The following is a 72089-nucleotide window of genomic DNA, read 5'->3' as shown; positions in this document are numbered from 1 at the left end:
GACATATCCATTAACAATGCTTTCTCATCCTTTGATAGCCTCCCCGCATATGAATGTCCCTCAAGGTGCTCCGCAGGTGGATGATTATGCAATCCGCATACTACGGTCAATGTCCATTCATCATGTGTGGTAAACCTGTGAGCCCTCATATCAAAAGGACAACCACACTTCTTCGTACCGGTTATTCTTAATGTATTGTTGCCATCATGTTTTAACTTCTTTGTTGCTCTATATTGGCCACTCCTCTCACAAGCAAGATACATCCTGGGTCTTTTTTTCCCTCCACCATAGTCTGATGTTTTGATTACAATGACCAAACCATTTCTCTTTCCAACATCACGTACCCAGTTGAGCAATTCATCCTTACTTTTGAATACCTATAAAGTTAAATAAATATTATCAAACATTTACATTTGGTGAGTAATTCGAAACATAATCGTTATAATTTCGTAGAGTAAACCTGTTCAGTTGTGAATTGAGTGGTGTAATCTAACACAAAATCCGCGCAAACCTGACTTCCTTGAGTTGACACATATTCCTGTATGTTTTGTATAACATTATAAATTTTTAATGGCATTATAAAGATTAATTTTCAATTTGGCACTATAAATTTGGTATGAAATTTGCAAATTTGGAATATAAAACGGGAAAAAAAAGATTTACTTCATTCGGAACTAGTTGTCCGAATTTATTTTTAAATTTCGGAAGTTGAATGTTGTAAAAGTTAACTTTTTTCGGACAACAACTTCTGAATTTAAATATCTTGTTCAGACAACAACTTCCGAAATTTATTACTTTGTTCGGACAACAACTTCCGAAAATAAATAATTATTTCGGTAGTAGATTTCTGAACCAAATTACACAATCCGACTCTGGTTATCCGAACGACGCTGGGAAAAAAAAAATTGAAACTCACATTTCCTTCGCTCTGTTTCACAGAAACACTTATTTGCTGATTTTCAGAAGGCAAATCCTCCATAACAATGATGAATGAGGAAGAAACTACGAATGAGGAAGGTTGAGAAGCTACGAGCTTGGACCTTAATGGAAGAAGCTGAACTTTGAGCTTAATGAATGAGCACTTCTAGCTCAATGGAAGAAGCTGAACTTGGAGCTTAATTAATGAGTGCATTCACTTCTACCTCAATGGAAGAAGCTAAACCTGGAGCTTCAACGTGAAGTCTGGATGTGTGCATTGAGACTTTTGAATTGGGTAGATGTCTAAAATAGTAATTTCAGTTAGGGATAAAATTGTAATAAAATTAAATTTCAGAGTGCTGCTATTAGCACCTGCCAAAATTCTTTGGACCCCCCATTTCATAATTTTTTTTTTATTACAATTATACCCTAAAGTAAAGTTACTTTAAAAGACATTATGAAATAGAACACCCACCTATCAATAATAACAAATACTCTATAATATTGGACACCCACCCCCACCCCCACCCCCACCTCCAACTCCAACTATACGTATTCCATGTTTGTAAACCCTAAACCTATTACTTTTCATAACCAACTAACATAAACCCTAAATCTATTATTTTTCATAATCATCTTAAATCCTGAATGTGTCATCTTCATCACCATCATTAACGCTATTAAACTTGAAAGTTTTGCTTCAAGTATAACGTATACTTCATCACTTATTTCACTGTGTAGAGCAATGGAGGACGAGGACAACATTCTCGGTCGTTTATCTGTCTTGTATTAACATTCTCGGTCGTTTTCGATCGTTCTTGTTTCATTCGAGCTGTTCGGTACTGGTTTGCTGACTGTTACGATTATGTTCGGTAATACAGTACTGAACATAATCCTTTCGTTCAATACATAGGTTCCGAACATTAATGCAGATAGTCAGTTATGTAATTTTCTTTGTTAAACTAACTTAGAATGGAAAAGAGTGAATTGGAATGGATTTAAGTTATGTATTTTGAATGGATTTAATTCATGTTATTTTAAGTTGTGAATTAGAATGGATTCAAGTTGCACAGTGATGAACAAATTTTGTTCGGACATACAGTGCTGACAGGATCATTATTGTTCGACAAAATAGTTCTGAACAAAATACATTTTTTCGGCTACACAGTGGTGAACAAATTAGGTGGGTGTGCATTTCATTGTGAAAATATGGAGATTAGTTTTCTATTCTGAAAATATTATTGAAATATTATGGAGATTAGTTTTCCATATATATACATTGTTTTCTATTCCTACAATTCGTATCAATCTTCACTTTCTCATCTGAATTTCCTAATCAATGGCAAATTCTAAAGAGACCCACGTCACTGAAATCTTAATCGATGAAGAACACCAACCCCACAAGTAAATGCATTGTGTTTTCAGGAACCACTTTTTAGATGTGGTTAATGTTGGAGAGAGAAGAGAGAGAAAAAGCTAGGGTTTTGAAGGGGTTTTGAGAGAGAGAGAGAAAGAGAAAAGAGAGAGAAGAGAGAAAAATCTTCACTTTCTCATCTGAACAAACAGGGTTTTGAGAGAGTGAGAGAAAAGAAAGAGAAGAGACATCACTGATGAGGAGAGAGAGAGAGAGAGAGAAGAGAGGGAGGTAGAGAGTGGGTGTGGTTGGGGGTGTGAATTGCGTGCATATGTTGGAATGGATTCAGGTGGGTGTGCATTTCATTGTGAATATGGATAGATTTGGTAATAAGTGGGGTGTCCAAAAAAATATTATTAAAATTTAGAGTTTAGGGTTAGGGTCCAAAGAGATGAGGGGGTCCAAAAAATTTTAATAGGTACTAATAGCAGCACTCAAATTTCATTAAGTGCGTGTATAGAGGGGATTAGGTGTGTGTAGATAGAAGCTCGTTTGTGCAAAATAGACAAAATGAGAAAATCTTAACATTATCAGGTAAAGTAGAGAAGGTAACTATAATTACTGAAACCACATGGAAGGTCATTCTATTTGTCAGAAATCTTAGAAGAAGGTATAATTTACCCAAAATTATTTATTTTTAAAAAAATTAAAACTTAATTACGTGTGTACAAATCCTGATTAATTTTTTTATATAAATAAATACTTAAATTTGTTTACAATATAAACTATTTCGATCATTAAAATAGAGCAGGACAACTCACGTCCCACAGAGCATAATGCATTGCATGCAGCATGCAGTGGGATTGGGGCAGCTGCCAATCTTTCTCCTCTGCTGCCTGCAGCTGTCTATTCGATCTTTTGAACGCGTGTCTCAAACGACTCTCTCTCTTTCTCTCTCTCTCTCTCTCTCTCTCTCTCTCATCACAATGTCATCAGATAGATGATGAACACTCCTGCTGTGAAAGAAACCCTATTCCTATTCCACCATAGCCGCCACCTCCTTCTCTTCTTCTCTTCTCCCTCAGAAGAGCAGCTCTTACAACTTCATCATCACCATCATCAGGTAAAAAACTCTGTTTCTTTCTTCTTCTTCTTTTTAATTATTCGTTAGCCTCTGTCTAATTTTGATTTTCATTCCCCTTCCCCCTTTTTGCTCAACCAAAAAAACTGATCAAAATAAATTTAATTTAATTTTTTTTTTGGATTGGGTTACCGATTATATATGTGGACTTAATTGTCTAATAGCTTCTGTGATAATTAATCACGTTTTCTATCAAACACTATTAAAAATGTCAATTTTTAGCGACAGTTTAAAAATTTTTGTCATAAAAATATCACTAATTATAAGTTTTAGTAACAATTAAACTTGTCACAAAAAAGTTACTAATTTTCAACTTTCAGTTTGAAAAATTCCTTATAGAAAAATATCACTAATTATAAGTTTTAGTAACAATTTAAAAAAATGTAAAAAAAATCACTAATTATTAATTTTTAACGATATATACAAAAAAATCGTCAAAAAAATATTTTTAACAACATTATATTGGGATTTATTTTTAGCAGGAGTTTATGGGAAAAAAAATTCAACTACTAAAACCTATTGGTAGTTTGCCCTTTTTCTTCTAGCCCTTTTAGTTTATTGAAGACTAGTGCATGCCTGAGGGCAAGGCGTAAATAAAATAAGTGAGCAAAAAGGAGAAAAATAAAAATAAAAATAAAAGAATTAGGAAGGAAAATAAAAGGGGGAAAAATAAAAATAAAAATATAAAAAGTCAAGAGGAAGGAAGGTGGGAAGGAGAGAAGAGAAAGAGAGAGAATGCATGAGTGAAAAAAAGGGGGGAAAAGAAGGTGGGTGAGTGAGAATTAAAGAAATCTTGACCCTTGATGAATTTGGGAATTAATCTCAACCCATGAAACAAAATGTATCTCTAAGATATTTTGACACATTTTTTTATTTTATAACATTTCATCTTATATGCTATCATTTTCATTAATTTAATGGGACATCAATGTAATGGTAATATCATATTGTATATAAAATATAATAAAAAATAATGTAATCATTTTAATATTATGGAGAATTCTATTATACACATCCCATGCCATATGCACCATTGGTTACGTCATTTTCTTCTTTAGTTAAGACATTATTTTGAGATATTTAGTTATGATTTTTTTGTATTTGGTTATAATTTTTTTTAGTTATGACTTAGAAAGTATGTAATAATGTCATTTTCTTCTGTAGTTATATTATAAAGTGTATATGGTACACACCCTAATATTATTATTTGACCAACATATTTACACAGAAAATCTAACTCTTCTCGATTTTTCTCTCTACAGAGTTCTTTATGTGTCATCTAACCGTTTATTTTAAATGTCATCAATCTTATTTCATCAACTAAAGATCATTTTAGTTGTCTTCACTATGTGGCTTTGTACATCAAAATCATCTCTTATTTAGCTCTGCCTTAATCTTAAAACTTTTTCAAGATTTAAAAGAGTATCAAGTTCCATTTTGATTATGACGAAGTTAAAAAGTGAAATTAAAATATTTTGTTATGGTTGAATAATTGTTATGTTTCATGAAGAAACTTAGTTTATAATGAAATATATTTTTCTTGATTGAATTATAAAATATGTTTATATTTTGTTAAAAATATAAGGGTTTTATTAGTTTGTGAATTATCGTGCTCCTAATTTTGTCCCCTCGTGTTGCAACCCTGGTTCCGTTTGTGTCATAGGATGGAAGACCCAAGAGAGGAGTACTGGGAAATTCAGGAATACACATCATCAGATGAAGGAGAAAGTAACACTAACACTAGGAGTAGTAGGGTGAGTTGGTTATTGGACAAGGGTCTGAATCTGGGAAAGAAGATTGTGATCACTGCTATTGTGATCTCATCTGCTCCGTTGGTTCTTCCTCCACTCGTCGTTATCTCTGCGCTTGGGTTTGGATTATCGGTTCCTTTTGGCTTTGCCTTTGCAAGCTATGCTTGCACTCAGAAGCTCATGGACAAGTTGCTTCCATACCCAACATCATCATCATCATATCCTCTTATGTTGGAGAATGGAACAGTACTGTCCGAAGAAGAAAAAGAAGAAGAACCAATGAAAGAAGTAGAAGAAAGTGTGAAAGAAGTGGGGTATGGGGAAGATTTTGGTGATTACTTAGATGCATCAAAGGCAGAGGATTATGGAAATCAAAGCACTGAGAAGAACAAGGAAGAACCGATGAATTTGAACGTTATTGTAGATGAAAAAGTGAAGGAAAAGGTGTCTGAGGAAGATGTTGCCATTGGTGAGTACTTAGAGGGAGAGGATCATGATGAGGGGACATTGAATTTGGAAGGGAAGTTTGAAGTGAAAATTGAAGATGAAGAAGAGGAACCAGTGATGGAAAGAAGCAAGGGTCCACCGCTAGAGGAGCTGTTAGTTGAGGATAATGTGGACCAAGTTGTAGTTTCAGTTGATGAAGATGGAAAAAATGCTAGTGTAGAATCAGATCTGGTGGAAGAAAGAGGTGGTGAAATTGCCAAGGAAATCAATGCGAAGAATTTCACCACCATCATTGAGGAAATGGAGACATCATTAGTTGAAGACACAAGTATGAAATCGGAGATGAAAAGAGCAGAAGATGAGAGGAAACTTGAAGGGCCAAAAGAAAATAAGGAGATTATTCAAGAAAGGGGAAATAAAGAAAATGTAGAGATGGGAAGCATGATACAAGGGAACAGAGATGACAAGAAGAATGTTGAGCATGTCGTGGTAATAGAGGACCCAATTGAGGACCTTAATGGATCGATAAATGAGAAGAGACTAGGGGAAGCTGTTGAAATGGAAAACAACAAAGCAGCGATGGAGAGTGGGGGAACCAAGAACCAAATTGGTAGTGTGGTCCAGAAAGGTAAAATTTTTGAAATAAAAATGTTGTTCCATTGCGCATAATTATTTTCCTTTCTGCAATCTATTTAGATCACAGAGGGGTTCTGAATTCCTCTACCCAATCGTCACAGAACCAAAAGGAAGTGCAGAGTTTTTGGAGCTTGATGTGTCAGTAGAGGTACATGAGATTAAGGATGCTGGAATTGATTCCGAGACAGATACTCCTATGCCTGCCAGTAAGGTGAATGTTTAGCCAATGTTTTCCTTGCATCTACTTTCAGCTACTTGATCAATGCCAAATGAGAGTGAAGATCAACATATTATTATTAATCAATCTATGATGTCTAAATAATGAACCACACATATGTACACTGTTTTGTTGTTGTTTTAAATTATTTTGTTAATTGTCATTAACTCACTTTCACCTATGCCTCATCTTTTGCCCCATAACAGTAAGTAGAATGCACACTCGAGTCTTGTTCTCTCCGAGAATCAATTAATCCACCTTTTGGATGATAATGTTATTCCAAAACTCTGGTTGATAATGTCCACACTACATACCATTAATTAATACAAAATTCATTGTCATGTCACCATAGTACTACTTGATACTTTAATTTTCATTTATCTAAAGAGAAAATGAATAAAATTTTAGAAGGCTAGAATATGCTGATTCCTCTTACTGATTATTGACCATTGCACTTGTATGATAAGGGAAAAAAAGGGCAATAGTGTTTTTGACATCTTAGGTGTGCCCATTAATGCGGTGTTGGAGGAAATTTGATTTTGTTGACAAAGATGGACTACTACTTTTGGAAATGGATTTCCCAAGACGTGAGTAAAAATAGAAAATAAAAATAAAATTTTCTGATGGAAAAATACAAGTTTGCAGGATGCTGTAGCCATTTAATGATGCAAATAAATGATGTACATATGCAAAATTATTTATTTGGTTATAAATAATGGGAAATTAGAAACAATGGCTGGGGATCACAATGTGGAGATTCAAGAGCCGATGTTCCCCGTGAGCACTGATTTTTGGTGAGTACATGACATGTCAGTGAACAATCATGGAATACATTCATCTATGGAATCATAATACCACAGATCACCTTGTGGTAGCATGATTTTTTGTCTGCAGAGCTTATGCAGAATGAATAATGTACAAGAATTTTGTAGTTTGTACTTGTGTTTAGTTTCTATTTATAGCTTATAAAGAATGAAGATGACTCCAGAAAAACATAGACTAGAACTGACATTAAGGGGTTTTTTTTTTTTCAACTATAATATCGTATAGCATTTTTGTTAGTACAAGATGAGTTGGAGGATTTGAGAGAATTTTAATGAGGTTTAAGTTGCTTTGAGACACTCATACCTCTCAATCATAGATATCCTGGAATGGCTCTGAAATGTCACTGCAATGTGAACGCAAGTGGCAGAAGTTTGACATAGAACATTCCCAAGTTTGCTTCCTGATGATCTGCATCAGGCACTCATACATGGATAATCTGTTAGGTCACTTTTAAATTTAATCCATATCTTCTTTGATATTAACACTCGAATTTCAGATTGAAACACGAACTGAGACTTCTGCTTCTTGATCAAATTTAAAGGAACAAAATAACAAACTGTATCCAGTGGCGACTCCAGGAATTTTTGTCAGTGGTGTCAATCAAAAACTTAAATACCATATATCTTACAGAAAATTCACATTAATCATTATATCACATATGGAGAAAAAAATCAACAAATTAATTTAAATTCTAAAATTATAAACAAAAATATTTCAATATATTGATACTATTATTTAAGCAAAAAGACATGCTAATACACGAGCTTCTACAATTGACCACGACGAGATTTCATATTTTGAAATTGTTGCATAATAAGCTCATTATCAACACTATCAAATAGTGGGTTCAAAAGAGTAGGATTTAAAACTATGGGTTCAAAGTTGTATTTTAGTGGATTCAATTACTAATTTTTTTCCTAAAATCTAATATTTATATAATAATAATAATAATAATAATAATAATAAAAATTCGGCCAGGGGGTTCAGGTGACACCCCTGGCCAAGCCTTGGAGCCGCCCCTGACTGTATCATTTCATTCGCTACCTGGTTGTGCAATTACCAATCTAAAGGACAAGACTCGACTATATTTACAAGATGACCCTATGTATCCCCCTCCTCCCCCTCTCTCCTTTTGCACGGCCCCTCTTCCTTTCCATCTTGTCTGTGTATACCCAATATATTTTGTCTGAAGTGGTTTTGTCCAGTCACAAGTTGCAGGCAGCAGAATTTGCATTCAACATAGCTGGAATCAGCATGATAGGTGGCAATCCTATGGAGTCCTCTGTGTCTAGTAAGGGCAACATGTAAATGCCCTGCATGCTGGCTCTAAAACAGCCTTGATAACGAGTTTTATTTTATTTTATTTTATTTTTCGTCACTCTAAACCTTAACCAATAATTTTAAAAAATAGAAAATCAGTTAGAAAATGATTTACCATTTCAGTTCCAATAGATGGTGCATGGTTGATAATTAAAGTTGTCCTTGTTATTTCATGTTGTGTGTGCTAGCTGTAAGTTTTCTGAATGAAATTGTATATTCAATTCTATATTTACAAAGTACACAACTGTTTATATAGCCCTACGACCAAGATAAAAAAAAAAAAAAAAGGAAATAGAATCCCTATACAATCAAAGGGGTATCAAACATGCCTAAATGAAATGGAAGTTAGGCATATGGGTAATGGGTTTATTTGACCAAAGCAAAGCATTCATGGGTTCTTAGATGGTTGGAACCTGGAGCACACAGCAATCAAGGTTCAGTTATCACTGATATATTGTAGTTGTATCATCTAACCTCTTCTTCATTTGGAAAAATATGAGGCCAATGATTTGATTTTGTAATGACTTGTTATGGACTATTCTGATTGTGTAGGTCTCGCTTATTATTATCGAATCGTTCCTTTGTTAAAATTTGCATTATTGGAAATGTTTCTGATAGATCCACCTCTGCCATTGTTGCTGTAGGTAAGCGAAGAAAAAATATGGGAACAGATTGATGCATTGAGAACTATAGTGGGATATAAAGCTGCACCCCATGCAACGTGTGCAGAGGAACTAAAAGCTCTCTACATCTTCACTGGAGTAGAGCCACCTGAGCCTGTCTTGTATAAAAACCAACCATCTGATCTTATAGAAGTCAATGACACGCTTCTGTTTCTCATGTCCATAGTTGGAGTGAAGTAGGTAGAACTATTTCTATGTATGTTTCTATTTGTATTTGGTTGGTTTTATTACATACTTGAGTGTGGGTTGTTTTGCTATACAAAGTCTCTGTTTTATGTATTTTGGTTTCTGAATGATATTTGTTAGGGGCATTCACAAAGTAATTTATCATATCAATTAGGGGAGCTGGATTCTCACTGTTACATAAATGAAATGGAGATGTCCATTACAAGGTTAATCGGTATAGGCCGTTGATTTTAATTTTTAATAATGTGTTAGCAATCTTATACATTAGAATGGAAACAATCCACTCTGATCACGTCAAGAAGATGATTAATTATGTTACAGTTGCATGCTTGCAACTGTAAAATACTTTTAGGTCATGTTTGATTCACAAGATTAATAGTGAAGTATTAATAGTCCTAGTAAATTAGTGTGGTATTCACTATCCAATTGGATTAATATCCATTGGATTAATAATCCCACCCCTACCCCATTACTAATAATCCTACAAATTTGTTGGATTAATTATCCATTAGATTAATAATCCTAAACCAAAATGTTAAAACAAACATAGGATAATTGGACCCACGAATTAATAATCTCAATCCCACGCTCTAATCCATCCAATCAAACATGCCCTTAAGTTATAAGGCTAGTGATTAATTATTTTTGTAAGAAAAACTTATTTACTTAAACAAAATCACGTTTAATGTAATTACATGGAAAATTATTTATCTCATAAGTAATGTCTATGAAAATATTTCAGACAAAATAGATGGTAATAATTTATTCATAACAAATAAATTTAATAATTTGAGGGCAATAATTGGTTCATTTTACATTGAATGAAGTGCTGGTGAAAAATTGGTACATTACAGATGTCACCTTCTATTGGGAGGAGTTGCATTGTCTCCAATGGAAATTGAGTTGAGTTCCATAAAACTGATTTGTTATATATACGAAGAAGTAAAGCTCAAAACACACTAACAAATTTGATATTATATTATCAACAAATTCATAATTAAATAAATATAAAGGATAAGGAGTTAAGTTCATACAATTTTTTTTTTAAAATGTCAATAATATAGTAAGTATCCTCTTCTTATTTTTATTTTTTTAATTTTGTAATACCCACACAATTTTCTTACCTGTATATATTTATATTTATTTTACAATCTATATGAAATATTTGCTGAAATATATAATCACTAAAATTTTCTTAAACCAAGTTCTGAAGAAAGCATCGCAAGAACTCAAAATATAAAATATAGTCTTCTTGTTTTGTAGTTTAACAAAATTCAATTTGCGACGAGAAAAAAAACACCAAGCAAGATTTAAAAAGAAATTGATAAAACAGTTTTTCGAGTTATTGTTAGTGTTGGAAAAATGTGTAAAAGTGTTTTGGAATATATAAAGTGTATTGAGATTATAAATATTTTAACATTTGTGGTGTTTATTGATAGACTTTAGAGATGTCATTAGCAAGACCCAAAACTATAATATCAAATAAAAATTGAACCTACTGTGAAAAAAAAAATTTATTTAAGCATTTGTTTATTCGCATTTATAGCTTCAAAGCTTATATGATCTAACTCAATTGACATCGTTAAGATTCAACACAGATTCTTGAAGTCTACAATATTGGGTGAACTTAGAAGAGTTCAAAAAGCTCTAGAGAAATTTAGAAAATTCTGGAATTTCTCATAATAATCTAATATGTGAGAGAATCTTGAAAAAACCTTGAGAAATCCAAAAGTTTTTGAAATGTTCTAGAATATTTTAGAAATGTATGACAAAATCTACTATGTACTAGAGTAGAATAGAGAATTTTAGAATATAGTGGACAAGAAAAAATATCCTAAAAATATTCTAGAAATCAAATGATAATACTTGGGTTAAATTGATCCTAACCATCTCTTGAGGAAATGGATGCCTTTATATGGAAATTGAGACGGGTGGTGAAAACCAGCACCAAAAAAGGTGGGATAGCAAAAATAGTGTTTGAACTCACAGTTGAGTGTACTTGCGAAATAAGTGTATTTTTAAGCTGATATTCTCAACAAATAGTCCTTGTCAGGAAGAGGAATTATGTTGTTTTCATTTCTGAAAAATTTGCAAATCAAGTCTCTTGTAATGAAAAAACAATACCATACAATATTGATGAAGGATGACCCACCATATGAAATTGGGGGCAATATGTTAAATGTGTATACATATATATATTAATGTAAATATTTATTAGAAACATGATATACAAGCTTATTTTCTAAACTCTTTCAATGATATGTAAGTAATATCATTAGTTGATAATTGAGAAGATATGAAAGAGAGTGTTACCTTAGATATATTGTCACATTATTAAACTTGAAAATTGGGTCTAATTTTTGAACTTGTATGACAATACCCTATTTGTTAATATTTAGCTGTAATTAGTCACTACCATATTAGGTTATTTCCTTTTTGCTAGGTTTGTTGTTGCCTACGCTTATGCTCTTTATATATAGGCCTCGCTATTGTATAAGATCTTTATTGTATTGTAAGATGGGGCGATGATACAAAACTCTAAACGTAGAGCTCTAATTTGAGTTCTACTAAGCTGGCAAGAGAAGAAAAAAAAAAACAAACAAACGAAAAGACACAAACATCCCATTACATGTGGAACTTACTATATTAGAGCTCTCATTCAATATTTGTTGTTGTTTACACTTATTCACCCTATATATAGGTAGGGGTGGATATCAGGCCGTTGGCCCGCCCAACCTGCCCGACCCAGTCTTATTTTTCTACGGCTTAAAAATGTTGTTTTAGTCCATAGGGTTGGGCTGGGCTGGGCCAACATTTTTAGCCCGATATATTAATGGGATGCATTTGGGATTTATACTTTCAACTCGGCCCGCTATTAAATTAATTGATTATTTGTTCATTTATAATACATTAAAATATATATTTTTTGTTGGGATCTAAATTTTATCTTTGTTAATTTATTGAAAATCACATTTGTATTGATATATGATTGAATTTATTTAAAAAATCCTTTGATTTATATACAAAATCTTTCAATTTATATATTTGTTTAAGAATATAATGTGTGATTGAATTTAATTATGAAATGATTTTATTTTTTTTTAACATATAACCCGATGGATGGACTTAGGATTTATGATTATTTTTTGGACTAAACTTGGACAGATATAGCGGCCCGATGTTAGGGCCGGATTGGGCTTGGACAGATACAAAATCCCTTATTATGTAGTGCTGATTTGACCCAAACCCGACTCAACCCGACGTTTGTCCACCTCTATATATAAGCCTCTATATTGTATTGTGAGATATCTCATTCAATATACAAAATTCTCTGGTAAGATATCCCAATCAATATACAAAATTCTCTTTTTCATATTCTTAGAGTTCTCAGCCTAAAAGAAAAAAGGTGGAGGAGTTATTTACTATCATAATTGTGATATAGTTGAGAATGAATATGGATCAATTATTGAAAATTTTGTAAAGTGTGGAATTTGGAAGGATTTCATAAAATTCTAAAGATGAAAATTTTAAAGTTTTTAGAAGAAGCGTCGGATTGAAAATTTTGAAAATAATAAATAAATTTTTGCCATAGGATGTCAGATTGAAGATAGACTATTTAGTTATTTCTTTTTTATTTTATTTTATTATTATTATTTTCAAAAAAAATGCTAGATAACTTTGTTGTTGATGGTAAGAGAAAGTAAGTAAATTGAACACGAATAACTCCAGTAACCACAACATTAACCACTGTGACATTCCATTCTAAACAATATAGCAGGATAAACAACAGACTTTAATAATAATCCTTATACAGGCAAAATTAAAAAAAATATATATATTCCTTTTTACAATTTAGTACAAATAAATAAATATCATACGCTACATTAAAAAATTGTGATGACTTTGCATATTGATTTAACGAGCAAGGTTGCAAATTGATCCGAACAAAGACATATAGGCATAAAAAGTGAATAGTCAATGATATTTACAAGTTTACGCTGTGTTTGATAGAGAAATTTGACAAGAAATTTAGAAAAGAAAAGGGAAAAGGTATGTGAAACTTGGTGAAATATAGATATATTTTATTCACATTTCACTTTTTTTTCCTCTCTTTTTTTTCCAAATCTCCTAATCAAACATAACGTTAAAAACTCATTCCAAACATAGCGTTAAGAACTCAATGGCAACTCCAAGATAAATAGTCAATGACCGAGAAAATTAGCCTTAACTCCTCCCAAATAATCTCATATAAAGAAAATATGGTGGGTTTGTGTTGTTTTAGTTTCAGTTGATTTTGTAATCATTTTCCTTTCCATATATTTGACATTATCACATGGTGAAAGGCAAAAATAAGTTTCAATCTATTAAATATATGGGTTGGACTTTTCTCATGCTGAGATTTCAATATAAAAAAGCTTGAGGGATCTGTGAAATCTATCATAGGATCCGTTTCGATGATCTGAATCGTTCACTTTTTAGAACTCATTGAGTAGAATACTCATGCAAAAAATTAAGATGATTGGATATCGGTAACTATGTGTTTGAATCAAATTTATATTACAAAAAATTACTGACTATTCTTGAAATTATATTTGTCATCCATTTTTTTAAAAACAAATATAATTCAAACATATAACTATCAAAGTCCAATTATCTTGATTTTTTGTATAAATATTCTATTCAATGAATCTAAAAAAGTGAATAGTTCAGATCATCATAATTGATTTCAAAATGGACTTACTAAGCCCAAACGTTCTTTCAAATTGAAATCCAAACTTCAGAGAAGTCAAACCCTCAATGTATAACCAAGGGAGTTAGTTCGATTGATCAAAATCCTTATGTCTCACTAGAAGTCAATGGTTCAAATCCCCTCAAAAAGGAGGATTTGAATCCCACCAAAAAATAAGATTTCTTCCTTCCAGTATACGATTTTCGTTAAAATAAGATTAAGAGTTTGCATGTGAATATTACTTATCCAAAAAAAATTCTCGATAATATTGTGATTAAAAAATGATAATTTTTGCTATTTAAAACTTAGAGCAACTCTTGTAGACATCTTGCCTAGATAAAGTACAAAAAGTATATATATTTTAAGTGGTGTATATTCCAACAAAACTCTTTGTAATTACCTAATTTTTAAAAAAAAAAAAAAATTGTATACAAAAAATAAAAAATTCAACATTTTTTCATGACATGCCACGTAGACACCTAGTGTTGATAATATTGCAACAAGACTCTTTATTAATTAACTAATTTTCAAAATAAAATTGTTATATAAAAAAAAATAAAAAGTGCAAATTTTTTTCCATAACATGTTACATGTCACATGACATTTGTACAATGGTAAATGGAGGGATTTTTTTCTTGTTGGAGTAGGGTGCATTTGCCTAGCCTCCCTTTGACACTCCAAGTGTAGTTATCTCTTTGCAAATGAAAGGTAATGCCTAATGTATATTGCTTTAGCCTATTGGAATATCAAATTTGTAGTTTGGTTGGCTAAAATGCCAAACAAGTACAATATAAAGAGTCGATTAATATTGCAAGGGCAATCATACAAACATGGTTGGTCTTGACTTTTTTGAGCCTTAGCAAACTCCGAAAATGAGAGTTCCATAAATATTTATAATAATAAAAAAAAGATAAATTACATTTTAATTTCTTGTTGTTTATCCAAAAAATACAAAACCCCCTTATAGTTTCATTTGTAATACTTATACGCTTAAACTTCATACCAAAGTATAATTTCGGGCGGAACCGTTTGTTTCAACAGAGCAGGTGTTGCACGACCATAAAATCAAAATTTTTCTTCCTCAACCACACTAAATAATTCCTTAACTTCTTCTTCTTTCCAATTTTTTTGAAAACCAAAAAATTTAGTTCTCTCTCTAAAATGCTTCCCTCTCTTTCTAGCTTATCTCCCTCATTTCTCCATCTTTCTCTTTCATTTTTGTTTCATTATTCTTCTAAAATCTATGTATATCATTATCTTAACTCAAATAAAGTTAACCCAAAAATTAAAATTAAGAAAGCCAAGCTCAACCCAGAAATTAAAGTTATCACAAGATCACTTTTTATTTCCTTTCTTTTCTCCTTTCTCTTCCACCAGCTTACAGCCTGTTCCTCTTCTTTCAGCCAAAAGAATCAACCCAAAAAGATTTTTTTAATTTCAACGCATATTTTGTAGATCATAATCAAAATGTTTTTGTCAAATTAAAGCCATACATATATATACACTATATATAGGTAAATATGTATTATATATATATATATATGAGTTAATATGTATGTATATATATCATATATGTATAATTAAAACTATCAATCAATTCTTTCTTTGACTACATTAGCAACAGTTTCTATCCTTTCCTTCTTTTCTTTTCTTTTCTTCTTTTTTTTTTTTTTTTTTTTTTTTTTGACATAGAAACTACCAGGGTTGCCCAGCCAAATTAGGCAAGAAAAAATGACCCCACACAACCAATGAATATATAAATATATACACACACACATACATATATATATATATATATATTTAACAGCCATGTCAAAAAATAAAATAAATAAATAAATTAGAGAGAGAAGATAATGGGTGTTTGTTGAGTGGAGGAGATGGGATGAGGTTGGTAGGTGTTTGTAGCTATGGATTGTTTGTTTTGGTTTAAATTTTAAAGATAGAAAGATTAGTGTTTGTTTGGGTTTAAATTCTAGAGAGGAAGAGATGAGTATTTGTTTCGGTTTAAATTCTAAAGAGAGAGAGAGAGAGAAATATGTATTTGATAGAAAATTGTTTGAGGGTCCGAAATCAACGGCTCGAATTTGGCTCGAAACCCAAAATGACGTCGTTTTGGGTTTCTTTTTCTTTTCTTTTTTTTTTCTCTTTTTCTTCCTTTTCTTTCTTTCTTTTCTTCTTCTTCCTTTTGAACACAGAGGCAAGAGAGAGAAACAGAAGCGAGACGCGAGAGAGAGAGAGAGAAGAGAGAGGAAGAGAGGAGGGAGGAGAACAACAGTGATGGCGACAAAGAAGGGAGAAGAACGACGACGACAAAGAAGGGAGAAGAACGACGGGCTGTGTAAACGATGATGGCGACGGAGAGACGGAAAGACGGGCTGTGTAAACGGTGATAGCGACGGAGAGACGCGGTTTCTTCCTCTGTTCTTCTTCTTTCTTCCTCTGCTGCTGTGGATTTTTTTGAGTTGTTGATTTTGATTTTCATGTGGGTTTGTTGGTGGGTTTGCTGGGTTGGTTGATTTTGATTTTCATGTGGGTTTGTTAGTGGGTTTGCTGGGTTTGTTGAATTTTTTTGCTAGGTTTGTTGATTTTTTTTTTTTTTTTTGAGTTTTTGTTTTTGATTTTGTTTCAATAACTCTCTCAATTGAAAGTTCAAAATGGAAGGAAGAAGGGAAGGGAAGGAAGAAGGTAGAAGAGAAGGAGGGGGATGAAGAAGGGAAGGAAAAGAAGGAAGGGGGAGGAAGAAGGAAAAAAAGAAAAAAAATTCAAAAAGGCGTTGTTTTGAAATTCGGGACAGTCGAGCCATGGGGAAATCGGGCTCTGTTGTAACGGGACTGTATTTGATAATGGTATGAGAAGTGTGTGATTTGTCATTCCATGGTATGAGAAGTGTGTGATTTGCCATGGAATGATGATGAAGAAGAAAAAAAAGAGGAATACAAAAAATTAATAAAAAAAATGTGAATATTTTGATTGTTAATGGCATTAAGAAAAAAATTAGAGAAAGAAATGAGAATAATTTAGATATTTTACTTCTGTTATGTCCGTCCAAAATTATACTTTAGTATGAAATTCAAGGGTTTAAGTGTTACAAATAAAACTACAAAAGGGCTCCAGGTTATTTGGGTAAACCACAAGGGGCTAAAGTATAATTTATCCTAAAAAAATTATAGATAAATTAATAATAATCTTCAATTTTTTTATTTGTTAGTACCCACACAAAGTTTGCTTACATGTATTAAAACAGCATCTTCAATTTACTTGGATAAATTAAGTTATGAAGAAATTCTTACAAAAACTGTAAAAGAAAAAAAAAATATGATCTTGTTTTATAGTTTAACAAAATCCAATTTAAGATAAGGAAAAAAAAAAAACACCAAACAAGATTAAAAACTGTAATATCAAATAAAAATTGAACCAACTATAGCAAAATGTCACTTAAACATTATTCATTTTGCATTTTTAGGTTCAAAATTACTAAATAAGATTGTATAATCCAACTTGTCAGCATAATCAATTTATTCCAATCTTTCTCATAGTTGAATGAATGTAAGATATAATTAACTTTAACTTCAACTTCAAAAAGTTTCTTTCTCCACAAGCCACTAGCATAATCAACAATATTATATCAACACTCCATGCATTTGGCAAATAAATATCTATTACTATAACATAATTCACCACATCAATTTTTTTAAAATTATTTCGGTAAAACTTTATTTTTAAACTACTAAAATACAACAAAGGTTAAAATTAAATTATTTAGACCCTTCATTTTTTAAACAAAAATTTGGGCATTCTGTGCATACAAAGTAACATACTGATTGACCAAATAATATCAATAACATCTTTTACTTCCAGCAAAGCAATTACCTATTAATTTTTGTTCAGGTAAACATGAAGAATCCAAAAGGACATCATAAGAAAATAAGAAGCCTTTAGGGGTAAAAATAACCAAAATTACTTACTACTATCTCAGGCCGCTGATCGAGTCCCAGCCACCGTCTTCCATAGATTGATCCAGTCCACCATGGCATCCGCAGCACGAGCAAAAACTGGATCCAACGGCCCTAATCGCTCCTTCACCACCGCAGCCATCTCAACCACACAATCCTCAGCTGAAACCGCTTCACTCGACAAGCTCACCGACTGAAAGAAAGGCACCACTTCCTCCATCAGCTTCACCCCTTCCCACTCTTTCTTCAAACTCTCCACCGCGTCACCTCTCTCCTTTCTCCACACGTATGGCAGCCCGGTTTTCACACCGAGGCCCATGTGGTCGCACACCACTTTAACACACATTCCGCACCATATATCTTCCACTGTTTCCCACCTGACCTTTCCTTCCCCGGCCAACCTCAAAACCGGCAACAAAGCAGGCCCCATGGACTCACGATCAAAACCTATATTGATTCCGCTCACAGGCATCATTGCCCTAGTCGGTACGGTCAGTACAGCATCAACATATCGAGAATTCCGATGTCCCGGCTTGAGAGCTTGTGTTGGTGCATCATAGTCCGCCAAATTAAGCCACAACCCACATGACAGAGCACACGTCACCCCAGTTCGCAAGCTAAATGGGTAACCGCGAACAAAATCTGCTCCCTTACGGTATGGGTCGTAGAGCGTGTTAAAGAAAAAAGGAGTAGCTGGGGTTGCAAGGTTGGTAATGTGTTGGGCCACGGCATCGATTGAAACACCGTTATTGTCCCTGGCAGGCAAGCAGTCATCATCAACTGAGATAACGTACTTTTTCCGCGACATTAGATAACCAAAGTAGCGGCACGAGTAACCAGAAAAGAGAATAGTGGAGGAGGAAGAGCCCACAACTCGGTCTATATCAGACTTGGTATAGACATCAAGATTAAAGCCATCTGATGTTTTGAGTTCCTCTTTGAGGTCGGGGTCTTTGACTATTATTAGGTGGAATCTTGAGAATACCAGTCTCCAATCTTCCATGAAGGATGTAAGATCGGAGTGAAGTGCACCGATCACAATATCAACCTCATCATCCTTAATGCTTACTTGAGACATTGTTCTGATAGTTTGAGCCAAGCAAATAATGAAATAAAGGTAAAAAGTGGTTTCACACTGCCTAAAAGTAGCTAAATTCGAATTCCCAATATCAAAGTGTGCTTCGATCAAATATTAAAATTTCTCAGAGCATCCTGAGAAGAAGAATTTTGAAGGTCAGAGGAAAACTCCTTCAAATTCAAGTATAAATTGGATATTTCAAAAATTACTTACTAGTGGGAAGAACAGGAGTCAGGACATGCTGGATATTAAGTGCCTGGATAAGAGAAAGGACTTCTTCTTTGCCGGTCGCAATAAATAGGTTCAAACTCTTCTCAGTCAGCTTCCCAGCTCTCAAAGTTCTCTGCCAATTAAGAAATAACTTACACTTGCGTAAGGATATTTATATCAGAAAAGGGGTAACCATAATACAGTAGACAAGAGTTTTCATACAAGTGTGTGTGTACACAGGATGCAAGAATGATTCCAAATAATCATGTCCCAGACGAGCAAGCACAACAAACATACTACATAAGAAGAGATAGATTTCCTAATACGAGATCATTTCATGCTTCACTCAAGAGTATCAACAAGTCTATCAAGCTAGATCCAAACTTTACAACAAAAGGCAACAAAAGATTTGAAACATGATGTTTTCGTAATTTGACTGTAGGAACGAAGACAAAATAAAATGCTGAATCTACACAACCAGATAACACTAGTAACTTCACTGTGTCAAAATTAATGCTTTTGAAAGCAAGGATTAGAGTTGCTAGACTTGTGATGACTTCTGCTTAGCCTATTACCACTAGACCAATAAACAAGGATTCTGCTAGCAAGAGAAACAAAATCAATGGTCAAAATTTAGAAATAATCCCTACTAGAAGTTAGACACTACAATTTTCAAAATGGAAATGACTTCTATACACCACAACGATTTGACAAAAATAAAAAACAATTATACAACCAACATGCAAGTGATATAATCACAAACTAAATGACAAGTTTCAATTAAATTTTACCAAGAGGGGACACAAACATCAACAAGGTTGACATAATCCCGCAATAAATAGTTTGCTTAGCTTCAACTTTGCATTTGTGAGTGATCCAGAGTTGGTCATCAAGGAAGACATCCTTAAACAAGAGGCAACCTAACACTCAGTTATCTATTGTTTATGTTACTCATCTTGTTTCGAGTTCATGATTCATTATTAAATTATGTATCATATAAAGCCACAGAGAAGATCAGTATCACTAAGAAAGCAATTACTATCACAGGACAGGAAAAGTGTAACTAAAGACCTGATGCTCTAGTAATCAAGATACCCTATAAAGCATTAACACCATGCGTACATCTCAAGAACAATAAGGCAGGTTGAATAAGATGTAAAACTGGCCATGCACAGATCCAATGTCATGTTCTCATATTCATGCCAAAAGTTCAAATTGTGAGCATATACACAATGTAAGAACATGACATTTCTGATGATTTCAGAGTATCCTATCAGAGCTATGTGCCTGAACCAGCAACCTTTTCAACCGACATTTTCAAATATGAAGTGTTTACACAATAAGAGAAAATAATATTCAGCTTAGTTACAGGCCAAGTGATTCATGAACATGTGAGCCTAGAACAAGAATCCTGCAGAGGAAACAGTAGGATTTAAAAATAAAAATAAAAATTTGAACTCCGGTAGGATTCAAATGATCCCCATTATTAACACCCATTCACAAGCAAACAAGGCGGAGGTTTCAGGTGGCTGCTACCTTCTAAGGTCAATATAGGCATGAAAAGTAGAGGGTTCACATTGAATTATGAGGGGAGAGTGAAGCCAAATGCTCAGCATGATCGATGCTGACACGCAACACAACTGTGATATGACACGAACACATTGACATAGAAATTTTCAAAAAAATGCAAGGCATGACACATGAGAGACACAGACAAAATACTTCCTAACACATGTGGTCCAGCCCAAACAAGCTCCATTGCCAATACAGACCTACGTGTACTGGAATTATAGGCAGAATGAAATCTGGTCCAGCCCAAATGATTTTTTATTTTATTTTGATAAATAATAAAAAATTTCCTTCAAAACGCATTAAGTAATGCCACCCAAGTACAACCAAAAGCATAGATGCAAACAAGAAAAAAAACCTATATACACCTCCTCTATTGTCAGAAAGCTCTATAAAATCCATAAATTGTTCACGGGAAGGGTTAGCAACACCTATCTGCCAGCTATACCAAAAACTAGCAAAAGTTAGAGGCTATAAAAAGGTACCCTTCAACCATCAAAAGACCTACTATTTCTCTCTCCCCAGATGATTCACATGATGTATAAAGGAATCAAGCACCATACGTTCGTTTTCCTCCTTCCCACCCTAGCACCTCTCCAACAATGCAAAAGATCATCAACTCCAAAAGGGAACATCCACTCCACCCCAAACCAAATAAGAACCAAGGGCATTTCCTGAGCAACTTGACAATGAATCAAAAGGTGGTTCACTGATACACCATCTTTCTTGTACATACAACACCAGTTCACCAAAATTCATCTCCTTCTCTATAGTGAGAATCCTTCCTTGAGCTGCACAAAGCAAAGAACACCAAATCGCTCCCACTAAAAAGACAAAATGTGACTTCCTCTCAAAACCTCATAAAAATATTTCACATGAAAGCATGAGAAATGCATCAAACAAACTCTGTTAGGTGTATGGATCTGCACAACTTCCATTATGGAATGGAATCCCGTCTAGAGGGTACCAATCTGTATCATGGAATCGTAATGAATAAAGTATCAACTAACATCAATCTAGGGAACATTGTAGTGTGCAACAGAAAAAGCTCAGGTTGCCAAGTGAGAGATATTAGGCTTGTTTGGTTTGTATTTGAGAAACATGTTTTGAGATAAAAAGTACGAAAATTTGTTTGGTTTGGTTTTTTTTCAAAAGATGTTTTAAAAAATTATTTTGAGAGAGAGTTTTGAAAAAAGTGATTGATTTGATGTGTATGAGAGAGAGATTTGTTTGGAAAACTTGTAAACCAAACAAGTTTTGGAAAAAATTTTGGAAAAATTTGTTTGGTTTGATTACTTTTGAAAACTTATTTGTAGAGAATTTTTCCCAAAATTTTTTGAGAAACACAAACCAAACAAGGCAAATAAGTTCAAGTCCAAGAGCAGGCACTGTTGCAATTAATGCGAAAACTTTGGTCTACACGCGGTCCATACCTACACCACCCCCAGATAAATGGAAACAAGGAGTTGGAAATGGGCCCTTTTTTTTTCCTATCAGCTAATATCTCTCTCATTTGGAAGAGTCAAGAGAAAGAACCAAGAATGCATATAGATTCAAATGGTCCCATGGGAGAAGAATTTCAAGGAACATATGGAACATTGTATTTATCAATACGTGATCGATTGTTCTAGGTTACTAATTAAAAGGATATGTCTAAGCCACTTCCTTTCTTTTTTCGGAATCACTACCCACATATAGGGAGAGAAGAAAAGCAAAAAACCCAAATGACAAGATGCACCTAGAAAACCCAAATGACATGTGATACAAATACCTAATCAACTAGTGGAAATACACAATTTAAACTATATATGCATTTTACTTAGGCCTCGTTTGGCAAGAGGCTATTTTAGCCAATTAGCCAAAAAGTTACTAAATTAGCCAAAAAGCCAACAACCCATACCAAAAAGTCAAAGATTCTCTTTTCTCTCTACTTTTTGCACATCTTTTCGTAATTAGCCAAAAAGTCATCCCAAACATACAAGCTTTTTTTACCTACCTTTTTAGCCAAATAGCCAAAAAGTTACTAAATTAACCTGTTCCCAAACGAGGCCTTAATGTATAATAAATGTGTCATGTCAACATTAAAGGCATTCAAAGCAATGATGCAATACTTGCCAAGTTGCCACCAAAAAGAAAATGCAGTGATTTGCGTATAAAAAAATGTGACACTTCACATCTTCAAAACCTGATGCTGGCACTTGTAGAATCAAGAACAAAATGTGAAAAATTGAGCTTTAACGAATTTTTTGAAATGTGTATAATTGAGTTTTAAAAGGTTGCTGATGATTTTAAAAATTCACAATAGTGTAACCCGATTCCTGATATATAAGACTCAATACTCATGATACAGCTACACTACAACTAATATTGATTTGTCTCTCAATACTATTTTTTTAACCAATAGTGTGCATGATCGCTAGAGGAGAGATAGGCCTGTAATATTTAATGCATTAACACATAACCAAAAATTCTTCACCACCTACTCAAAAGCAAAAGCAAAGATCACAGACTGCTACATAACACATGCTAAAAAATCGAGATTCCAACTCCCATGACAAATAGGAAATCTGATGCAATGTTTTATGCCCTAGAGCAATACTAATAATATTCAATTGATCAAGGAAATATAAGAAAGCTGTTGAGAATATACTTAAAATTTTCATATCAACATGTAGATAATAATTTGATAACAAATTTTCTAACAATCGAATAATCCAACCACCAATTGGGAATTAGAATCCTTTCGTACTACAAAGTGTCTTTCACAAAGAGTGTCCTATTTGAATAGTCCTTGTGTAATGAGAGATAAGTTAATGAACAAAAAAATCACACTTTCCATTTTGCACTTCCAAAACCATCCACCTACATTTGATGCATCTAAATCATTTTCCATTGTCTGATAATATAGATGTATAATACTAAAAACTCGGCGCTTTGACTTCTGATGATGAATATATCAGAGAAAAGAGAAAAATAGAAAGGAAGGCAAACTTCATGGGACAATAGAAATAAAATAGTTACAATATCAATGATCCATGCTAATTAGCAATATTTAAACAAAATACTTATGAGATGAAGAGTCATATAACCTATAATCCATATCACAATGCTTAAATTCATTAACACAATCAATATTTTTTAACCAAGACCAACAACTAAAACAAAAGAAACCAACAAGATTTGCCAACAATTGAACTCCTCAACTAAGTTTCCACACCACCTTAAGGTTGCCTAAACAATATTTGTCTCAGCATTTAGACAGTATTTATAATATATCATTTAATTATTACAAATTACAATAGACAAGTGGAGTAACTAAATATAAAATCTCTTCATATATTTTTTAACAGAATAGTGCACACATCATACATCACAGTTGTTTATATGGTTTGCCAACATCATATCTATAGGAACCCATTCAAAAACCATCCTGATTTCAACAATTCGATAAGGCATGTATGCAACAGACCAGTCAGGATCACAACATATTTCAAAGAAAAAGAAAAAGTACACTTGCACGAGAAAAAAAAACAAAAACAAAAAAACATGGCATAAACAATAATACATTAAACGGCAATAGCCAGGGCAATTTTGATTTGATAATGGTGTGTTTTGCACACAATAAATAGATAGACCATTGATCCAGAAAGAAAAAGCTTTTCCGATTCAATTAAAAGAAAGTTTATTTTCTCTTTTTGCTTTCACAAGAGTGATTGCAGAAACAATTGCCACAGTCAAAATTACTATCTTTAAAAAATAAAATAAAATAAAATAAAATGAGAAAACCAAAATGTGCTTCAGAGTCAAGTTGTAACGTTAGCAAGAAATTTAGAAAATCCATAAAAAATAAAACAAATAAATAAATTGAAAAACCTGAGTCAATCATTGAGAACTTAAAAAAGTTATAGATCACTAGAAGATTAAAAACAATCCCATTAATTATCTTAGAAATTCCAATATGCCCTTTTGTGATGACCATACAGATGAAAATATGTACAAGAGGACTGTGATAAACTAAACTGATTTTTGTTTTATTTCGATTCTTATTGTCCATCAACAGATCCACTATCTAACATGAAATACACACAATCATATGCATATTTAGTCCAAATTACAAAAGTAAAATCAAAGAAAAATATCCAAAAGATCTAAACTTTGCCCCACGTAAAATTAAAAAAACAATCTGAGAGTAGGGTACAGTTGACCTAAGAACAAGAAAGTAAAGCAAACACTACGAAATTGAGAGATCATACCTGTCATATTTTAGAAGAGAATTAAAGCAAAGGATGAGTAACCCAAGTAAAGATGCATACATATAAAGGGTGAGAGAGAGAGAGAGAGAGAGAGAGAGAGAGAGAGAGAGAGTACCAGGAATAGCTCAAGAAGGATGTGTTCAGGGATGGAGGAGAGATCGGAAATGTTGGGGAGGTTAAGGAGGGCAGCGTCAATTGCGAGTGAAACAAGGGCAGGCGGGGTTCTCATTCATTCATTCTCTCCAGCTACCTCTCTCTCTAGAATTTAACATTAGCAAACAACATATCACAGCTATTTTATCCAAGGGAAATTCTACGGGGCATTTCTCTAAATAAGCAAAAATAATAAATCAATTCTCAAACTAAGCCTAGTTTTGAAAGAATTCTCAAAATAAGTTAACTCACTGTTCACAATCGCGATTTCAACATATTTGCACCTATCTCGCTTGAAAGTTGGTAAATCTTAAATTCGTGGTTACAAAAAGCGCTTTTGATTAAGAAATCGCGGTTACAAAACGCGATTTTAATTAATTTTTTTTTCTTCTGAACTCGCTGTTCTAAACCACGATTTTATCCAAAAAAAAATTTCTTCTAAACTCGCTATTCCTAACCACGATTTTATGAAAAAAAAATTTCTTCTGAACTCACTGTTTCAAATCACGCTTTTAGACCAAAAACTTTTTCTGCTGAAATCGTGGTTGTGAACCACGATTTCAATACTGATTTGCCAAGACCAACTGATGGCTAATGTAAAGTATACACAGTTGGACTAATAAAGCTATTTCATAAAAAAAAATAAAAAATAAAAAAAATCTAACAAATAAATTTCTAAAAATAAAAATAAAAATAAAATTCTAAAAATTTACGCTACCTTAGTGTTTAGGGATAAAATTTATTTTTTTTATTTTACTAAAACAAAAATAAATAAATTTTAAGAATTAAACCCTAAACTTTAAAATAAAAAAAATAAAATTTATCCGTAAACACTAATGTAGCGTTTGGTAACGTTTACGTTTTTTGTTTATATTTATGAAAATTTTATATACTAGTTTTTATTTATTTTTAGAAAAACATAAATTACAAATGAGTTTGGTTTGAACAAAATGTTTAAAAAAAATTATAAAATTTAAATGCGTTTAGTTTTAAAATGTTTAAAAAAATTTAAAAACGTAAAATAAAAAATATGTTTGTTCAAGACTAAAATATTGAAAAAATAATTATTTGAAAAAAAATTTAATTGGGAAAAAAAATATTTCAAAAAAATTTAATTGAAAAAAAATATTAATTGAAAAAAAAAACTAATAGAAACAAAAATTAATTGAAAAAAATCATTTGGTCTTAATTTCAATTATTTGGTCTTATTTTTTTTCAATTATTTGAAATTAAGACCAAATAATTTTTTTTCAATTATTTTTTTCAATTAATTATTTTTTTCTATTAATTTTTTTTTCAAATATTTTTTTTCCCAATTAATTTTTTTTTTCAAATAATTATTTTTTTCAATTAAATTTTATAAATTTTTTTTAAACAATAATTATTTTATAAAATTTTCTTTCAATTATTTGTTTAGGGATAAATAATTGTTTAGGGATAAAATTTTCAAATAATTATTTTCTTTCAATAATTATTTTATAAAATTTTTTAAACATTTTGTTCAAACCAAACTCGTTTGTAATTTATGTTTTTCTAAAAATAAATAAAAACTAGTTTATAAAATTTTCATAAATATAAACAAAAAACGCAAACGTTACCAAACGCTACCTTAGTGTTTACGGATAAATTTTATTTTTTTATTTTAAGGTTTAGGGTTTAATTCTTAAAATTTATTTATTTTTATTTTAGTAAAATAAAAAAAATAAATTTTATCCCTAAACACTAAGGTAGCGTAAATTTTTAGAATTTTATTTTTATTTTTATTTTTAGAAATTTATTTGTTAGATTTTTTTATTTTTATTTTTTTTTTTTATGAAATAGCTTTATTAGTCCAACTGTGTATACTTTACATTAGCCAACAGTTGGTCTTGGCAAATCAGTATTGAAATCGTGGTTCACAACCACGATTTCAGCAGAAAAAGTTTTTGGTCTAAAAGCGTGATTCGAAACAGCGAGTTCAGAAGAAATTTTTTTTTTCATAAAATCGTGGTTAGGAACAGCGAGTTTAGAAGAAAAATTTTTTTGGATAAAATTGTGGTTCAGAACAGCGAGTTCAGAAGAAAAAAAAATTAATTAAAATCGCGTTTTGTAACCGCGATTTCTTAATCAAAAGCGCTTTTTGTAACCACGAATTTAAGATTTAACAACTTTCACGCGAGATAGGTGCAAATATGTTGAAATCGCGATTGTGAACCGCAAGTTAGCTTATTTTGTGAATTCTTTCAAAACTAGGCTTAGTTTGGGAATTGATTTATTATTTTAGCTTATTTAGCGAAATGCCCCAAATTCTACGATACGCAAAGCCTTTTTTTTTTTTTTTTTTTTTTTAACCAACCCAAAGCAAACCAAACCAAACCAAATCTAACCAAGGCTATCAAATAGGGTTGCTTGTATGAATTTTTTTCAGTAGACTCTATTTAAGATCATTTTATTAATTAAATAAAGATGATTTATATATTTATTTATTACATTAATTTCCATTAATTTAGATCTACTCCTTTCTCTAGCACTACTTTCTATATAGGAATGTGCGTAATGCGATTTAGATTATTTAAAAGTAAAATTATAAACCAAATAACAGATTGACGGATTAACAAATTGCGATTTTAGCCAAATTGATGAATTAATGAACATTTTAACAAATTATTAAGCCATTGCATAATATATGATGGGCATGGCCTGAGAGGGCCCAACCTATAGTCGCTATGGGTTTCTCAAACAATTATTTGGTTAACTATCATTATAAAAGCTTAGAACAAGCTCAACACCAAACTTGATAGAAAATCCACAATAATCAAGCTCAGGCATCAGCTGGACACATACCAAACAAGAGTCCAACTACGTGGCAGACAAAAATTCTTCAAAGTTATTGAACCCACATGCGCCAAGCATTAAATGCGACTGTCAAGACATTAAATGTAATAAGACCTCTCACTATGGGGCATGGTGAAATGGCCATGGCCGAAGGCAAGAAAGTAGCAGACTTTCGGCCAATGGAACAACATGAATAGACAAGGAAATGATTAATAAGAGATATAAGAAAGTTTATGAGAACCGCTTGGTAGCAATTCTCTCTCTCTCTCTCTCTCTCTCTCTCTCTCTACGCTTAAATTTCTCTAAGTTCTTACCCTCGCCGTCTTCTTCATCTAATTTGATCGCTGAAGGATCCGTAGGAAGGAACCATCCCTATTTTGAAACCATCTTACTAGACTTGTTGCAGGTGTGATAAAAAAGATGAAGGACAGCCAACTCATGGAATGCTTAGATCAATCCGACCCATACCCGACTTACCAGACTGCATTATCAATATATAAAATTAATTTGTATAATATATTTATATATATATATAACACAAATTAATTTTACATAATATTTTTCATATATTTACTACTAATTTATAATAAATTTCATATATTAAATCTCTCTCGTACTTATTTTTACTTTGATATTTCATTATAAGTTAAAAAATATATATGTATTAACTATAGCGAAGCAGAGCGGTTTCGAAGGCGAATTAAAAATTTTAAGTTCAAAACCACGATTAGCGGATAAAGTAGTGCAGATCGGTGCGATTTTAGCGGATTGGACAATATTTTACATAGCTTTACTTCTACCATCACTATATTGCATTTCTTCATTACTGTCTCTGTTGATTTTCGTTGTATATGACCATACCATCTTAATATATTTTTTCTTTAATTATAATTTTTTTTTAATTATGATAATATTTTAATTATGACTCATGAGATTTTTAATTATATCTCATGTAATATTTGATTATAATTTAGGCCTCGTTTGGGATGCTACCTTTTTAGCCAATTAGCCAAAAAGTTACTAAATTAGCCAATTAGCCAATTAGTCATACCAAAAAATCAATAATTACGGCTTCTCTCTACTTTTTGCACAGCTTTTCGTAATTAGCCAAAAAGTTACTAAATTAGCCTGTTCCCAAACGAGGCCTTATTTATTTATTTAGTTATGGCTAAAAAAGCATTGAATTATGTCCTTTTTTTTACTTAGTTATAAGATGCATAGGGGTATATACTTAGTTTTTCTCATATCACATTTATTTAAAAAATAATTAACAAATTACTTTTAAAATTATATTATTCGTTAATTATTTTTTAAATAAATATTATTAATCGAGTGACTCCCAATATTCAACTAATTTATTTTGAAGAACGTATAATCTCTTACAAAATAGATGCAAAATGAGTCGATAGGCCTGATTGGGCCATCTAATTAGATATTTCAATTAAAGAGAATCCAATGCCTTACAAACAAAGGAGACCAGGTTTAATTTTGCTGTGAAAATGGTTACTTTTTGCTTCTTCACACCAAGTTTAGCTTCTTCTTTTTTTTTAGGGATTCACACTACAGCTGAATTTTGAAAAATAAAATTACATATTCATAAAAAAAATTATTAATATTTATAAAAATTCTCATTAATTTATAATTATTTTTTAAAAAATTCTAACTATTTGATATTTCCCTTTCTCTTTTGATTTCTCCGTCCCAAATAAGTAACCGCCGCTTTTGAATTTCGTGATGTGACTCCCACGTAGCCGGCCTGGCCAGGCCCAAGTGTGGGAGCTTCTATTCACACGCATCCATTCTCCTTTTTATACAATTTTTTTTAATAAATAATTGGTTCAGAAATAAATTTTTAAAAATAAGTAATTAGTTCGGAAGTATCTTTTTGAAAATAAACAATTGATTCGGAAGTAGACTTCTGAATTTTTATTATTTTTTCGACATTCAACTTCCGAATGTGTTTATTTGATGTCTATAATATAATAGTAATTTTACTTGAAAAAAAATTTATAATAAAAATAATTTTTATGAAGTGTGTACAAAGAGGAGAAAGTAAATTTGTTTTGTTATAAAATATAATTTATTTAAAAATATATCTGATTTTTTACTACGATTTTAAAACTAAAGCATTAATAATTTTGTAATGACACATAGTGATGTTAATGGTGAGATGATAATAATGGTATGATAGTATTGATAAATTTTTATTTTTAAAAATAAATTATTGAATTGTAAATTTTTTTTTTTTTTTTTTGTTGATTATTGAAACCAAACACCAAAAAAAAAAAAAAGTGAAAAATAAATAAAAATAAATATTGGATCTGTACCTAGATTGACATCAACTCGATTTTTAACCTAACCTGATTCGTACAAGTTGATCTTTACAAACAGGTCAAGTTTGGCTACAAAGAAAAAAGTGCACTTATTTCATCTTTTTATCTTTTTTGGGTCACATCAATCAACATCTGCTCTCTACTTTTTCTACACATAATACAAAAAAAGTCAAAAAATGTACTTATTTAGTCTTTCTAAACTAGGCCTGAATATTTAAAAATATTTAATGATAAGACATGTTCACTTAGCTTATATCATTATATATATATATAAAGAATATGAAAATTGGTTTGAAAAAACCTTTCGATCATTCAGAATAACAACTAACTTTAAGAAATTATTAGTTAAAAAAACCTCTCATCCAAGCTTGGTCCGAAAAAAAAAAAAAAAACACTTAGGCCTCGTTTGGGAAGGCTCTGTTTTAGCCAAAAAATTATTAAATTAGCCAAAAAGCCAACAACCCATACCAAAAAGTCAAAGATTCTCTTTTCTCTCTACTTTTTGCACATCTTTTCGTAATTAACCAAAAAATCATTCCAAACATACTAGTTTATTTTAGCTCATATTTTAGCCAAATAACTAAAAAATTACTAAATTAGCCTGTTCCTAAACGAGACCTTAAAATGTTAATTCAATCTTACTTTAAGGGCTAAAATATTTATCTCAAGTTTCAAAAAAATATTTAGACTCGACTGGATTTTAGGGTCACCCCAAGGCATTATTAGGCAGAGATGGTGATTTTGCTTTGTCAAACCCCACTCCGCCCCATATGACACGGGTTTTGAGAAGCTTAAAAGATGGGAACTAATTTTTTAAAATCCCATTATAGTAATGTCAATAAAAAGAGAAATGTCATACAAATATGTATATATATATATATATATAAATAGCAAATGAAAGGCCCAAAATAAAGAGAAAATAACTTGTAATTATAGAGGTAGGGACAAGTTTCATTTTCCTCACACTATTCTCATTAATCCACATCCCAATTATATTTATTATAAATTTGTTTGTATGTATAGAATATGTAATTTAATTTTTTTTAAAACACATTAAAACTACATAGTGTATTCGAAAATAGGTAGGAATAGCACTGATAAAAGATAAGTTAAAAGATAATAGATTGAGATGGTTTGGTCATATTCAACGGAGACTAACATAAGCAGTAGTGAAGATATGCGATGCAGTGACGGTAGATAGAAGTGATAGGAGATGGAGTAGACCTAAATTGACGTTGGCTAACATAATAAATAGAGATATGAATCTACTTAATTTGGCTAATGAAATGGCCTTTAATAGAGCCGCGTGAAGAAGAAAATTCATATAACTAACGCTATTTGATGGAAGGTAAAGCTTGGTTTGGTTGGTTGGTTGGTACAATAAACTACAGAGTCTACTCTTCACGCCATTAGGAATTTGATTGTTTACTGTCAGCATTTATTTGTTTGGAAGAGTTTCATTCCCCCACATTGTCCTGGACAGTTTACGTTTACCTCGTTGCCTCTTGTGGTGTGGATTAGATTGATGTGAACATGTTCAAGCCATTGTGGGGTGGGTCGTTTGACTAAGGTTCTGGAGAAATCATAGGAATCATGTGCAAGGTTTTATACTTCCGGATGGATGTTATTCGTCGGAGGGTTGGGTTAGTGATTCTAGTGGAAGCAATTCTACTGCCAGAGATTGCCCAGCAGGACAGTGGAGAATGGCATGTGGGTTTCCAACACTTTCTTGGTCCAATGCATGCCAGAGATTTTGGCAATTCTTCGGGGGTTGCAGGTTGCTTGGTGGAAACAAATTCACTCAAATGTGTCCACCTTATTTCAGACTTGGATGAGTGACACCCACACGTGGAGCTGGGTCGACAGGTTTGCGCTTTGCTTGATAGGGATTGGTGCTGTGAAGTGAGACATATCTCTCGGGATGCTAATAGTTGTGCCAATGCTTTGGCTAAGGCTACTGTGAGGTTGAGTTGAGGGTTCGGAATTGTTTACTTAGAGATGCTCCAAGTGATTTGGATTAGTGTTTTTTACTGGTCGGTCCTACTTTTTATAGTTATTCCCTTCTTAGTCCTGAATATTGATGTTGTGCACCAATAGGTCCTGGAGTCTTTTTTTTGTGCCTGTTTTACCCTTATTTTGGCACGTTTCTATTTGATTTTTGCCATCAAAATACTGTAATGTGTGTTTGGATTTGGGTTTGTGATTTGGATTTCTGTGGAATTTCGCGATTTGTTAATGCATTATTGTGGAGCTTCGTGATTTGTGATTTTGCGCTTGGTATATATTTGGATTTTGCGATTTGCGATCTCATGGAGGGAGCTCGATTTGTGATTTGCTTTTTATAAATCTATGAATCTTCGTGTTTTGTGATTTCGCGTTTGGTGTATAGTTAAATTTTGTGATTTGCGATTTTGTGGATGGAGCTTAACTGGTATGTTTGATTTTGATTTCAATTTCGATGTTTTGGTGTTTTTTAGTATGAGTTTATGATTTTGATTTTGTTTATGATATTGTTGTTATTCTGTTGTTTCTACAATTGAATTTGTATTTTTATCATGATATTGAAAGCTTTGAGATATGTACGTGTAATGAATATTAGATTTTTTTTTTTTTTGGTTACGAAATTGTTTTGGTTGAACACAGATGTTGGTTTGTGATTTTCTACAGTGATAATTTTATCACTGAGCAGTTTAGGGGTATTGTTGGATTAACTTTTTCAACACTGATAAATTTATCAGCGGGTATAGAAATAGGAGATGAAAAAGTTGCATAATATAATGGTAAGATTCAAATCGAGTTACCATGCCCAATAAGTGCAAGCCTTATTCACTGTTCATGCTCTTGGTTTTAGGTAGTGTTAATTGTTAAATTTATCACTGTTGGTTTTTGGATGTGTTTGAGTTGGTTGATAATTATATCACTGTATTAGATTTTGCTTTAGGTTGTTTGAGTTGTTTGCTAAAATATAATTGTTGTTTGTTGCAAGATTTATAGTGATGGAAAATTCTTTGTTTCTTATGTGCAAATTTAGAGGCATGACATTGGTTATCAAGTATAATGATGGATTTAATTTCAAGGATTTAGTATATAAATTGTATGCAAAGTGGAGTGAGTTAGTTGGTAGTTCTTTGAATATATCGTATTCAATGCCCGTACATTCTTATTATGGTCTACAAAGTGAAGAGGATTTGGAGGTTATGGTTGGACTCACACTTTCTTGTGATATTCATCGTATTGATGTTTTTGTTAAGTGTTGTTCTTTGGGTGAAGGTTAAATGATTTGTGATGGTGAAGCTGGTAGTAATAGTAGTGTTGTTTGTGAAACTGATTTTTTGCCTTCATTTTATTCAAATCAACGAAAACCTTTGCTCTCTGATAGGTGGGTCAATTGTATAAAATGAGTGGGTCAAAGATTTGCTCAAGGAGTTGTTGAATTTCGAGATGCGTTGTCAAAGTATTCTATTGATTCCAGTTTTGATTTTGATTTTGTTAAAAATAACAAGGATCGTGTCACTATTCATTGTAAGAGAAGGGCTGATTTGGGATATTTATGGAGCATGCATGCTAGAGTGGAAAATTCTAGTAAAGCTTTTGTTATTAAACAATTTGATGATGTTCGTACGTGTGGATCTTCTTTTCGTACAATTAAACATATTAGGATGACTTCGAGTATGATTGGTGGGCTAATTTCAAGTGAGGTTCGTAATAAGGCTTTGACATCGGTTAGTGAGGTGGTTTGTGATTTTAAGGACTATTATGGAACAGAAGTTTCTTATCGGCGAGCTTGGATGGGTGTTGAAAAAACAAGGGATGTTGTTTTTGGTGACTATTCATCTTCATTTGACGATCTTCGTTGGTATGTTGATACTGCTAATGATTGTAATCCGGGGAGTGATTTTTATATGGAATTTGATATTGATAGTAAAGGAAGACATTTCAAATGCTTGTTTTTTGCTTTTGAGGCATGTATTCATGGTTTCAAGTATTGTCGGCCTGTGTTGATGCTTGATGAAACTTTCTTGAAAGGAAGACACAAATGTTGTTTATTGGTTGCTATGGAAAAAGACAATAACCAAGGTATATTCTGTGTCTATTTGTTATTATTATTAAAACAATTATAATTTTATCATTTTTGTTACTATAGAGTGTTGATTGTTGAGTATGGTCAATCAATTAGTGATAAATTTATGCTGTATACTTTTGTATGCTGTATACTTTTGTTAAATTTTTATATTTATACAGTGATAAATTTATTATGCATTGATTCTATATGTTGTATGTTTTTATTGAATTGTTGTAGTAATACAGTAATAAAGTTGTCTATGGTTGGTACTATATGTTATATACTTTGCATTTTGCTTTTGTATCGTAATCTTTTTTATTTGCTACAAATAATGTGTATATATTTTGTTTGTAGGTTTATATCCATTATGTTTTGCCATTGTTGATAGTGAACGTTATGACAATTGGCATTGGTTCTTGTCAAAGTTATTTGTTATTTTGACTCCGGGAAGGGATATTACGTTTGTTACTGATCGACATAGAGGTTTGCTGAAAGCTTTAGCTAAGGTCTTTTTGTTTTCTTCTCATTCTTTTTGTCCAATGCATTTGAAAACAAACTTGAAGACTTATTTGTCAGTGAAGAGTCGCGAATCTAAAGAGTATTTGCTCACTCCTTTTAGTAGATGTGCATATGCTCCTACTATTGAGTTGTTTAATGAGCTATTTGAAGAATTTAAGGGTCGTTGTGGTCGTAATGTTCAAAAGTTTCTTAAGGATTTGCCTAATGAGTGTTGGTGTAATGCTTATTTTCAAGGCAAGAGGTATGGTGAAATGTGCACAAATGCTGCAGAATCTTTTAATTTATAGATTAGGGATAAGCACCATTTGTTTTCAACTAATCTTGTTAATGCTATACGGGAGAAACTAATGGAGCAATTTTAAAAAAGGTGAGGAGTTGGAAATAAATGGAATCGTATTGTTTGTCATTTTGCAGAGAAAAAGTTGGAAGAAGCTTTGAATGATACAAAGGCATGATAGTTAAGAAATGTAGCGATGATATTCATGAAATCCAATTGGATCATTCAGTATGGTTGATATTGGGAAACAGTCTTGTTCTTGTCGATTGTTGGAAATTGATTCTTTTCCTTGCAAATATGGTTTTTATGCTATAAAGAGGAGTAAGAAGGATCTGAATTATTTTCTTGATGATTACTACCATGTTCGTAGTTATTGTGATTCTTATTCACATTCTATCTATCCAGTTCCTAGTATGTGGAAGCCAAATGTAGTTCTTAATGATGACGCTGTTCTACCTCCTCTTTGTAAGAAACCAGTTGGACGTCCAAGAATAGAGAGAATGCTTTCGAAGGGCGGATCAAGAGAATTAGGTGCAGTAGGTGTGAAAAAATGGAAACTCATAATCGAAAGACATGGAAAGAAGCTTGCTTTAGTTGCATTGATTTTAATTGAATTACTTTTGTTGAGAGTTGAGAGGTGTTACTTGCATTGAATGTTTAAGTATTTTTTGAAAGATACATCATTTCGGTAGTTGCATTGGATGATTGAGGAATTTTTTGAATGGAAATTATATTTTTTGTTGATATTTTTACAAGATTAAGCTTCACAGATTTATATTCTTTGATTTTGGTTAAATGTAATTGATGTTTTTGGTATTTTATACAGTAGTAAATTTATTCCTGGTTGGTTTGAATGAGTTGGTGGATTATGTTTTTTTAAGAGTGATAAATTTACCGTTGTCTAGAGGAAACAATCAAGCATTAATGGGGTTGGTGAATTTTGTTAAGAATGATAAATTTATAACTGACTGTATGGAAAGAGTTGATGGTTTATTACATTTATGTCAATGGTTAATAAATTTATCGCTGTCATATCCAACCAAATGTTCTTTTTTACAGTGATAAATTTATCAGTGGCTTAAACTCAAGAAAAATCAATTGTAGGTAGTTTGGGACTAAGTTTCCCAATCTGTGCTACATTACTACAACTATGTAATTAACTATCAGTGGGATCCTTGAAGCAAAATATTTCAAGTTTGCAATTCATTTTCAAATTAAATTGTTCAAAATTTCAGTCTAAGAAATATTTTAGATGCAACAGTTTATCATCAGGTCTTGAATAAGATCATATTTCTTCATAAATAACTGGTTCTTGGAGTTAAATGTTAAAATGTATGTACGGTTTATTTTTTTGGATTTACTGTTAGAACTTTATCTCCACTCCATATACCCAGAATGGCATGTTCTTACATTTATTCCTAAACTTGAAAATATTTACAAATTGCAACAATGTTTTAATTCTCAATTTGGATAATGTAATAGTGTTTGTGTTTTAATTTTCAATTTAGATAAATTGTTTATTATTGTTTATATTGTTTTGTTTACTTGAATTAGGAAAAAAGAATAAGAGAGAGAGAGTTGCCGATTTTTGTTAGTTTGAACAGTGATAAATTTATCAGTGTAAAAAAAAATGTCATGTTAGTAAATGAAGGGATCCAAACTTGTTATTAAGCATAAAGTAGGACTGATATCAAAGCCAGATCTGGTAAAAATATAGCTAAAAAAGACTGAATTTTCATTTAGTGTATTGTCTGTAATTTTAACATTGTAACAACCAAGCATTATAATATTCATTGAAGTAAAGTACGAACCAAAATCATCAAAATATAGATAAGACTGTAACAACCAAACAAGTCAAATGTATGAAGTATTCACATTCTAACAACTAAATGAATCAATGTTTCCTTTTTATTACACTGTAACAACCAAACAAGCAAAATGTTTTCTTTTCTTCTAGATCTGTTGATTAGTGTAACAAACAAACAAGCAAAATCTTTTCTTTTCTTCTAGATTTGTTGATTGCGGAGGCAAGTCATCAATGTTTTCATCAACTATTTATTATTGAGCAGTTTGTTGGTCAGTCAAGCAGATAGTTAATATATCGGCTCTCAATTGATTGCATTCTTCTTTGAAAAAAGTAGACATTATGTTGTTGCTGGAAACATATTGCCTCATGATATAGCAAACAATGATTTCACAATCAAGCTTGCAAAAACATTTTGAAAACAAAAAATTATAATTTGGTTTCCGTTGCATTTTTTTTTTATAGGAGTGTTTTGTTATTGAACAACTTACAAAGTGTCTTCTTATTGTGTGTTGTTGATAACTTTCTCTGAATTAGGCAAAGTAAGGAAATTCGTCATTGTATAGCAAATGTTATCACTCAATTAGGAAAATTAAGCAAATCTATCATTCTTATTGCAAATTTTATCACTGAATTAGGCAAAGTAAGCAAATCTGTCATTGTATAGCAAATTTTATCACTGAATTAGTAAAAGTAAACAAATCCATCATTGTATGGCAAATGAACATGAAGATATGATTATTATGAAGTTGAATATCACTAATAAATTAATACTGTATGATACACATTGAAAATAGTTTCAAATTGAATTTTATCACTTAATTATAGCTATGAAAAAAGAAGGGAATCAAATATATCATTATAACAAATTTTATCACTCAATTAAGAAAATTAAGCAAATCTATCATTCTTATAGCAAATTTTCTCACTGAATTGGGCAAAATAAGCAAATTTGTTATTGTATAGCAAATGAACATGAAGATGTGATTATTATGAAGTTGAATATCACTTAATTATAGTTATAAAAGAAGAATGGAAGATGAATACGATTCACGTTTGATTCGCATGTTTGTTGAAGAAGAAGGGAAGCAAACCCATCATTATAACAACTTTTATCACTCAATTAGGAAAATTAAACAAATCTATCATTCTTATAGCAAATTTTCTCACTGATTTGGGCAAAGTAAGCAAATCTGGCATTGTATAGCAAATTTTATCACTGGATTAACAAAAGTAAGCAAATCTATCATTGTATAGGAAATGAACATGAAGATGTGATTATTATGAAGTTGAATATCGCTCATAAATTAATACTGTATTGTACAAATTGAAAATAGCTTCAAGTCGAATTGTATCACTCAATTATAGTTATGAGAGAAGAAGGGAGGCAAATCTATCATTATAACAAATTTTATTACTCAATTAGAAAAATTAAGCAAATCTATTATTCTTATAGCAAATTTTATCATTGAATTGGGCAAAGTAAGCAAATCTGTCATTGTATATTAAATTTTATCACTGAATTAGCAAAAGAAAGCAAACCCATCATTGTATAGCAAATGAACATGAAGATGTGACTATTATGAAGTTGAATATCACTCATAAATTAATACTATATAATACATATTGAAAATAGCTTCAAGTCAAATTTTATTATTCAATTATAGTTATGAAAGAAGAAGGGAAGCAAATACATCGTTATGAAATAAGAAGAGAAGCAAATCCATCATTATAACAAATTTTATCACTCAATTAGGAAAATTAAGCAAACCTATAATTCTTATTGCAAATTTTCTCATTGAATTGGGTAAAGTAAGCAAATCTGTTATTGTATATCAAATTTTATCACTGAATTAGCAAAATTAAGCAAATCTATCATTGTATAGCAAATGAACATGAAGATGTGATTATTATGAAGTTGAATATCAATCATAAATTAATACCGTATGATACACATTGAAAATAGCTTCAAATCGAATTTTATAATTCAATTATAGTTATGAAAGAAGAAGGGAATTAAATCCATCATTATAACAAATTTTATCACTCATTTAAGAAAATTAAGCAAATCTATCATTCTTATAGCAAATTTTCTCACTGAATTTGGCAAAATAAGCAAATCTGTTATTGTATAGCAAATGAACATGAAGATGTGATTATTATGAAGTTGAATATCACTTAATTATAATTATAAAAGAAGAACGGAAGATGAATACGACTCACGTTTGATTCGCATGTTTGTTGAAGACGAGCTAAACAGAGAATATAGATCGAAACGGTGGAAGATTTGTTGGGGATCTGTTCAGAATTAGAATATAGATCGAAACAGAGGTGATTTCTTTAGAAACGATGGGAGATTCAGGGAAAATCTCTTCGTTTGTTTCGATTTCCAAATCGCAAATCGCCTCAGAATATTTTCCAAATTAGAACAATTGAGAAGGAGCGTGTGTGTCACGCGCACAGGGGAGAGCTCGTGATATCTTCTTTGCTTCACACATGTGGTGTGACATTGAGGGGTAAAATTGAAAACTGAAATAGGACAGGACTTGGTGGGTATTAATTTGTTTCAATGGGACCGGCTGGTAAGTCCCTCTTTGGATTATTGGATTGGGGCTACAAGTTTAGTAGTTCCTTAGGCCATGTTTGTTATCCCTCTTAGATGATGAGATTAGATTAAGAGTGAGGTGAGTCCTACTTAAATCGTGTTTGGTTGGAAAAACAATTATGGAACTAGATTAACAATGCTCTATGAGATTGTTAATACTCCCAAAGGGTGGGATTAGTAATCCTATGGGGGAGGTGGGATTCACAACCCGATCCCATGGGATTGAGAGTGAAAAGACAAGACTACCCTCATTTTACAAAAATAATAAAGTAATCATTTGTATAATGAAGACTTTTAAGTAATTTTACACATCCAGTCATAATCAACTAATACCACAACACTAGTACACAAACAAGCCCACTTTATCTTACATCTCCAATTTGATATTATCACGCTAATAATTTCTTCATTCAATCCCACCATATTCATAATTTCATTCAACCTGCCAAACAAATGAGACCTTAGTCTTGGCTTCAAGTTTAGCCGTTCCTTAGTCTTGGCTTCGGCCTCCTTCATAAACCCTCCCCCCCCCCCCAAAAAAAAAAAAAATCTCATATAAAACTAAAATATTTAAAACTATGGTATTTCTCCTTTATATGAGAGTTTTTTTATTTTTTTTATTTTTTATGGAAACTTTATTAAAAGGCTAAAATATTAGAATGTGGATTGTTGAAACTTTATTAACATAGGAGGGAATCTGAAATTAAAAGTCAAAGCAGATAGGAGGATAGTGCAATTTCAAAAACTTGGGGGACTTTTTTGCAATTGTTATAAACCTCAGGGGAGGTTAGTGTAATGTACCCACACTAAAATTATCAACTTAGGTTAGTCCCATGGTATTAAAGCTCTTGTAATAGACATGGACTCAGGTATGCCCTGCAAGATGATTCTCTCACTTTACAATTGAAATATTTTGACATTACAAACATGATGGCTTCAATTCAAATGGCCAATAATGTGTTGTACTAAAATTTGAAGTATATATATTTTTTCTGCTTTACATCTTTCCATGACGTCAATAGAATCTGATATGCCAAGTGTGGCTTGAATGATGTGACAAAGCTATAGATAATGGTAAATTAGGAATGAGCATGAGAAACTCCAACTGCTGGGTCCATTTCAGAAACACTCGCAGAATCGATTTTCAATATCGGCATCACCAATTCAGGCATTACAGGAGGTTCCATCCTTCGGGTAACTGTCATCTTCAGCCCTTGTGTTGTGTGGATTGTTGCTCCTGTAGTCATTTCAACCTGCAAATAGTTTGATTCTTCAATTAGACTTTGTTAGATATATATAATGAAAAATCAGACAAATTTTGAGCAACCAGTGTCAGTTGATAATGTTAGTGTGTTTTCTACTTCAATTTACAAAAAAAACTTTTGGTGAGTTTCCGGAAGTGGTGGCCAGCAGTGGGGGTGGACAGTGTCACCGAAGGTCACAGGGTGGCCAGATGTCACAGGCAGTGACTGTCTGATTGCCGGAGTCCGCTGAATAGTAGTTGAAAGATGGCCAGAGCTCACCGTAGGGTAGCCCGTGGTGGGTGGTTGTGGCAGCAGTGAGTGGTGGGGGAACGAGGAACGAGTGAAATTTTGTCTCGTAAACAAGTGAGAACACTTTTTTTTTTCGTTTTAAAAGAAAAAAATTTGAAAATTTTGTAATCAATTTCATATTTTTGGAAAAATAAAAAATAAAAAATTCTAGTTTAAAAAAAAAAAATGAAAAGAAAAAACATTACCGAACAAGGTTGTCTGCAAACTAGGGCCACACTGTCATAACAATAGAAGCCCATAAAAAGCTTTACTAGCTTCACTTGTATTATGTCATTTTTACAAAAAGAAATTAGTGACATATAGAAGTACTAAATCAAGTTAATAAGAGTTGGATTGAGTCAGCTAGTCTTTACTCTTACTAGCAAACTCTCAAGCCTCCTCATACCATGTTTGCAAAAATGTACCTAAATATCGCAGAGTTGACCAGTAAGGTACTCTTGACATAATATAGAATAGAAAACATGACTTACCGGAGGTGCTCCAAGAGCCAGTTGAAAATTGAATCGCCGAACAAGCATGGTCACTGCTACTACATTCTGCAAATCAGATGTTAGTTTGGAGTTCTGTTGATCCATGAGAATCAAACATGTTTTTTGTCATCAAATTCTTATCCAAAATGAATACTTGGTGCACATCATGGCAGTAAGTTATCCACTAGCTTTAGAGTACTTGCCTCAAATGTCGCAAACATGTCGCCAACACATTTTCGCGGTCCTCCGCCAAAGGGCAAGTAACTGAAAAGTAAATCCCAGAATAAGGAATTGTAGTAACTGAAAACATCATGTAGAACATTCAAAAAATTCACAGTACATGAGGAAGAAAAGAAACGGGACAGGACGAAAAGAACATGAATAGGTAAACTTTTCAACCTACATGGTGGTGTGAGAGCAGTCACAAATTTCAAATTCATTTATGTGACTACGCCAGCAAAACTTTTGTGCATTTCCTCGTAAAAAGATCCACTATTTCCTGTTTTTTCTTAAATCAAACCAAGCCTTAAGTCCCATAAAATGGGGTCGGCTACAGGAATCCTTCTTCTCCATGCGGCCCTATCAAAGGCCATTTCGTTAGTCAAATTAAGTAGATTCATATCTCTATTTACAACGCTACCCGACGTTAAGCTAGGCCTACCCCGTCTCCTAACACTTCCATCTACCGTTACAGCATCGCATCTCTTCACTACTGCCTCTGTTGGTCTCTGTTGAATATGACCAAACCATCTCAATCGATTCTCTCTCAACTTATCTTCTATTGGTGCTACTCCCACCCATTCCCGAATACACTCATTCCTAATTCTGTCTTGTTTAGTCTTGCCACACATCCACCTTAACATTCTCATCTCAGCCACACTCATCTTACCTACATGTTGTTTCTTGATTGCTCAACACTCCGTCCCATACAACATTACTAGTCTAATAGCCGTTCTATAGAATTTACCCTTAAGTCTAGTGGGTATTCGTTATCGCACAGTACCCCAGACGTACTTCTCCACTTATACCATCCCGCCTTAATCCTATGGGCCACATCCGCATCAATCTCCCCTACTATTGTGATAATCGAATCTAAATAACAAAAATGTTCACTCTTAAGCAGCTCTTGGTTTTCAATCTTCACTTCTCCTCTGCTTTCATTGTTACTGTTACTAAATTTACACTCTATGTACTCTGTCTTAGTTCTGCTTATCCAGGATCCTTTAGATTTAAAAGTTTTTCTCCAAATCTCCAACTTTGTATTAACTCCTTCTTTAGTCTCATCCACTAGCACTATATCGTCTGCAAAAAGCATACACCATGGCACGTCATCCTGGATATTTCTCGTCAATTCATCCATAACTAAAGCAAAAAGATAAGGACTTAAGGTAGATCCTTGGTGTAACCCTACAGTGATAGAAAATTCATTTGTCTCTCCAGCAGGCGATCTAATAGTGGTCACCACCCTTTCATACATGTCTCTAATCACATCAATGTAACTTTTTGTCACCCATTTCTTCGCTAACACCTACCATATTATATCCTGGGACACTCTATCATATACTTTCTCAAGGTCGATAAACACCATATGAATGTCTCTTTTCTTTTCTCTATACTTTTCTATTACTCTTCTCAAAAGATAGATCGCTTTCATTGTTGACCTGCCTCGCATAAACCCAAATTGACTCTATGACACCTCTGTTATATCTCGCAATCGGCGTTCTATCACTTTCTCCCACACTTTCATTATATGACACATTAGCTTGATTCCTCTATAGTTGCAATTCTGGACATCTCCTTTATTCTTATAGATTGGCACTAAAATACTCTTCCTCCACTCATCTGGCATGTTCCTAGTCAACAAAATTTTACTAAACAACCTAGTCAACCAAGCAACCCTCTTTTTACCCAAACACTTTCAACCTTCAATAGGGATATCATTTGGTCCTAAAGCCTTATTTGATTTCATCTTCTTAAGAGCAAACTCCACTTCAAAGTTCTTAATCCTGTGATAGAACCTATAGTCTTGATTTATCGTATTACTAGCTATTTCTTCCCCTATTGACATACCTCCATGTTCCTCATTTAATAGTTTCTCAAAATAGTTCTTCCATCTTTCCTTAATCTCTTCATCCTTCATCAATACCTTAGAATCCTCACTCTTGATGCACTTAACTTAATTAAAATCTCTTGTTTTCCTCTCCCGTATCTTAGCAAGTTTGTATACCCTCTTCTCTCTCTCCTTACTATCTAGTCTAATATATAGGTCATCATAAGCTTTCAGCTTAACCTCTCTCACTACTTTCTTGACCTCCTTATTAGCCAATCTATAGCTCTTAAGATTTTCCTCAATTCTATCATTTTGCCACATTTTAAAGTACTCTTTTTTTGCCTTAACTACCACTTGAACCTCTCCCCTCCACCAACAAGTTTCCCTAGAGCTAGGTCCCGTTCCTTTCGACTCTCCAAGCACTTCCCTTGAGATTCTCCTCATACAATTAGCCATCGAGTTTCACATAGTGTTAGTGTCACGACCCCATTCCGCCCCTAGTAGAATGGTGCCGTGATGACCAGTAATCCGAGATTACCAAAGGCCAACTTACAAAAATTCACACAACAATCAGAGTATACATATAGGGCCTACATGTGCGAAAGCAATATATTTAAATCTAAGTAGTCCATAAGAGCAGTGCATAGATCAAATGAAATGACATACATCTTAACATGGTTTTACAACTTGGATACAAATAAAATAAAATACATATTACATCTTGATCAAAAGGTTTCTCAAGCCAACATATACAAAAGAAGTGAATTAAAACTAAGAAAACATAATCTTCAAGAGGTTAGCAAAATGAATCCAAAACAACTTGCAAATAACATCTAGGCATCACTGCCTTCTTGATCGCAACCTACATATATATAAGGAGGGGGTGAGCTTGGATACTCAGTGAATGATATTAGTAATAAAGGTTTAAATGAATGATATCCGAGATCTTTATCAAAACAATACATAATCATAGCTTGTAACAAAACATGGGATGAATCAAGTTCATTAATCAAATCTTTCAAATCTTCTTGGGATGTTTAATAACATCTACATAATACATGGGGGATGACATTCCGAACAAAACAAGGGAATAATCGACCCGGAATCGATTAGACAAATCCACCCGCACAAGGCCGTCGATGAGGCCATCCGTACAAGACCGTCGATGGCAGAGATCTCTCAAACATGGTACTACATGGGTTTAAAGTCCCCTTGCATGGGAGGACTTTCCAAGAATGTCATCAAAACAAGATAATACTTGATACAAAAACTAGGGATAATCATTCATGCTTGATCAAATACTTATCCAAAACGAAGCAAAGCTTTATCAAAACTTTATAATATAGCTCTATTAAAAATACCACTCACATGGCTCTTCGGGTGTAAGGATTAAGGCAAGGATCCAAGACCTACAAATACATAATAAAGTCTACTGAATGCACTTCAAGAAGACAAGAAGAGATGCTCAAAGATGGATATGAAATGCATTCTTAAAACAAGCTTTTCATGAGTGCAAATGATCCCGACATTTCTTTCCAAAACCAAGTCAAGAAAAGTAAAACATGCTGGGAGTTAAATCACTGTTTTTCATCTAGGGAAAACATGCTGGATACCAACCAGGGCTTAGAATAGATGTACAGAAATGATTTAGGCAAAAATGACCTAGCTGGGTGAACTCAGGAGGTCTTGGCCGAGGTCCCACACCTCTTGGCCGAGGTGTGGTTACCTAGGCTTCGGTGTGCAGCTGCCTGCTGAGGTGTTACAAGGTGCCGGCAAGGGTGTACCATGGTCGGCCTAGGTGTGAAGTGGTTAGCCTAGGTGTGCATGCAAGATAGACTAAGGTGCAAGTGATCATGCAAGGTTGGCCAAGGTGAGATACGATACTTGGCCTAGGTGTGAGATCTAGGCAAGAGTGGTTTCAGTGACCACACCTGGAGAAATGAGGTCTGGAAATCTGGGTTTCCCCCTTGAAGAACATGAAGAACATGAAGAACATGAATGCTAAAATCATAACTTCTTTATTCAAAATCTGAGATTTCATAAGATGAGTTTGAAAACATGAACCTGGGTACCCATACTTGAAGATCTTATGAAAACAAACACAAAAACATGGATCTTGATACAAGCTTTCGGATCAAAACATGGTTTTCTTTCAAGAACACAAGAACATCATTTTCTCTTTCTAAAACAAGCTTTAAATCAATGCATGGCTCATGAATCATGCTAGATCAGGCAATGTGATCGGATTAATATAAAGAACAACAAGAGTAGATTAAGAATCTAACCTCAAAACACGAATCTAACGGTTCAAGGTGTGAAGATCAAGCTTGGAAATCTAGTTCTCTCTCTAAGAACTTCTTCTTCCCTCTTCCTAGAGCTTCTCTCTCTATAAAGGCAAAGATATGACAAATGATGTGGGTTTCTCTACTGCCAGCAGACTTAACCCTCTGCTGGGACACGTGGCAAAGACTGGTTGACTCTCTTAAAAAAGGTGACAGAATGACAAGACAAGTGTATATAACAAGTAAGGTGACATGGGCACTCCGGCATGTAATGATCTCGGATTAGGACATAGGCTTCGGCAAGTAAGGTCTCAATGATCTCGGCTAGGAAGGATAACACTTGGCCTAACTGTGCCACACCTCGGCCTAGATGTGCCACACCTCGGTCTAGGTCATTCCAGTCCCGGAACAAGATCACTAGGTGCAAGGATCAAGGATCTAGGACGCCTAGATGATAACATCTTGGCCTAGATGATACACATCTCGGCCTAGGTGATGCACATCTCGGCCAATATGCCAAGGTGAAGGTGGAGGTCAACCAAAGTGATTCCAAGATGGTCCTAGGTTTAACATGACCTAAGCTTGGCATGACCTAGGCTTGACATGACCTAGGCTTGAGATAGCAAGGAAAGAACAAAGCATGCATACAACACTTAGGCAAATCACATAAGCACAAAACAAGACAGGGACCTTTACTTAGGCAAAACAAGTCAAAGTCTACAAATGCAAGCTTAACAAGACAAAATCATGCAAATGCACATGAACATGACTAAAACATGAATGTGGGCTATTACAGTTAGTATCATCTTCCAAGTCCCAAGTACCTTCCTTATCCATTCTATTCTTAAATATTTCTAATTTATCCCCTTTTAGGTCCCACAATCTCGTCCTACGATGCCCACCATCCTTCTTAGCTTGGTATTGCCCTTTAAAACATAAATCTAGTACCAAACTCCTATGTTGAAAGGCCAGGCTCTCTCCAGGAATCACCTTACAATCATTGCATTTTAGGCAGTCCACTTTTCTCACTAAGAAGTAATCTATTTGGCTCTTAACTGACCCACTCTCAAAGGTTATCAAATGCTCCTCCCTCTTCTTATACATAGTATTAGCCACCACTAGGTCAGAAGCCAACGCAAAATCTAAAATACTCTCTCCAGCCTCATTTTTGTCACCAAAACCATATCCACCATGCACCCTTTCATAGCCTGATTTATCTATGCTTACATGACCATTAAAATCTCCACCAATAACCAGATTCTCTCCTACGGGTATCTCCAGTAAGATCTCATCCATTTGCTCCCAAAAATCACTCTTAGTCTGATCATCTAATCCTACTTGAGGGGCGTACGCACTAATAACGTTCACTATATTCCCTCCAATAATTAGTTTAACTAACATAATCCTATCCCCTTTCCTAATGACCGCTACTACATTCTCCACAAGACCCTTGGCAATTAAGATTCCTACCCCATTCCTGCGTCTATCCTTACCACTATAATACAATTTAAAACCGGTATCCTCAATTTCCCTAGCTTTCTCACTCGTCTACTTAGTTTCTTATACGCAAGCTATACTAACTCTCTTCCTAATTATAACATCTACCAACTCCGTCATCTTATCAGTTAAGGTTCTTATATTCCAAGTGGCTACCCTAAACCGATAGTCTTGGACTAGCTTCTTTACTTGCGCTCGTCCAGAAAAACGCAAGAACCTTTGCCCATTTTTCACCGCACCCAGGCGTCGATGCAGCACCCCTTGCTTACTTTTCGAAACACCCGGGGGCAGGCACAACGCGTCACTTGAGGGAAACGACCTAACATTTAAACGATTCAAAGTAGGATTCATTGTCATAAGGGATCCAAGCGGCTTTTTACGTGTTGGTTGTCGGCTACCTAACACAGAACCCTCCTCCTTCACCCGGGCTTAGGACCGGCGGAGTTGTTAACAACCCTGACAGAGTTATTTCCTGTTTTTTCCTAATGAAAGAAAAAAAATTTATGCTTTCCACATGCTAGTATTACCAAAAATGAAGAGAAAAAAGCAATATATTAATAAATAAATAGATAATTAACATCAAAATAAGACAATGTAATGATTCATTTTCCATTACTTTAATTTCTCACTTCTTTTCTGCCACCAAAGTTTTTCTCCTTCAATATTTAATCATAACGATCGCAGTGAAGTATAGAGATGCCTCTCTCTAATCTGCCTTAACCGGATCTTCAGCACATGCTAATCATTAAATGCCGCCCCCCCCCCCCCCCCCCCCAAAAACCAACTTCAGCGCAACATTGTGCAGATAAGGGCTGACAAGTGGCATGATATGGGGGAAGAAATGGGAGAAAACTGTGTAAGGCATAAATGTCATTTTAGAATATTAACAAGTCACATTTTGAACAAAAAATCAAGTTTTCACGAGTGGGTCTCACGTGCTGTTAGTTTTTTGGTATTGACCCAAGGAGGTTCAATGTCACATACCAAATTGGCCTAACCACAAGGGGAGAAAGTCTATTTTTATTTTTATTTTTATTTTTGACAAGTCACAAGGGGAGAAAGTCAAATGAACCCCTTTTTTGGGGAAGGAGGGGGGCGGGGTGTTGCTTACTCTGCATTTGCGGACCTCAGAATCTAGACCAAATTGACAATCTCAAAAATTATGCTTAGTGCAAAACTTGCACATGTAAAGCATACAACAGAATTGAATTGGAAACATGCAAGGCCATTAAAAAGTAAATCCATGCTTCATACATTGGTAATTATGGTAATTCAAACATAGAAATAAATAATGGCATTTTTTTTCCTTTAAAAAAAATATGTATTTTAAGGATTGACTTCTGTACACAGTCCTTGGCTTACTTTCAGAAGAAGCATAGTAAGGCAATTCCCTATTAATCAATTCTACCTATCTACCATTTTACTTATTCTTTGAGTCAATTGGCAGAATTTTGTACAAGGCGGTGTTACGGCAACCTTTTTACACAGGAGCTTCTATTTACACACCACAAAACTTCTCCGTTCATACCAATTTTTTGTTTGAATATCAATGACCAAACAAAAATCCAAGGTTCAAATATCAACTACTGAACGAAAACCCAGATTGGTTTGATTATCCAAACAATTAATAATTGTTAAACAATTGATATAATCCGATCAATTAATAATTGTTCAACAATTGATATCCAAATAAACGATTTTGGTTCGGTGGTTGATATCCAAATAGACAAAATGGTGTGAGTTGAGAAAAAGATGGTGGGCAAATATAAGCTCTCTTTTTGCAACTCCCTGTTTCTTTTATTTGGTTATATATAAATAGCGACAAATTAAAACTTTCTTATCCACTTATGGTCTGTAGAAAGCGCCCACATGTTAGTATTGTTATTTTTAATAACATTTTATTGACATTACATTAAACGTTTAGCTGACCAACAACTTCAATAATTTTGTTAATAATAGTTTAGTCCGTTTGCATATAAAAGAATTCAACAACTTTTAAGACTTTAAATGCTTATATGACAAACTGGAAGACAAGATTAAATGGCATAAATAGAATGATTTCAAACACTGGAACTAGCAGAAATAATGATGTACCTGCCAACACCCTTGTGGCAAGTTAGCATGCAGCTGCAACTTAGGTAGTAGTGAGGAAAGGTCAGGGGGTCGAATTGATGGAATAGCGACAGCCCCTTTAAGTGGTACATATCTGTACACTAACTTTACTAACAAACTAACAACTCTAACTTCCTAGAATGTTGACCCAAAAAAAAAAAAATGATGTACCTGAAATTTTGGTTTGTCTCATTTGGATTAGGTCCATCTAGAGGCCATCTTTCAGGATTAAACTTATCTGCATCTTTCCAATGATTTGGGCAGCGATGCAAGTTCCAAACAGAAATAAAAATATCTTCATCTCTGGCATAAAAAGATGAACTTCAACATTTTAATAAGATTCTCATTCTTTTACTTAAAGCACTAGAATACTGAAAATTTGCAATAAAAAATTGCAGCAACGACAGATAAAAATCATAAATGAAGAATTGGGGAACATCAGATACCAAAATACGAGTGTGAATTTTTACAATTGAGGAGAAAAAATAAAGATGAATTCCGAATATTACAACGAAAAAGATGAGTGTGAATGATTTAAAACATTTATTGAAATGGAATCAGGCCCAAACCTCAAATACAACATGTAAATGCATTTGGGAGTGTAAATATATTATTCAGGTTGTATTGATGAGTCACAGGACAAGATGATAAACAGAAAAATAATACCGAAAAAAAGAAAGAAAAATCTTCATGAATCTAAACACAAAACCTTCAAAAAACCTTGCATCCAAAATTTACCAGAATTCCCAACTTGTTTGGTTTAACTCACTTTTCAAAAAATTGAGTTTTTAGTTTTCCGTGTTTTTTTTTTTTTTTAGTGACTTCTTTTTAATTTTACACTTTTTTTCAAAAAAAAATTAGGTACACCTAATCTAGATACACTAAACAAATATAATATTTGTAAATAAAAAAAAATATAAAAAATTACAAAATTCACCAAATTCAAAAAATTCAAAAAATACAGAAATTCAACACATTTTCGTTTTTTGTTGTATTCAATGAATTTTTTTTAATATTTTTGTACAAATTGTATACTTTTAAGTATACCAAGATTAAGTTGATAAAAAAAAGTAAGAAAATTTTGATTAAAATATTTCAAAAAATCATTAAAAATACAAAAATCCGAATTGAAATCTTAAAAAACTGTTTTTGAAAACTCCAAACCAAATAGTAGGAAACCCTCATGTGGAAACCCCCCTCACACATGAGAGATAGGCAACAAAGTAGATGCAAACTCACAAACATAAAGGGATGCAAACAGACAATATTACAATTGGTGAATGACACACAGTATCAAATCCACAATCTTCTTGTAACCAAAGCTCTAATTCCATAATAGATTTATCACATGCCCATCATATATCAAATGCTCACATAGTAGATGACTTAATAATGATAGGAATGAATTATATATATGTGTCTGTGTGTGTGTTTGTAATACAGTCGAAACACATATATATAAGCTAACCATATTATTTGGATTGATTAGTATTTAGATCTAACCTTTTGATTGGATACTTCCCAAGAATGTCATCTTCAAGAGAACGACGGATCAAAACAGGAGGTTGCGGATAGAGTCTCAAGGACTGGAAAGATAGAAGGAAAATAGATAGTTAAATAGAGAGATATGAACACTAAAGTTGCAAAGTAAAAAATATTCACTATTTCAGTAACAAAAACAAGATCAACACACATATTCTTACTTCATTGATTACTCGTGTGGTGTATTTGAGTTTCTTCATGTCCTCAATGGTTGGAAACCGGTCTCCTAGAACCGAATCAACCTACAAACAAGAATATAATTTAAAAACCAGGTCATATTTATTTAAATTAATCAAAAAGGACAATATTGATAATATCACAGTGCTATTAATGAGACAAGTCAGTAGTTTACCTCATTTTGAAGCTTGGACATGACACTAGGCTCCTGTAGCCATAAAAAACGAAAAATAAGAGAATTTTTATTTAAGTTGACATTCATGCCACCAGAAGAAAATGTTATATTAGCAAACCTGGTTTACAAAGCACACATGAAAGAGAAATATGCTTAACAAAATAAACAAACATAAATAGATTGTTGGGCCACAGAGCCTCTGATTCCCCTTACTGTGCAATCACCAATAAAAATAAAAATAAAAATAAAAATAAAGACAACTTTAAGTGGTTCAGAAAAACCTACCTACCTCCATGGATGAGAAACAATTTCATTATAATCAGAGCCAAATAACAGTGGTAGAGGTCTTAGACGAGATAAATACAAAACACTCAAACAATGCCCTAACCTAAGCCATGTGGCTACCGGCTGCCCACCATGGTCACATTGATGTTAAGAGTCCTGCTCATTCAGGTGTTCTCCACCTCAAATCTCACCACTTACAACCCTCATTAGGCTTTTCTCTAATAACTTTCAACTAGATACATAGGTGCATTTTTATAATGTCTTTAAAAGCCAAGTTTCTTGTTGGACAAGGAATATAATAACTCAATATCCAAATTTCCTAAAAATGAACTCTATAAAGTGATCCAAAATTACATATAAGAATTCAAGATGCTATTTGATATAGATATATATAATAAAGTGTTTAAGACTTATAGGAAAGATAATCAAAAGTGTTGTATCATTAGCTTATCTAGGCGCAGATTTAGAACCTGTCAACAAGGAAAGCTCTGATACCACTTGTTGAGGTACCAAGCAGGCAAGACACTACTATGACTTCTTGGGCCCAAAAGCTTTTATACCAGTAGCTAAGTGCCAAGCACTTCTCTACCACTTAATACGTTGTGAATCGAGAATACAGACCAAGATGCCCACAATGAAATTAATTTGCAAAATACCTACATGCTGTGAGTTTAGAGATGATGATGATAATAATAATAATAATAATAATGCATTAAGCTCTAATTATCTACAATACAAGAGTTGGTTTACACAAAATAAATAGATAACAAAGCCCTATAACCTGCCTATATACATGGATAAAGTAAGGCCAATCCACTATAGACAAAAAATTATAGATGTGACAGATATACAGAACACATAAAACTGACACCTATACTCAAGAGGCAAGCCCCTCTAGTAATAGATTTTTCAAGCAATTCCAACCATAGATTTCTCAAAACAACTCTTGAAATAAAACAACTAAACTGGAATTAGAACTTGAAATAAATATAATAGAACTGAAAGCACAAATGGTCCCTGTATAAGAAATACAAAATGCTCATAAGAGAACTACCAGATAGTTTATGACTGCTATATGATATATGTGTAAGAATATATTAGTTGAGTTATTATTCTATTGTAATTATTCTATTGTAATTATTCTATACCTTAGGGCTTCCATGTAATTATTAATCTTCATTAATATAAAAGGGAATGATATCACAATCCCTAGCCCATCCCTTCGTTGCTTTTCTCCTCTTCTGCCAGCAGTCCCTTTCTCAGACACAGTCGTCGGCAGTCCTTTCTCTCCCACAGTCCAGTCAGCCCCTCACCCAGCCACCTACAGTCGACCCAAAGCTCTGACCCCCTTGCACAGGTCTTTGGCCCTCCTAGGCTCCCTGACAGCCTCTTAGGCTCAGACGGTTGTCTCTCAGCTCTTCTAGGGGTCTGTCAGCAGTCTCTCTGGCCTTCTAGGGGCCTGTTGGCAGTCCTTCTGGCCTTCTTGCCCCCTGTCGGCAACCCCTCAGGCCTCCCCCTGCCGAGAGCTCTTCCTTGGTCCTCTGCCTCTGTCAGCCAGCCTCTATTGGATTTCGTCTTCTGTCTATAATGTTTGTTCCTTAAACATTCTTTAAACAGCTTTGACCTAAAAAAAAATTAAAAAAATCTGGATTCTTAGGCCTCGTTTGGCAAAAGACTATTTTAGCCAATTAGTCAAAAAGTTACTAAATTAGCCAAAAAGCCAACAACCCATACCAAAAAGTCAAAGATTCTCTTTTCTCTCTACTTTTTGCACATCTTTTCGTAATTAGCCAAAAAGTCATCCCAAACATACAAGTTTTTTTTACCTACCTTTTTAGCCAAATAGCCAAAAAATTACTAAATTAGCCTGTTCCCAAACGAGGCCTTAATTCTTTATGTTTTTCTAGTTACTATTGTGCTTATATTCTTCCACCTTCCAGGTTTGTGATTGGCACTAGTTTTGTTGAGGGTTCGGTCGTACAGTATCCATGGCAAATTCCACCAGTGTGTCCACTACTTCTCAGACACCTCGGAGTGAGAGTTCCATTATACCTACTACTATGACTGATAACCCCAACCCTAGTCTTAAAATCACCACCTCTCTATTTAATGGTCATAACTATCTAGTGTGGTAGCAGAGTTTGACTATGTTTTTGAAGAGTAGAAGGAAGATGGGGTATGTTGATGGCAGGATACAGGCACCCAGCACCACTAACCCGGGTTATAACCAATAAGAGATTACCAACCCTTTGATTATGAGTTGGCTTATTCATTCGATGATACCAGAAATTGGTGAGGGCTACTTGTCTATAGATTCTACCTAGGTTATTTGGGATACTGTAGTTGCCACCTATTCTCGCAAATGGAATTTCTTACCAGCATTTGAGTTGCGCCACTCTATTGAGAGCTCTGTTCAAGGGGAGCAGACTATTCTCCAGTACTTCACCTTTCTCACCACTGGCTGGAAATGCCTTGATCACCTACAGGACTATAAGCCTGTTTGTACTACTAATTCAGTCGAATACAGGAAGTTCATTACACAGGAACGAATCTTCAAGTTCTTGGTAGGTCTCAATGTGGAGTATTATCCGGTTCGGAGTCGAGTTCTAGGTATGGACACTCTTCCTTCCCTCCAGGAGGCATTCGCCTATGTCCAGAATGAGGAGAGGCGCTGGTCTACTTTGATGTCACCTGTCTCTACTGACCGCTCAACATTACTGTCTACCCCTAGAGATGGCCTCAATCTATTCCTCCGTCTGCCGCCAAGGGGTCTATATGCTACGATTACTATCGCAAGTCGTGGCATAATCGTGAGATGTGTTGGAAGCTTCATGGGACTATCCGGGGGTTGCGGTGATCGGTCTAGTTCTACAGGAGGTCAGTCAAGCCAGTCTAGAGGACGCGACTCTCATCCACGGGCTTATCAGTCTAGTGCCGTTAATACACTTGATTCTACTTCCGCTTCCATTGGCCAGGCTTCTGATGGTCTCTCTGGCATAACTACTCATGAGCTTGAGGATGTTCTGCGTCACTTGTTGGACCGCCGATCTTCTATTGCTTTTAGTACATCTTCCTCGTCGTTTGCCCGTTCAAGTAACTTAACCTCTTCTTCTCGTGTTTTTCTTTCTCATAAGTCTTTGCCCTGAATTATGGACTCTGGTGCCTCAGATCATATGTCTGGGTCCTCTGACCTTTTCTCTGCCTATAAGCCCTCTTCAAATCAGAACAAAGTTAAGATTGCAGATGGTACTGTATCTTTTATTTCTGAGAAAAGTTTAGTCAATGTCACTCCTACCATCCCTTTATCTTCTATTCTCCATGTTCTCAATTTTTCTATTAACTTGTTATCCTTGAGTCCTATTACAAAGGATTTGAATGGTAGTGTGATTTTTTTTCCCAATCATTGTCTTTTTCAGGACCTTGTCACAAGGAGAACGATTGGCAGTGGTAGTGCAGAAAATGGTCTCTACTTCCTGGATCAACAGGGCAAGCTTGCTCATTCTTCCACCACAAGTCCTTCTACTAAAAGGATTTATGGTTGTGGCATCGGCGTCTTGGACATCCTTCTTTTTATTTACTTAAGCATTTATTTCCATCTGTTTTTGCAAACAATAATGTGTCCGAGTTTCTTTGTGAGCTTATCAACTTGAAAAACAACACAGAGTTTCTTTTGCTCCCAGTTTTAATAAAAGTTTAGTTCCTTTTTCATTAATACATTCTGATGTCTGGCGTCCATCTGGTATTGTGTTTGTGAAAGGTCATCGATGGTTTGTTACATTTATTGATGATTTTTCTCGCACTACTTGGGTGTATCTCATGAAAGACAAAAGTGAGGTTTTCTCTATGTTCCGCAAGTTTCATAAGATGATTTGCACTCAGTTTGGGGCCACTATCAAAATCTTCCGTTCTGATAATGGAGGGAATACATAAATTCTGGGTTAGGGTAATATTTTTATGCCCATGGCATTATCCATCAGACCTCTTGCACCAATATCCCTTTACAAAATGGGGTGGTGGAACACAAGAATTGTTATCTTCTTAACATGGCTCGGTGCATGTGTTTTTCTACGAGTGTCCCTCGGTCCTACTGGGGCGACACTGCTCCTATTGCTGCCCATCTTATTAATCGTCTTCCTGCCTAAGTCCTCCTAGGCTCCGAGTCCTTATTTTCTATTCCACCCAAAATGTTTGGCTATGTCTGTTTTGTCCACAACCACTCTCCTATTCGTGGTAAGTTAAGCCCTCGCTCCCTCAAATGTGTTGTCCTTGGGTACTCTCCTACTCAAAAGAGGTATAAGTGTTGTCACCTTCCTTCTCGTAAGTGGTTTGTGTCCATGGATGTGTCCTTTTTTGAGTCCCAATCCTATTTCTTGTCCTATCTGGTGTCACAGTCCTCCCTTCAGAGGAGCCTTGGTATGAAGTGATTCCTATGATTCTTGTGGTGGAACCAGTTGTTCTTGCACCACCACCTCTTAGTGGGACAACAGAACCCAATGTCATTAAGGATAGGGAAGGGCAAGTTTATATCAGGGACAAAGACAGACAAAAAATTAACTGGATACAAGAGACCATTTTTGCTCACCCACTGCCATCTCCTGCTTTTGATGAGAGTCCAAGTACCTTTGAATCTCTTAAGTCCACTGATCTTGATACTCCTATTGATCTTGATGTTCCTATTGCCAAGAGAAAGGGTGTGAGATCTTGTACTCAATATCATATCTCAAATTTTGTGTCCTACTCTCATTTGTCATCCTCATATAGAACTTTTGTGTCAAATATTTCCTCTATTAGCATTCCTAATCATTTTTTAGGATGCTCTTGCTACCTCTAAGTGAAAACTTACCATGATTGAGGAAATGAATGTATTTAGGAAGAATGACACTTGGAAATTGACTGAGTTATCTAAGGGAAAACAACCTGTGGGATGCAAACGGGTATATATTGTGAAACACAAAACAGATGGTTCTATTGAGCGTTACAAGGCTAGACTTGCGGCAAAAGGGTTCACTCAAACATATAGCGTTGACTATCAGGAGACCTTTGCACCCCTGGCTAAGATGAATTCAATCAGAGTACTTCTCTCTCTAGCAGCTAATCTAAATTAGCCACTTCATCAGTTTGACGTAAAGAATGCCTTTCTCTATAGTGACCTCGAAGAAGAGGTATATATGGACATTCTTCCTGATTTTGAGAATCATCAAACAGAGGGTAACGTATGTCGGCTTCGGAAGTCATTATATGGTCTCAAACAGTCTCCAAGGGCTTGGTTTGAGAGATTCACTTAGAATATGCTTAAATATGGCTTCAAACAGAGTCAGGTAGATCACACCTTATTTGTGAAACATTCCTCACGTGGTAAGACTACAACGCTCATTGTTTAAGTGGATGACATAGTTCTTACAGGTGATGATAGTGAGAAAATACATTTGTTGAAGAAATATTTAGCGAGTTTGAAATCAAAGACTTAGGGAGTTTGAAGTATTTTCTGGGAATTGAACTTGCTCGCTCTGAGGATGGGATATTTATCTCACAGAGAAAGTATGTGCTTGACCTATTGAAGGAAACTGGGATGCTTAGCTGCAAGGCCTATGACACTCCAATCAGAAACTAGGGGATGATGAAGGAGGAGCAGCTGTTGATAGGAGAAACTATCAGCATTTAGTGCGTAAGCTCATCTACCTGTCTCACTCCCGTCCTGATATTGTTGTTGTTGTCAGTGTAGTTAGTCAGTTTATGCATGCTCCTCATTAGATTCACTTCGAGGCTATCATAAGAATTTTGAGGTACTTGAAGTCTGCTCCTGGTAAGGGTCTTTATTTTTCAAAGCATGATCATCTTCATGTGGAAGCCTATACAGATGTTGACTGGGTTGGATCAATAACTGATAGGAGATCGACTTCGAGGTATTGCACCTTTGTTGGAGGCAACCTAGTTACTTGGAGGAGTAAGAAACAGAATGTGGTTGCCAGGTCAAGTGCAGAAGCTGAGTTTAGAGCTAAAGCACAAGGGGTGTATGAGCTCTTATGGATCAAGTTATTGTTGAGTGATCTAGGTATTGATCAGACGGACTCCATGCGGTTATACTATGATAATAAGGCCGCCATCAACATCCCTCACAATCCAGTTCAATATGATGAGACAAAGCATGTTGAGATTGATCACCACTTCATTAAGGAGAAACTCACTAGCAGCATAATATGTATTCCATTTGTGCAATCTGGTGAACAACTCGCTGACATCCTCACCAAGAGAGTTGGGAGTAAACCATTGCATGACATCCTAGGCAAGCTGGGCATGAGAGATATCTTCTCACCAGCTTGAGGGAGAGTGTTAGAATATATTAGTTAGGTTATTATTCTATTGTAATTATTCTATGCCTTAGGGCTTCCTTATAATTATTAATCTTCATTAATATAAAAGGGAATGATATCACAATCATACCCTAATCTCTTTTCTTCTCTATACTTACAATATGTTAATAATTTTAAATTACCTCAATAAACACCTGAAAGAGTAGCTAAAATAGATGTTCTAAAATCTATAAATTTTCGTATGTTTTGTGACAAACTTCAATCTACAAAACATGTAAGCATGCATGCCAATAATGAAAGGTCATGTATTATCATAATATAAACACAAAAACCAGCTCTGACTAAGCCTCGACTAAACAGGCCCGTCTATGTACCTTTGAAAGAAGATAAAAAGTCCATGTCAGCACTGCAGCAGATGTTTCATGTCCAGCTATAAGCATTGTCATCAAATCATCACGGAGTTGCTTGCTAGAAACCTACAAATAGGCCCACGGAAAATCTCAAATCAGTTGAGTAGGCAACAAACACTTTCATGACAAATGAATAATGTCATACATCATCTCCTGATGCCAACAGAAAGTGGAGAATACTAGGATCTTGTTCATTCATGTACTCCTCGTGAAACTGCAACTCCTCTTCTTCTACCATCCTCTGCAATTCCATTATGGGGTGATGAGAGATCAAAATGAAATTAAGCCACAACTTGTAATTGAAAGATCCCTAATACTAATCAAAACATTTATGTTGCGACCATACCACTCTCTTTATTCTTTAATTTTAAATTTTTACTTTATTTATTTATTTATTTTTGGGTAAAAATCACAACCACAAACTCAATATAGGAGTATTTCATAATTTTTTATTTTAAAAAAGAAAAACAAGATAAAAAAATTAAAAAGAACAATTTTAAACATGCTCAAGTAACCAGAAATTCATGGTAATCAAAACAGGCACAATGCTGTTGGATGGCAGATTATGGCAAAGCAGGATGTATCTTTACTCAGATGAAGCACATATAATTGATTCAATATTCACAAACTTACAAACCTATAAAATGTAAGTAAAAGAATGTTAGTAGCAAATTTTGTAGGCTTAAAGGATCTAAAATTGAAGAAAAATTACATTTTATTGCAGATTGCAAGCTCTTATATAAAATAAAATTGCACTTACTATTTTTTACTTCATATTGTCAATGCTTATTACTTAAAAATATGCTGAAGCACAAGCACAAGCACACGCACATCACCCATAATTGTTTATTTCAAAACAGTAGCCAGTTAACTACTTTCCAATTTGAAATGCCAAAACTAGTCATCCTACAATAGTGGTATGTATAATAGACCCAAAAACAAACCCTAGTATGGGTGGCTTCTGGCAAATCTTCAATCATAGATATTTCCATGTATATCAAACAACAAGGGGCTGGGTCAACTATTCAATCAAATGATATTGATCATGTTTCTCATCTCTTCTCAAGAAACAAGTGGGCTATTTCTTTACAAAATTGTGCTCAATTTCATATGTGGCACATATGTATATGACAATTATACACAAAGGAAGAACAAAACACTACAACTATACAATACTCCCACAACTGACATTGAAATGTTCACCTTACACATTGCAATCAGATCATCAAGTGTTTCATTGATCAGCTTGAGTGCAGCAGTGACCCTTTTTTGCTGTGGTGATATGTCTTTGAATATGGGAATATCCCAGTATGGAAGTGGTGCAACACTTCGATCTTCTGCTTCTCGCAAGACAGTGTATACAGCCTGGCCAAACCAAAATATAAAACATAAATGCATGGTTTGTTAGCTTTAACTAAAAAAACATTAGCTGAACATCAGAAAATAACTGACACTTCAAAAACAAGAAGGAAGTTCAATAAAATAAAGAAAATATGCACGTAAAAGACAATACCTCAACTATCCCAGTATCATTTGTTAACGAATCAAAATCATAATTAAATAATGCTTTTCCGATAATATCCAATGTCAAACGAGAGAAAAGTGATTCCATCTCTACGTCTTCCCTGTTGGATGCGGCAGCATCAAGCTTTTGGCACAGTCTATCTGTAGCTTTTCCAAATAAGCTAATCATTGCTGCAACATACTAGAATTGGAAATTGCAAAAGGATAAGAACAGTACAAAATGACAAGATTTTATCTTTGGATAGAAGCTGGGACAATAAAACAGGTAAAACTCAAGGAATTTATACCAAGAACAAAACAAAAGGGAACCACAGCAAACCTATGAAGCCATCGTGATACCTTTTGATGCAATGCTGGGACTATAGCACGTCGTCTAACACGCCATATCTCCCCATCAGCTGGGATAAGACCCTTTCCCATAACAAATTCTAAAATTTCTGCCAGAACACCCTGAAGACCGTGGAGATAGAAAGACAATTCAAAAATTGACAGCAGATTCCTGATTGTTAAATACATAAAGATTTGGCAACCCTGTTGCTTTACCTTTGAATAAGCCTTTGAGTTGTCCCTTAATATATGTTTCGCGATGGAAGGATCAGAAACTATCAAAAAGGACTGCAGCAAACGTTTAAAAATGACTTATCAAACACTTGTATCAGACAGACACTTTTGCTCCTAAAGTTTCATAAGATTTAATTATTCCCATTTCAAATGGGAAAGGACACAAACAAATAAGAAGAATCACACCTTGGGCCCAAATGTCAACCTGAAGATTCCACCATAGGTGAGGAAAAGCTCATAAAGGGGAACAAAGAAGGCCTCGCTCCGAATGGCACTAATTGCACCCTTTGCCTCAGGAATCTTAGGATAGTCTTTGGGAGCATCAATCCATTTAAATAGGAACTCGAGCATGCCACTAGAAATGCCCAGCTTTGACAAACCGCTCTTTATAAGAGATGGAAAACTTACTCCAAAGCAAAACACAAATGAAACGAGAAACTCAATAAGAAACTAAAAACCAATTACACGCGTTTTCACAAAATATAATAAATAAGAAAGGGCATCAGAAGATTTTAAAAAATAAAAATTAAAAAATTGTACACACTTGAAAAAATAACAATTTTAAAACACCCTAGTGATACTTTACATAGACAAACCAAAGAACAACAATGGCCTCCTTTAATTGTGCCGTTTAACACCAAAATTTAACTATACCTAGATGATTCTTTTACTTCAATCAGTGAAAGACAAACCAATCATCCAGAGAAGCATGACCTGTTGGACAATTTTCAAAAATATTCAAGGTTTTCAAATGGGTTTTGTTGAAAGCGAATGAAAGGATGTTCATTTGTCCCACATTGGACACAAAGGAAACCAACTATTTTTTATTTTTATTTTTTTTTGATAAATAAAGGAAACCAACTATGGGTATATAACTACAAGAAAAGGGGAAGAAAAAAAAAGAGTGGTATCTTAATAAATCAAATGTGTTTGATTCGGTACATTATGGTGCCACCTGTGCACATGCAACGGGGTGAGGGCATCGTGTGATTCAGGGAACTTTGAAACGCACTTTGCACATATGCATTGTCGCTAGCAGTGTAGGAGCCTTTAGTTTTGGCTAGGTAAACCGATCAGACGATTGAAACTTGATCAGAATGATAAAACCTGAATGATGTAATCTGGCCTGTTAGATTCGCTCGCAAAAGTTGGTAAGGGTCATGCCTTATTGCTTGCGATAGGGTGTGAAATCTGGATTGTAGAATTTGAACATTATAAATGGGATGCGATCCAATGGCTACTTAAGCATGACTCAACAAAAGCATCTGTTCATGAGCATTCATGAATTTGTCTAGAAATAGAGTTACGGAACTCTATTTTGAATATCAATTTTTTTGTGCTTTCTATCACCAAATTTCCCAACAGCTTAAGCTATTAAAAAATGGGCCCAACAATGTATATCATGTTATCCAACACCCTCTCTCTCACGGGGAGCTCCATCTCGCACGTGGAGAGACAAAAGAAAGAAATAACCAAATAGTGAAGAAGAAACCAAATGGGGGACAAAATACCAAAAAGCCAACGGAGAGAACCCAAGATCTCTCTCAACATAAGCCTTTGACATCATGTAAGTCACCGATTTTCCCAAAAGCTTAAGCTATTAAGAAAAAGAACCAATAAAGTATACCAAGCTATCCAACACTTTCATCATATTCTTCTTTGTCAGTTAGCATTATCAGTTTATACAACAAGAGAGTTCTAGGTTTGATCAGAGCATACATATTCTGAATCAAACTCCATCGATAAAGTTGCATTGTATCCGGAAGGCATAGTTTTCACAACTTGGTTGAGTACTCGTCGTTCAATCCCAAAGGGGGAAAATATTGCCTACAACACAGCGCCTTATAGTTTCTAGTTCTTCCATTCTTGCTTCTTTATAATTTAAATTCCCACATGACCTGCTATAATTGTACACAAGCTAAGGCTAAATATATATATATATATATAGCTTCTTTAACTTTCAAGGTAACCATTGTCAACAATGTCAATTACATAGCAACGCAGGAAAAAGAAAAGTGCCATATTTTTCCCCCTTTTATTTAATTAATTAATATATACTCTTTCTCCTTGGATTCTCATATAGAAAAAATAATAAACCCAACACCAATATAATAGTCTGAAATGGGAATTTCCTAGACATCTCTCTATGCTAATTTAAGCATGAAAATAATAAGGGTCTTTCCTTTTTTCTTTTTTCTTTTTTCCCCTCTCTTTCCTTTTATGCGGGTACAAGTTGTTTGGGGCAAACTTATGGAGTTGCTTATACCGCTACATCCACCAAATTTTGCTCCGCCCGAATTGAATATCTTTTTGTAAGATATTCAATTCGGGCAACTCGCACGGAGCAGAATTTGGTGGATCAAACATTATTCTAATTTTTTTTGCTTTTTTTTTTTTTTTTTTGAAATCTGCATTAGAGTGTTCGGTGCAGCTTATGGAAAGCGAGGAAAAGGCAACATACCCAGATTGCTCTACAGTGAATTCTCCAGAAGCGATACGAGCGGACAACTCAGCAGGGAGCTTCTCTTCGAGTATGCGGTCAACAGTCTTGACGCCCTTATCGATTGAATCGGAGGAGGAGGAGGGTTCACGCCCATTTGAAGAAGACGACGACGAGCATTTTATGACAGAGCATCGAGAAGTTCCTGCAACCAATTTCAATGTCATGCAGTGAAATTGAAGAGCATTGTTCAAAATAATAATAATAAAATTAATGTATACACACAAACACATATATGCAAACAATCTAGAGAAAGACATACCAAGGATGGGTTTGAGTTTGAGCCTGTTGGTTTGGATAGATGAGGGTACTTGAAAGAGAGGAACATAGGCAGCCATTTTCAGAGAGAGAGATTGATGATAATGGAGTGAGAAAGGGCTGTCAACAAATGATAACATTTGGGGTTGTGTTACTTACACGGCGGTTATACTGCAAAACCGCTAAACAACAAAACTTGGATCTCTCCTTTCGCACTCTCTAGTTAACAGCATCTTCAATCCTTTTCATTATTTTAAACAGCTGTCAATTATTTTATTATATTCTTTAAGTTTCATTTCACAACCATATATTTTAATTAAAAAAATAAAAAATTATTTTAAGTTACCATATCATTTTTTTTTAAAAAAAATTATTAAAATATTTTATTTCTAAACGAGGCCTTAATAATAACAATAAATAATGAGCGAATTACACTAGTCATTCTAATAATTTGAGGTTTATATCATTTTGATCTCTAATTTTTTAATTGTAATATATTTAATTTTAAATCTTATTTTAAATAAAAACAATTAAAAATGTTTTCTTTGCAAACAACGGTTCATTTGAAGGACAAAATCGTCATATAACTTATATAGTGTTGGTTGACTTGTATGTTATTTAAAATGTAATGATTTTTTTTAATGAATAATGTTGAAACTTTCTTAATTATTTAGCTTGGTTTTCAAAATCTATTTTCAGAAATTTTTTCTAAGAAATTAAAAATTAAATTGATAAAAAAAATTAAAATGCATCATTTTTATATAATTTTATATTTTGAGAGAGTACAAATAATTTTTTAAATAAACTTTTTATATTTATTTTCGTTAAATTAATTTTTACTTTTTCAAAAATCAAGCATGACGATGATTTTGATGTCATTATCAAATCAATCCATTAATATATTAAACATATCTATTACATGATAACTATTCAAAAATATTTGTTAACAACATATACAACCATCTATTACATGATAACTATCCAAAACTATTAACAAAAATAATCACTCATTATATGATCATCATCCAAACACATGCTAAAAATTAATTTGGTAAAATATAAAAAAGTAAAAGATTTATTATTTTTATATAATTTTATTTTTGGTGGGTAAAAATTTAAAAATAATTTTTTGACATTTATTTTATCAAACTAGTTTATATTTTATCAAAATGACGATTTTGTCCTTAAAATAGAATAACAATGTTTTTAATTGTTCTTATTTGGAATAAGATTCAAAATTCAGAATCAAAGACATCACAATTAAAAAATCATAGATCAAAATAATATAAGTTCCAAACTAGAGAGACGGTTAATATAATTTGCGCTAAATAATGATAAAATGTTTTGTTTTATTTACGTTGCTTCAATGGTGATTTTACTAAAACATGATTTTTCTCCATTTATTCTCTCTTTCTACTACTGTTTCAAAATAAGAGATGATGTATGAGTTTATAGACACAATAATGTATAATAGAGATGATTGACGGATAATTAAGCAAATATGAGAAAGAAAATGGCATTTTTCCAAATTAACAACCTATTTCCCAAATTAGGCCTAGTTTGGACGGAATTCCAAAACTAGGCTAAAACGTGGTTGTGAACTACGCTTTCATCCTTTTTCTGCTTCTCGTGCGGAAAAAATTGTAAAATCGTAAAAACGTGTCTCCAAACCACGCTTTTAATTAAGAAAGCGTGGTTAGACACCACGCTTTTAAGTAAATTTCTTTTTTTCTAAAAACGTGGTTGTGAATCACACTTTTAAGCAAATTTTTTTTTTTATGAAAACGTGGTTGTGAACCACGCTTTTAAGTAAAAAATTTTTTTTTGCTAAAAACGTAGTTATGAACCACGCTTTTACTGGGCCACTTCTCCTGACTGTTACATTTTGAATATTTAGTGCCACTCTAAGGTGTGTTTTCTACTTTATTCCCAATATGGGGTGAAATGGTTTTGCCAAACCCACTTTCTTTAAAACGGCTTTTCCAATGTCGTTTTTTATGAATAAAAAAATAATAAAATTTTCTTTCGTAAAAACGGTTTTTCTAAAGCCGTTTTTTCTTAATGTCTAATTAATTTTCAGTTTATATAAAACGGTTTTTGTAAAACAGTTTTTTAGTAATTTTTTTCCCAATTTATATTTTTCAGCATAAATATAAATTGCCACAAAATAATGTAATTCAGAAAACGGGTTTAGTAAAACCGTTTTCTAATACGGCGTTCCTAAAGCCATTTTCATGTAAATTTTTTTTTTCTTTCTGTTGTCTTTGTTCTGGTGTAATTCAGAAAACGGGTTTGCTAAAACCGTTTTCTAATACGGCTTTTCTAAAGCCGTTTTAATGTAAATTTTTTTTTTCTGTTGTCTTTGTTCTAGTAATAATGTAATTCAGGAAATGGGTTTACTAAAATTGTTTTCTAATACGGCTTTCCCAAAGCCGTTTTCATGTAAAATTTTTTTTTTTCTGTTGTCTTTATTTTGGTGATAATGTAATTCAAAAAATTTTTTTGGCTTTACTAAAGCCGTTCTCATGTTAATTTTTTTTTTCTTTTGTCTTTGTTTTGGGTTAGAAGGTGTAGTTCAGAAAATTTTTTTGGCTTTACTAAAGCCGTTTTCATGTAATTTTTTTTTTCTTTTGTCTTTGTTTTGAGTTAGAAGGTGTAATTCAGAAATTTTTTTTGGCTTTACTAAATCCGTTTTCATTTAATTTTTTTTTTCTTTTGTCATTGTTTTGGGTTAGAAGGTGATAAAGTAATTCAGGAAACCGATTTAGTAAAACCGTTTTCTAGCCGTTTTTATTAATTTTTTTTTTTCGTCTTTGTTTTGGGTTAGAAGGTGATATACATGCTCTACAGTCCGAAGCACACCCACACACTCTGCACTTCAACGAACAACGACGAAGGGTGAGACGCGAAGAGCACCGCGGAGGAGGTCAAGAAGACGAAGGCCCCCGCGAAAGCTGCAGCAAGAAGGAAGAAAAGAAAGACCTCAAATTTTGGTGATGTATTTTTTACATACGAATGGTACTTTTTTCATTTTTTGCTATGTAATGTAACTTGTATGTAATTTGGTGTCTAATTACGAACAGGAACTTATGTAATGTAAATATTGGGTTGGAGTTGATGTTATTGTGATTCAATTGGTTTTGCTTATTTCATAAGACTGATGTTGTGCAATGAATGAATGAATGGAAAGGTTATTTGTTTTATTCAATTGGTAGTGTATTTTTTTGTAAGAATGAGAACATTATTTGTTATATTCAATGAATAATGGTTACATTTTTGGGTTGTGTTACGATTGAGAAGATGAACAAGTTATGAGAATGTGTATTTCCCTTAAAATAAATTTTCTCAACATTTTTGTAATAAAACTTAATACATAATATACGAAATCACTAATTTACTAAATACTCATACGGGCATGAAAACAACATAACTGAAGTTGCAAATGTAACAGTTTTCAGTTACATAGGTAGTACAGACATAAGTCTCCCACAAAAATACATTCTGGACACCATGAACTGAACACACAATACATACATCCTGGACACCCTGAACTGAACACACAATACATAAACATAACAGTTAGATAGACAAATATTAGGCAAACAATCTGACAAACTCATTATAGAAACACTTAGTCTAACACACACATTACATATTAATGCATGACCTAATATTGCCGAAGTATAGACATAAACACCTAATGTGCGCTTAAATCGGAATCTCAGAGTCTGAATAATCCGAAAGCTCAGTGTCAGAGACAAGTTCAGTATCCTCCATGATACCCTTGATAGCCGCAACATTTGGTTATGTTCTGTTCTTCTGGGCATCCTTCTTAACTATGTATAGTTGCATATCGCGGGCGAACCTATGGCGCATTTGAGAAATCTCACGTTGTGATCTTTCACATAGTCGATCAACATTATCAGGATCTTCATTTTGGATCTCAACAGAACGTGCTTTTGGCACCTTAAGTTGATTTTCTCGACTTAAGGTTTCCAGTTGTACCCGCTCTATAAATAGTGCGGGCCATTTGAGACGAGCAGCGTCAGATAAACCATATCCTGTTTGATTGCCAGATGGCTCCATACATGGACCTCCTTGAACTCGATAATACTTGGGCATCAAAAAATGTCGCTTCCCAAACCTATCACGATAACCACAAGCATAATCTAAAACAGGTATTGTTGTTTCATCTTCAGCATTGCCACGTCCCTTTCCCCCTCCTCGTCGTGAACTGTCACTCCTTTGCAAGTTCCCACCACCTCTGCGATTCGCACTCCCTCCCATGAATCGTGTAGCCATGCTAATTTTTTTAAACAAATGAATGATAATTTCGTAGGGCAAAATGAGTTGTAAGGTTGTGTCTTCACCTTTAGTCATTTATATAGTTGGTTATGAACGGCTTTAGAAAGACACTGAAGGAAAAACCATAGAAAATAAATGCCTCTACATAACAATCGCACATATACGAACAAGGTATGAGTTGTCACTAGAATAAAAAAACAGAAAAAAGCAAATACTATGTACCAAGTCACGTGACTTGACAATCCATCTGCATATACCGACAAAATAAGGGCATGCTCACTGTAAGGTAAATCAGTGAATTCACTGTTGCCATGTGACTTTCAGAATTGACAATCCCACATATATCAATAAGAGATGAGTTGTCACTGTAATCAGCAAACAGAGAAAAGCAAACAGAGAAAAGCAATGCCTGTGCACCAAGTCACATGACTTGACAATCCATCTGCATATACCGACAAAATAGGGCATGCTTACTGTAAGGTAAATCGGTGAATTCACTGTTGCCATGTGACTTTCTGAATTGACAATCCCACATATATCAATAAGAGATGAGTTGTCACTGTAATCAAAAAATCAAGAAAACCAATGCTTGTGCACCAAGTCACATGACTTGACAATCCATCATGCATATACCAACAAAATAAGGACATACTCACTGTAAGGTAAATCAGTGAAAATTAAAGCATATATGCAAAGTCACTGTTGCCATGTGACACTGTCAATGTAGTAAAAAGGGCGAGGGGTGTTAGAAACGCAACTTGAATTTCTTGGAACATAACTCACTTGCATGTTCTATGTGACAACTTAGTGACTACTCACTGCAACGAGAGATGTAAGAAAAATTGAAAAAACCACAAAACAGATTGAACTTGACCAAACTGACTTGACAAGTCACTGCATGTTGACAAGTCACGAACTAGTATAGCATTTTATCTTCTACCCTCCGCCATTTGATTTTATGATTGAGTTTCAGATTTCTTCAAAACACCATATTTCTGACCTCAATATCATAACTTCGAAGTGACTACTCACTGTATGAAAGAAGCACGCATGCGTACGAAGTTTATTGTGCCCATGTAAAATTCACCAATTCGTAGGGGGATTAATTCATTAACTGTGTTCAATGTCACTGCATTAGTAAGGCATTTTTGACGGATCTGTGAACGGCTTGACAAGTCTCTCCACGATTTGACTACTCAATGTGTGAAAAAAGGAAGCTTATGTAGGCAATGTTGTGTTTCACTTAGCTATGCATCATTCGTTATTATGACCAACTATTTATATTTCATTGAAAAGTATGACTATTTGAATTTTTGTTGTCATTTGGAATTATTTTAAAATCAACTTTTGAATATTCAATTTGTAATATTTTGGAAAACATTTACAACATCAACTAAACATTGGTCATAGCGTACCCATCCGCAGATCAATCGTAACAAATTTGTAAATCCCACGCACGCCCACTTAACCTCGTAGGTATGGAAGATTAATTGTTATTTTGTTTTTTTTCTGGAAATCACTCGTAATAAATTTGCAAATCTCACGCACAATCACTTAACCTAATAGTATTGGAAGACTAGCGTATGAAAATATTGTTGGAATGAAAATGTAATTGAATATAAAAGTATTGGGTTAAAATCGAATTTATTCAAATAGATGATCCGTATGGTTTTGTATTTTGAAATGAATATTAAATTACATTTTTTAAATATTTGGTGGTCAATCATTTTCACTGGACTTCCAGGAATTGGAAGGTGACTCTTTCTTCTTTCCTGATGGAGATTGAAATTCTTTACGTAGAGGTCACTATTTGAGGAGCCCTTGTTGAGGGAAAATTTTGACCGCGCTACCTGTTCTATGAGAACTCGAATATAAAACTTTCAGTAAACAGTTAAATAATAATAATATTACAATCTTAAATATTTGGTGGTCAATCCTAAAGTGCAAATTAAATATTTGGAAGGTCTTTTAATTAATTTTTAAATCTAAAATAAATTTATGGTGGAAATCAGTAATTTAGAGATAAGATTTTAATAATAACAAAATAAATAAATAAAAGCAAAAGGATAAGGGAGTCAGTTTTTTTAAAGTGTGTGGGTAACCCTAAACTCTCATATTATTCAACTAGCAACTGTAAAGAGGAAATAAGAGTAGCTTTTGGTGAAAATTGAACAACTAGTTTGGTGCTTGAATAACACCATCTCCAAGGTTAAAACTAATATTCTGTGAATATAGTTATTTTGTATTTATGTTTCTGTGCATGCATTGGAAGAAGAAGGAATGAAAGCTTAACTGATTAGGTGGCTTGAATATCTATCAGGTTAATAGTTGGTGTGAAATAGTGTAATGGGTATAGTGGATGTATGAAGAACAAGTATATGGCATGGGTTATATTCCATGTGTGTTTTTGCTTGTAATGGTGGATCTTGTGAGTGAAACGTGGGTTAGGTAGGAGTACTTGACCACCAATGTTTGTGAATATCATGTGTATTTTATGTAGTTTGAGGAATATCAGGTAGGTACATAAAGTTGAGGGTACAATCTATGAGTATGAGATTCTGCACATAACCACAATCTTTAAAAATGAAGAAACCTTATCAAACGGATGAATTTTGAACTGAAATTTTTAAGAATTAAGAAACCTTAAATTTTTACAAGTCTAGTTTCTTAGATTTTTGGCCTTGCGTTGATTGCTATTCTATACTAAGAGAACCGTCAATTTCTTTAAAGAGTTGCAGAAAATAATCTGTTTGGGTATAATTAATTGTAAATAGTTATTTTGACAAGCAAATCAAGTAAAACCAATTAGGTTTGAAACTTAGTCCCCCAACTGGACCAACCACTTGGCTTTAAACTTGTTTGTCCAACCCCCAAGTTTAGTTTTCTGTCAATCCCCCATTCCTTACCAGAGTCATCATTTTAACTGGACTTCCCGGAATTGAAAGGCGACCCTTTCTTCTTTCCTGATGGAGATTGAAATTCGTTACGTAGAGGATCACTATTCGACGAGCCCTAGTTAAGGGAAGCTTTTCACTGAGCTACCTGTTCTATTTTATGTGTTGTTGAAGGTGGTAGTTCGTTTGTCTGAACTTTATTAGTCCCCTAACAGGATCAATCACTTGGCTTTGAGCTTGTTTGTCTTGCCCCCAAGTTTAGTTTTCTGTCAACCCCCTGTAGACGTCCCCGAACGTCCCGGGAGGGAATCCCATTTGCGTTCATTTGGGCTCACTATAGTTCGAACTCAATGTCACGGTCCTGTGTCTAATCTCGCGAAGTGTAATGCAAGATCGATGAATCATCAAAGAGTCCAAATCCGGCAAATCGTTTTGAAAAACTGATTTTGAGAAAGAAGTGCCAAACATGGACTGCTTTGCCAGATACAGAGTCGCCACCTAAATGCTTTATTTTTGGGAAATTTAGGAAACCCTAACTCGTTGCCTAAGGCCACATGTCCGTCATCACCAAAGTTGCCTCGGCTCGGGAACTTGAGTACGATTGGGGAAGGTCAGCTATGAGCACCCCCGCTCGCCCGATCAAAGATCGGCCACTACTAAACATGATATCTCGTTTTTGAAAACACATGCGTTCTTATTCCGATTATTTAGCTAGAATTACTATATGATGCACACAGCAAAACAAGTATAGACTAGATCGCCTAATTTGGAACAAAGTATCGCATATCCGTTTGTTTGGAAAATGATTTGAAGTTTGCTACTCGTAAGTAGGCTAAAACACGGATTTCAATGAATTATCCCAATTCAAGCAATCCAACCTTCACTCATAGGCATTCAGGCAGTTATATTACCTAAGCAATTAGCCTCATGGAAAGCACGCTGTCATGTTAACATTCACACTCATGCGAGATGCTAAAGCATAAACACTTACAGTGTACTCCGAGCCAAAACAACAAACTAGTTAGTAATCATGCATGATCCTAGTTCATGTTAAGATGGCTAATGCAACGCATGCAACATGCAACTAAGATAGGCTCGGCTATCCTAAGAATGGCATATGAGTTGCGACAATCCAATACATGTATTCAACTTGGAATTGAAATACAATGCAGTTAGCATGATGCGCCAAGCCCGGTGCATGCAATACAGATGAATGATGCAAACATGCTATCATAAGTATGCTAATTGAAACGTGCCCTAAAATTAACCATTGAAAGCAGGTAAGTAAAAGGGAGAAAGAAGTGGGGGTTAGAAGACATGCACACACTCACGCACACTTATTACA

At 33.8% G+C, this 72089-nt stretch overlaps 5 protein-coding genes across 8 annotated transcripts in view; 2 read left to right on the top strand and 3 right to left on the bottom strand.

Moving 5' to 3' along the window:
• Positions 1 to 979, bottom strand: part of LOC114291569 (uncharacterized) — a 1025-nt gene extending 46 nt beyond the window's left edge. The window contains exons 1-3 of the mRNA XM_028235414.2: positions 917 to 979; positions 461 to 538; positions 1 to 377 (exon numbers count right to left, since the gene is read on the bottom strand). The exon at positions 1 to 377 is cut by the window's left edge and continues 46 nt beyond it. Of these exons, the coding sequence (XP_028091215.2) occupies positions 1 to 377; positions 461 to 538; positions 917 to 979 (518 nt within the window). The remainder of the gene's footprint in view (positions 378 to 460; positions 539 to 916) is intronic.
• Positions 980 to 3225: 2246 nt separating this feature from the next.
• On the top strand, positions 3226 to 9654 carry LOC114291568 (nucleolin). The gene is made up of 4 exons (XM_028235413.2): positions 3226 to 3395; positions 5077 to 6239; positions 6349 to 6458; positions 9254 to 9654. Exons 2-4 carry the CDS (start codon positions 5078 to 5080, stop codon positions 9470 to 9472), a joined length of 1491 nt encoding a protein of 496 aa, XP_028091214.2. The 5' UTR covers positions 3226 to 3395; position 5077; the 3' UTR covers positions 9473 to 9654.
• An 8239-nt stretch (positions 9655 to 17893) lies between these two features.
• Positions 17894 to 25566, bottom strand: RGP5 (Alpha-1,4-glucan-protein synthase family protein). Of its 3 annotated transcripts, XM_082883448.1 has the most exons (4): positions 25386 to 25520; positions 21581 to 21808; positions 19452 to 19581; positions 17894 to 19242 (listed from the first exon to the last, which is right to left on the bottom strand). In XM_082883448.1, exon 4 carries the CDS (start codon positions 19236 to 19238, stop codon positions 18180 to 18182), a length of 1059 nt encoding a protein of 352 aa, XP_082739574.1. In that variant the 5' UTR covers positions 19239 to 19242; positions 19452 to 19581; positions 21581 to 21808; positions 25386 to 25520; the 3' UTR covers positions 17894 to 18179. The 3 variants fall into 3 exon arrangements, with proteins under 3 accessions (XP_082739574.1, XP_028091220.2, XP_028091219.2); XM_028235419.2 differs by lacking the exon at positions 21581 to 21808 and having other exon boundaries at positions 17894 to 19228; positions 25386 to 25566; XM_028235418.2 differs by lacking the exon at positions 21581 to 21808 and having other exon boundaries at positions 25271 to 25413.
• Positions 25567 to 34229: 8663 nt separating this feature from the next.
• LOC145798040 (uncharacterized) lies at positions 34230 to 36082 on the top strand. The gene is made up of 4 exons (XM_082885493.1): positions 34230 to 34647; positions 34988 to 35116; positions 35210 to 35393; positions 35659 to 36082. Exons 1-4 carry the CDS (start codon positions 34230 to 34232, stop codon positions 36080 to 36082), a joined length of 1155 nt encoding a protein of 384 aa, XP_082741619.1.
• A 4628-nt stretch (positions 36083 to 40710) lies between these two features.
• CYP97A3 (cytochrome P450, family 97, subfamily A, polypeptide 3) lies at positions 40711 to 63795 on the bottom strand. Of its 2 annotated transcripts, XR_014338199.1 has the most exons (17): positions 63550 to 63794; positions 63249 to 63432; positions 60974 to 61190; positions 60770 to 60841; positions 60566 to 60676; positions 60216 to 60407; positions 59906 to 60067; positions 58848 to 58943; positions 58667 to 58768; positions 51697 to 51729; positions 51506 to 51586; positions 51306 to 51388; positions 49974 to 50105; positions 45280 to 45320; positions 42065 to 42125; positions 41862 to 41927; positions 40711 to 41091 (listed from the first exon to the last, which is right to left on the bottom strand). XR_014338199.1 is itself a non-coding variant. In XM_082883446.1 (16 exons), exons 1-16 carry the CDS (start codon positions 63683 to 63685, stop codon positions 40918 to 40920), a joined length of 1902 nt encoding a protein of 633 aa, XP_082739572.1. In that variant the 5' UTR covers positions 63686 to 63795; the 3' UTR covers positions 40711 to 40917. The 2 variants fall into 2 exon arrangements, 1 of the variants encoding a protein (XP_082739572.1); XM_082883446.1 differs by lacking the exon at positions 45280 to 45320 and having other exon boundaries at positions 63550 to 63795.
• Positions 63796 to 72089: the final 8294 nt, after the last annotated feature.

Source organism: Camellia sinensis, chromosome 8, assembly GCF_055761805.1.
Source record: "Camellia sinensis isolate YWXY chromosome 8, ASM5576180v1, whole genome shotgun sequence".
NCBI classification, from domain to species: Eukaryota; Viridiplantae; Streptophyta; class Magnoliopsida; order Ericales; family Theaceae; genus Camellia; species Camellia sinensis.
The sequence above is the reverse complement of the archived record's forward strand: the minus strand, read 5'-3'. Positions and strand labels throughout refer to the sequence as shown.

Excerpts from the sequence above, each read along its gene's own strand:
- CYP97A3 (XM_082883446.1), bottom strand. The coding sequence starts at position 63,685 with ATGTTATCATTTGTTGACAGCCCTTTCTCACTCCATTATCATCAATCT. Across the intron at positions 63,433-63,549 it reads CAAACTCAAACCCATCCTTG|GAACTTCTCGATGCTCTGTC; the intron begins GTATGTCTTTCT and ends AATTGGTTGCAG. Across the intron at positions 51,587-51,696 it reads TGTCCAAGCTTCAAAATGAG|GTTGATTCGGTTCTAGGAGA; the intron begins GTAAACTACTGA and ends TCTTGTTTGTAG.
- RGP5 (XM_028235419.2), bottom strand. The coding sequence starts at position 25,499 with ATGAGAACCCCGCCTGCCCTTGTTTCACTCGCAATTGACGCTGCCCTC. Across the intron at positions 19,582-25,385 it reads TCCTTCTTGAGCTATTCCTG|AGAACTTTGAGAGCTGGGAA; the intron begins GTACTCTCTCTC and ends CTTAATTGGCAG. Across the intron at positions 19,229-19,451 it reads GACTCCTGTTCTTCCCACTA|TAAGCATTAAGGATGATGAG; the intron begins GTAAGTAATTTT and ends CAATGTCTCAAG.
- LOC114291568 (XM_028235413.2), top strand. The coding sequence starts at position 5,078 with ATGGAAGACCCAAGAGAGGAGTACTGGGAAATTCAGGAATACACATCA. Across the intron at positions 6,240-6,348 it reads TGGTAGTGTGGTCCAGAAAG|AACCAAAAGGAAGTGCAGAG; the intron begins GTAAAATTTTTG and ends CAATCGTCACAG. Across the intron at positions 6,459-9,253 it reads CTCCTATGCCTGCCAGTAAG|GTAAGCGAAGAAAAAATATG; the intron begins GTGAATGTTTAG and ends TTGTTGCTGTAG.
- LOC145798040 (XM_082885493.1), top strand. The coding sequence starts at position 34,230 with ATGACTTCGAGTATGATTGGTGGGCTAATTTCAAGTGAGGTTCGTAAT. Across the intron at positions 34,648-34,987 it reads GGAAAAAGACAATAACCAAG|GTTTATATCCATTATGTTTT; the intron begins GTATATTCTGTG and ends TTTTGTTTGTAG. Across the intron at positions 35,117-35,209 it reads TGTTACTGATCGACATAGAG|TGAAGAGTCGCGAATCTAAA; the intron begins GTTTGCTGAAAG and ends CTTATTTGTCAG.